A 72,089-nucleotide genomic window follows, 5' to 3' on the forward strand; every position below is an offset into this window, starting at 1 on the left:
ATTGTGTTCCTAAGATGAACGAAGCTTTCACGGATTTGGAACGACAAGGCGGTAAGTGATTTTCATTTTTGGGATGGAGAATCCCTTCATTTTCAAACCACGGTGGAATAGTACATTGTGTTGTTGTTTCCTCTTCACATTTTAGGTTGAATATTTGCTTTACATATTTCTCATGAATCGATTGCAGTTCAAGCACAGGAAGTTATGGTGGCTGTACTATTTTTGCCTAGGGCTAATGTTCACTGAAGGAGTGTCTCATTATTTCTCAACCGGTTCCTGTGGGGGCAGGGATTAAACAAAGGCCTCCACACGGACTGGAGACAAACAGCAGAGTTTCAGTACGAAATCACAACATATTTCCACAGATAACCGACATTCAGCTGCTAGTTCGCAGTGTCTCTTATCAAATTAAGCCTGTTTTTGATCGAGTGAGGCCTAGTTGTGTCTCTCCCTCTCCCCTGTGCTCTTTCCCGCACTCACTGATCCTGCAACGCTGAACAAAGATGGTTACTCAGGAAGCGCCTCGGCCAATCAGACGAGGCCTTACATCCTGCGAGCCGGAGGGCAGCCAATCATGGCCCTGCTCTGATCACACAGGCCTGAGCTCCGAGTGTGGAGAGGAGAGCCCTCCCTAGTCTACAGGCTGAGGCTGTCCTCCATGTTTGATAAGTGTTGACATTACACTGTTTCAGCCATGCATCCACAGAGGTAAGCCTGAGGTTTTCTTATGTCTGTCCTCTCTCGTCATTGTACTGTTTTCATCCACTGCTAACACTGTGAATTGCAGATTTGATTCTCCAGTGACCGGGAAGGCCTAAGCAAAGGCCTGTGTCTCAGAGAGAAACAGGGCAGAGGAGGAAGGAGGTGTGGGGGGAGAGGGCCAGAGGAGGGGGGTCAGGCTCTCTCCCTCCCGCTCTCCTAAACTTTGGCCCGTTGGCTGCTCGGTCACATGGTTACAAGGCAGACGAAGTCAGATATCACTCATAGCTGTACTGACAAACAGCTCAGTGACAGTCATTTCTGGATATGTAGGGCCCTCTGTTGATCTGCCCCACGTAGGGGGTGGAGGACCAGGGGGGTGGGGTGCTCGGGCGATGTACTTTTCTAAGCTGATTGCCTGTCCCATTGTCTGTTTGTGTCACAAGCCCCGCCATAGAAAATGGAGGCATCTGTTAGGGCCTTATTAGAGAGCTGAGAGCCATAGCTGTGGTCACTTTACACAGGGGCAGGATGGGTAATTTAAAACGTTTAAAAATATATATATATATAACATTTATGCTAATTTTTGTGTGACAGTCGTGTTTGACTTATGTTTTCAGGTTATAGTTTGTTTCAGGAGAGCATTCTAGTATCATTCTTCCATTTAGTCGGCGGTAAAGCTATTTTTTGTGCTGTTTTTTGAACACATCCTTAAGAAAATAAATGGCCATTTGCATTTTTTGATAACATTTATTACTGTCAGTCACATTCCAAGTATGAGTTTAAAAATAAATATTCTGAGACACCTTTTCTTTCCCAAGCATGGATTATTCCTGAATAAGGATTTTATCTGATTCATATACATCATCCAAAGTATTTATATAATAAGGAAATAATTTTTCCTTAGTCCAATATTTATCGTGATACTCTACAACGCAGACAGCCACATGGCAAAACACAACATCGTCCGAGTTAATCAGAATTTTTTTAAGAGCAGGATTTTTTTTCCATTGCTGTATTGCAAATTAGCATTAGCACAGCTAAAATATTAAATTAAAATGTTGAATTCAGTTCCTTTTTTAAAGTTAAAGTCAAAACAGATTTCCTGTCATAGACCAGCCTGTGGTGTAAAACAGCGCTTTTAAAAAGATTATTTGGATGACGTTTACATTATTATTATTATTATTAATCTCCTTTAAGTTTCTTTAGTGATTTATTGTGAAGTTAACAATAAAATAGCACTTCCACACAAACACACACACACACACACACAGCTGCTCCCAAAGACAAAACAAGCAAGCACAAACCACACGGGACCAAAAGCCTCCTGCTGCATTCCCCAACAGATCCTTGGCCTTTCTAATGATATTTATGGCTGGTTTAAAAAAAAACATTCAATACATATCATATTTCACCTGTTTATCAACAACAAATGGCCTGTGAGTTAGTTGTTGTAATTATGAACAATTAATTTAATTACAATCACAATACAGTCGGCTAGACCTTTATATATTGTTTGCCTAACTACTCTTTATGGGAAAATGACTGGAGGGTTTGTTGTTGGTACGGTGCAGCTCAAAATGTGTTCCCAGGGAGCTCATGCCACTGCCATTGGGATTCGTGTCAAGGAGGAAATGTTAGAAAGGATTGTGGTGATTGGCTTTCTGCCATTGGGAGGAAATGACCAGTAGTGGTCTGACAAGGCTATTTTGCCTGCGTTATATCAGCAACAGAAGAAGTTGAGTCGTATCAACATCGACATCTGTGACAGGAAACAACTGTGTGCTTGTAAAGTCACTGTGAACCCACAAAGCTGCTCTTTTTGACAGCCCCAGAGCACAATCTGGGAGAACGGTTCGCCTTGTCTGAATGGCAAACGTTTGTTGCATGTTGATCGTCAAGTGCATTAGCGCTTCACTTGTTTTTCTCAGCGGTGGCTCTTGAGACTGACCTATAAGCACAGGTTTTCTCTCGTTCTCCTTGTTTACTGTAAGCTCCTGTGCCATGGACGTGCCAGAGCCGCGTCTCTGGCCTGGAGGGAGGGGGAAGGGAGCTCGAGCAGAGCGCTGGGGGAAGGGAGGCACTCTCATTTCCTGCGAAGAGAGAAAAAAAGACCTCGGCTCACTCTCTGACCAGTTATCTCCACATTCACAGCCGCCTTGCTCCTTTATTTGGGTCTGTTTGCGGGGACCTCTGATTGTCTCTCTGCTCAGATCGTTCTAGAAGACTCCGGTTTGGAGGCCGGTTTGCTTGCAGAGCGCTGGTTTTCTTTCTCGTCATCGGATCAGCTTCAGGACTTCCTGTTTCTTTGATTTCTGTGTAGAGATCTGGATCTTCAGCCACGCAGTTGGCTTGACATTATTTGACCTTTCTGAAGCGAGCAGGAAAAGAGAGGCCCGGTGGATGGGAGCTTTTTGTCGTGACGTGGCCCTAATGTGACATAACATCCTCACGGCCTCGCATTACAGTCAAAAATGGAGAGCCCTCAGGCCCTTGGCTTCACGCTTAGATGTGCATTTCCCACCTCAGTCATTGCATGGCTTGTTTTATTTTGCTGAAACGGATACACTTTCTCCAGGCGTATGTCATTATTGTCGTTTCTGAAACACTCTGTGTGATTTTTCTGAACAACCTGGAATATTTTCTTGTGAGAAAGGTGAGTTTTATTCATCGCCGCAGAGAATTATGTGCCATTTTGATAGATTTCTTCCTTTTATATTGTCCTCTTGAAGGATGTCTCTGAATATCTTAAAGTAAATGATTATTATTTTCTACGATGTCAAGCCGTGGCCCTGTCAATGAGAATTAGTAAAAGACTAAGGCCTCATTGTGGCCTGATGATCAATCCTCTCAGTTGTGTTTGTGCTCAACACTGGTCCTAATCCTGACCTCATGTAATGGAGAACTGTTGCCAGCTTCTAGTCTTTTCTTTGCACAAAGACTGGGATCAAGGCCTCGCCGTTGTAGGATTGTGTTTGTGCCTTTGCCCTCTTCTCTTTCACCTGTCATTTATGAGCTGCTTTTTGGTACCCGTCATTTCCATCCTGCCCTTGTGGTTGAGAAGGTTTTCGTTGATTGATTGACCCAACGGGTTTCCTCTATAGGGGGGTAAATAAGGCCTCATTGTGGTCAGGATACATGTGGTTGAGAGTTGAGTAGAGTAGTCCCCTCTTTTTGTTGTTGTTAATTTCTTCAGCTTATCAGTTTATTTTTATTAACTGTTCTTAAATGTTAAATGTTTCTGATTAGATTATCACTAAATGTATAGGATTTATTTGTTACCTCTATTTATTATTAGATGTTGTTTTTGGTCAAATAATAGCACTAAAACATTGAATGTAAAGTTCAGGGGGATAGATCTTTTATTTATCTTTATTTGCAAGGATTGGGCCACATTTAAGAAACCCAAGCAGATGGAATTTTGATAGAAATCCTTCTGAAACCTGTCACATTAATCGCGTAGGACTAAAATTGGTTTTGGGTAGTCTTGTCCACTGAATTCTCACTGGTTGGAAATACCATTTCACAAAACTGTTGGATACATTAAACGTCAAATTTGTTGTGATGCGCAAATAAAGGTCTTCACTTGCCAAGACCAACTCAATGTGAAAATTGGAACTGCAAATGACTAAAATGTGCATCTGTTCGATGAGATTTCATTGATTTCATTTCATTTTCATTGTTTTCACTGTTCAGCACAAGGCCACAAAAAATGTAACCCGTGACAAATAAAAATGTGCTATCGCTCCAAACCTGTAAGAAATTACGATATTTTTGATTCATCCCGAGAGCTCTCTGACCCTCCCATAGACAGCAAAGGTACCATGATCAACGTCCAGAAACATAGCAGGGACATTGGCAAAATATCCATGTGACAGTCGGGGTTTAACCTTAATTTTACGACGCTACGACAATTTTTTTTTTGTGCGAAAAAGAAATACAACAAATTTATTCAACAATTTGTCTCCTTTATGTCACCTTAGCAACATTTTGGAGAGTATCCACTGAACGCAAACAGCGTATGTTGATTTGTGTCAGCTGCGGCACACAGATGCATTGATTTTGTTCAAATCAAAACGCAAACGATGTAGAAAACGTATCTGCGTGCCGCTGTCACCACTGATAAGCTATTACTACATCTAATGTAGAAACAACAATTTTCTGTAAAGCTGCTTTGCAACAATTTGCATCGCAAAAAGCACTATACAAATAAACTTTAATTGAATTAACTAAAAAAAATGGTGTCATCTTGACAGCCTAGTGTAAATTTTATGCTTGATAGACCACATTTTGAGTCTATCGATGTCAGTAGCTGATGGTGTTTTCGTACCAATCATGCCTGAACTTGGACGAGGTCAAATCCTCTCAGACAAGACGTAGACTAATGAGACTGAATTAAAGACACTCTCCAGTGCTCAGTAGACGTCTACTTCATAATCCCTTGTGAGTGGACCTGTTCACGGCGGCGTTCCCCACAAAAATTATTGCTTCATTTGAAGGAGGTGCTGATCTCGTACTAGACACAGAGCAAGAGAGACTTTACGTCTCGTATGTCTCGATCAGACGAGGAAGGTTAAACGGCTTCATAACATCATGTAAATTCACTCTGCAGGCCCATGATTGGTTACTGCACAGTTCAGACAAAGCAATACTCATGCAAGGGTCTCCTTGCACAAGATGTGGAATGGAGGACGATTGCACTGAACAACAACAACATAACTCTGGAGATTAGATTACATCACCCAAGTCTTTCATCTCGGGGGGAGACCTCACGAGATTTCAGTGTCTTATTCCAGCGTTTATTTTGCTCTCTCTCTACTTCATTTAGTTTGGCTGTGGAGGAAATAAAGACCGAGTCTGATGCTGTTGATGGGATGGAGGCGTCCATTCCACTCAAAGGTATTTGTTTCCCTTTGATTTCTAATGTGGCACTTTTGTTGTATCGCTCTGCTTCATCTTTCTCAGTTCATGCAGTCTTATGTCACAAACTCCAAATATAGATTGTCAGATTGTGAGAGTTCAGTTCATGAGCTGAAATGAATAAAAAAGCAAGTCACGCTTTTAATCTGAACCACATCAAATGTGGCATGCAACCTAATTTTGTCTTTCATTACGCCGACTGGTTGTTGCTGTCTGGTATTCGTGTTAGTAGGTTAGTCAGACGTTTTGTTTGAGTCTTGAAGATGTGCATAAAAGGCAACCCTTTTTGTGCATGTGGAGGTCAATGCTTTGAAAGGTCACAATCACAGGCCCAGCTGGGTGATGTGTTGTATTATCCATGCCTTGCCTAGTAAAGCAGATGTGGTTCTTTCATCAGCGGTCCCTGATCTAGGATCAGCAGAGCCGGTGTTGGCTCCGCAGAAGAGGAAAGCACCCAGTCCTCCACATTCCTCAAACGGACACTCTCCTTCTGACACGTCACCCAGTCCCACAAAGAAGAAGAAGAAACCAGGATTAGTCAACAACAGTAAAGACCAAGTATGTTCCCTCCTTGGCTGCCCTCTTTGGTTGAATTGAAATTAGTTTGAGCTGATAATTCCTGCTCAAATTAACTGAAAAACATTCATAGCATCTAAAACAGACCTTTGGTTTTAAAGTCAAACTCTTGTCTCTTCCCGTGTCCTTAGACATCTTCTTGCATTTTTCTATTCAAACGGCCAATTTAAATAAATTACTGATCTGCATGATCAAAGTCGACCCTATGTATATAAGTACATTTCATGTTTTTGTTCATACAATGAAATCCAATGGTGTCCAAACAACATTGGATAAAATATGGACCAAAACATTGAAACATTTCGTTCTTTCATAATAATGTTATACGTGTTTGAAAAGAGACAAGGGTTTAATAAATGATCAAATAATTTCAGGGGAGGTGTCACTTTGATTGATTCATGTTATTGCATTAGATAGTAAAATAATGGAAAAGAAATATAAAATTATACTTTTTTTAATGATATACTGTTTATAATGAAGGCAGAATGTATTGTGACACTTTCTGGTTATCTAATGTTTGTTGAACATGTTCCAGACCGTTCAAAGGTTTGGGGTTGATATTAGTTTTTTTAGTCTCTTATGCACTCTAAAGTCTCTTTAAGACAAGTCATGTCACTATTTGAAACGCCTCTCGGGCATCCAAGTCCAGTTCCTATCTCTTAGAATGGGGAAACGTCAAATTCTCCAAAACTGTCCACTAATCTTAGGATTAAATTTCATATTTGAAATCACTGAAGAAATCTGACAACAACAGTGTCATAAATGTTGTTACCTTTGCTCTAATAGCGTTATAAAAAGCTTATTTCTCAGGCTAGCTCAGTCAGTGCGCCGTCCTAAGAGCACGTCTCAGAGCACTGACGGTTTCTGTAGTATCTGGGACTTCTAACGGCAGCTGCTGACTTTTACCGATAAGCGATTGGCTCTTTAATTCAGAAGGCGGGGCTTCCTGCGATTGAGCGGCCATATTGAGCGTAGCTTTTTTCCCCGTTCAAAACCATACGAGTGACGTGTCTTGGGTATTCTATAGATTGTGCATGCCAAGGCTGCATTTATTTGATCAGAAATACAATAAAACTTTAATATTGTAAGTACTATTTTATTAGATTTAAAATTTTCAGCATCATTACTTCAGTATTCAGTGTCACATGATCTTTCAGAACTTTGCTCCAGAGACATTATATAAAAGCATTTATTCATTTAAAAAAAATTACATATTTTTGACCTCAAATTTTTTTAGTATATATACTTAATGTGATGAACTGCACCTGTGGTTAGCAGCTGGTTAAAGTCACTGCAAAAAGAGCTAAAAGGGAAGTTAGTTTTAAGAAAAGCTGTTGCTTTCATTACTTATCTTTTTTTTTTGCATATGACAAGTGTCCAGATGCTTCTTTCTGGGACCACTGTGTGTTCACTTTATTACAGATAAAAATCAAGTGCACTGATTTGTGATGTTATTGAATGTTGTGCAGTTGTTGTGGTGGTGTGTTGCAATGCAAATGAACAATGTTTCATGAAAGATGCCAAATGTGGATTTGTTTAATGTTCTTATTTATAAAAAAAATAAAAAAATAAGCACATTTATATTTATTGATTTCTTTTGATACCTTACCAGTATTAAAAACGAATAATTAGCTGCCAGTTTTTATGATTATGTTTAATATATTTCCATTCAATCCCAACTTGGTCTAAAGTATATTTTGCCACTGTCTCTTGATCCTGCTAATCTGTATTTGGCATCTGATCGTAATTTAGGATTTCGTTCAAATCCTGACGAAACGCACTTGATCTCAGACATCAGGTGTTTCTCAGATCACACATATGGGTCATACAGTGTGTTTAGGGAAATGTGAAATCTTCCCAGTGTGCCGTTTTTGACCCAGTGGTCATGTGACTGCTTACCTGTTCATTCTTGATTTATTGCAGTGTCTTGCTACGTTTCCCCTGCGAGTGTTGTGGCTTGTGATTTGACCCCTTGCCCTGTCTCTCTTGCCTGCATTTCAGTGTGAGCTTAGACATGGTCCCTTTTACTATGTCAAGCAGCCCGCACTCACCACAGACCCTGTTGATGTTGTGCCGCAGGACGGGAGGAATGACTTCTACTGCTGGGTGTGTCACCGCGAGGGTCAGGTGCTCTGCTGTGAGCTCTGCCCGCGCGTCTACCACGCCAAGTGCCTCAAACTGGCCGCAGAGCCTGAGGGCGACTGGTTCTGTCCAGAGTGCGAGGTACTGAGGACTGTGTATGTCGGCTGTTATGTCACGGGACTGTCCTTATGGCAAATGTGTTTAAATGTGTTCAGAACACGAAGCGCTGCTAAATAGTAATAAATACTGCCCATAACCAGGCAAATGGAAACTCAAGATCTGTTCCAAAAGCTAGTGAGCTGTCTACTTATTTCGGGGGACATGCAGGCAAAGTTCTGATGTGAAGATTGTTTCAAAAATTAGGCAAAATTAACTTAAAGGGCAAGAAATGAAAATGGTCATTTACTCACTCCAGTCATTCCAAAACTGTATAGTCTTGTTGACGACAACGTTAACTAAAAATATACATATAACTAGCTGAAAACAAGGGGACGTTACTAAAATTACCAAAAATTTAAATAAAAACAAGTAAAAGCTATATAGGAATATAATAAATAAGTGAAATATAACAAATGGGAAGTACTAAAATTGCAAAAACTTAGATAAAAACTATATAGAATTAAACAAAAAGACTAATACAAATGGAAAAAGCATGTAACAAAATTACTAAAACTTAAAGCTAAAATTAATTGAATTATTAATTAAAAAACGTAACTTCTTTTAAAACAAACAAATACTATAAAAGTATGTAAATAATAGTAAAATAAAATTCTGACATGACTTTCTGGAACATAAAAGATATTTTGAGAATGGATGATACAGTGGAAGTCAACGCGCTCGAATGTTGTTACATTCTTCAAAGTATCATCTTTTGCATTATTTCGCCCAAAATATCACAGTATCTTTTGTGGAGAATCCCTAGCGCTTTTTTAAATTATTATTCAAAATAGCAGACGAGTCACGATAAATGTTGATTTATAAATGAACATTTCATTCGGTACTAAAAATAGTGTTAAAAGGATAATTTAATTGGATGTTTTGACTAGTATTTGAGCGTATTATATATTTGTATGCTTATCGTGTTCATGTATCAGTATTTTTAGCTTAGAAACGAGTGGTTTGAGTGAGCGCTATGTTTCCATATCAATTAGGATGCTGTCTAGGCAGTAGACACAAGCTCACTAGGTTTTGGAGCACGTGTGTTCACTAATACAGGTGCTTCAGCAAGAGTTTAATGCTTTTGTTTGGACTAGAATGAACTAGACCATTTAGGAACTAATTAACCTGGTTGAATTTGCGTAGATATAATTTTTGCTAAATCTTGTCATGCATCATGAAATCTGAAATTTGCTAACAAATAAATTGATTCCGGTACAATTCATATGTTTACAGCTGAAATGCATTTGTACACCCCTTATTCAGAGCAGAATGAATTTGAGTACATTTTATTATATCAAGTTAAATAAACAGTAACAGAGTCAACAGTCACTTTGAGAGCATGATTTTAAAGTGTATTTGTGAATCTAGTTCAGTCAATTCGATCTCTGCTTCAGAAAATAACGGTGGCTGAGTGCATCGAGACTCAGAGTAAAGCGATGACCATGCTGAACCTGGAGCAGCTGTCCTACCTGCTGAAGTTCGCTTTGCAGAAAATGAAACAGCCAGGGGTGAGTCAACCACACCACATTAAATCCTCACAGTTTCTTTAATCACTCCATTGTTTCATTTTGATGGTCTCAGTTTTTATGTGGTTGCATTACACTAATTCAGCCCTTGCGGTGTATCATTATGAATGATTTATCTTGCAGACCGAACCGTTTCAGAAGCCGGTGTCACTTGAACAGCACCCGGATTATGCCGAGTATATATTTCACCCCATGGACCTGTCCACTCTAGAGAAGGTAGATCAGCTCTTCTCTACTACAAGTGCACTTCTTGTGTTCATTCTGAAGAGTGTCTATCATTTAAAACCAATAAACATCTTTTTGTCTTTTTTTTTTTAAGTTTAGATTTTGAGGCCACTGTTTGTGCCTAAAGGTAAAAAATACTGTAACTGAGAAATATGTGTGTCTGTAGAATATCAAGAAGAAAATGTACGGTTGCACAGAAGCGTTTTTGGCCGACATGAAGTGGATTCTCCACAACTGTATCATATATAATGGAGGTGAGTGCCGGTCTGTGAAATCAGCGCACGTGTATCGTGACTCATATCTGTACATTCATGAAACTTCAATGTGTCTATTTCAGCAAACCATAAGCTAACAGCAACTGCTAAAGTTATCGTCAAGATCTGTGAACACGAAGTGAGTACTGTAATATCCTTACAATACATGTTATACTGTATATAAACCAAAAACTTCATTCAAAAGTTTGTTATATTGGTGAAAGACACTAGTTTTATTTACTTTTGTTCTGTTTTTATATATATACTATAATATATATATATATATATATAATTGTATACATTTTAATGTTGTAAAGGTTGTAACCCTACAGTATCTATAAATCATCCACAGATGAATGAAATTGAGGTTTGTCCAGAGTGCTACCTGTCCGCCTGTCAGAAGAGGGACAACTGGTTCTGTGAACCTTGTGTAAGAGGAATATGATTTTTAATATTAGATTAGTCATTTTGCAATATGGTTTAAAAATAATAATCATGTAGTTAAATATATGGGCTGTATGTAATGGGTGGCTAATGGTGATGTTTGTTGCTTTCATGCAGTCTCAGCCTCATCCTTTAGTGTGGGCCAAACTGAAAGGTTTCCCCTTCTGGCCCGCTAAAGCCTTGAGGGACAAGGACGGTCAGGTGGACGCACGCTTCTTTGGCCAGCATGACAGGTGAGCCGGTTAATCTGGCAAAAACATTAGCAATATGTTGAATATTTACCTCCAAATCACCTCCAGCAAATCAATGAACTTGGTTTGTTTTAATAGCATCTGTGATTTATACGCAGTAGCAAATACATTTGGGATGTTTGCTTGATTTTAGGGGGTTAGTTAGGCTACAGTGCGTTTAGTGAAGTCTTTTATGTTTTTTGTTCATCTGTATCTATATGTGCATTCCAATTTAATAATTCCTAAAGGTTATTGTATCAAGTACTTGTTATATTTACAACAATATCAATATTATCATGGAGTTTTTCTGTCATACGCTATTTTTCTATATGCTAAAATTCACCCTCATTTGTCTTTCAGAGCCTGGGTGCCCTTAAACAACTGTTACCTCATGTCTAAGGAGATCCCCTTCTCTGTGAAGAAGACCAAAAGCATCTTCAACAGCGCCATGCAGGAAATGGAGGTCTACGTGGAAAACGTCCGCAAGAAATACGGCGTGTTCAACTACGCCCCGTTCAGGACACCTTACACGCCCAACAACCAGTTCCAGATGCTGCAGGACCCTAATAACCCTAAAAAAGGCACGGTGAAGCCTGACAAACAGGACAAGGTCAAGTTCAGCTTCGACATGACCGCATCCCCAAAGATGCACTTGAGTAAGACCGTGATGTCAGGAGGACCGGGGCGCCGGGTGTCTGTGACAGACATGCCCAGGTCACCAATGAGCACCAACTCCTCAGTCCACACGGGGTCGGACCTCGAGCAGGACGAGCGAGGGCCGAGAGTGTCATCCAGTCACTATAGCGGCGGTGAAGACTCCATGGATTGCACAGGTGATTCATTCGATTCGATGCTTTGAAACGGCTAGTGTTTGATTTTAGGATTAATAGTGGGTGATTTAAAGTTTTAAAGTTTTGCCCACAGCGTCTCCTGCGTCTGTGAAGACAAGCACCAGCCCCAAGCCTCTCCTGCCCACGCCGGTTAAACAGGAAAGGAGTTCAGGCACCGGAAGCATACTTAACCTCAATCTAGGTGAGTCTCGAATCAACCTGAGGCCCACAGAAACAACCACTGATCTCTGATCCTTCATTTCTCATGTTTGTTGAACGTTTGTGTTGGATGTGCTCCTTCAGATCGCATTAAAGCTGAAATGGACCTGAAGGAGTTGAGTGAGACTGTACAGCAACAACAACAACAGCAGCAAGGGACGTCGGTTCTCCTCAGCTCTCCTAAAAAACCTACCAGGAGTTTGGATAAAACTATAGAGAGCTGCAAGGCTCAGCTGGGTAATGGACATGTGATGATTTACAATAGACCTCAAACAATGACCGTGCACTTTTTTGGCAAGCTTGGTTGTCAATAATCATTGATAAGGGAAATCATAAAGTTCACATAACGTAAAGTTCTTTAATAAAGAGCCTTGAACCAAACCAACCTGCTTTAAGATGAATAAGACGAAAATTACAGTATTGGATTTCGAGCAGCAAAAATATGAATACTGTATTTACTACAAGGTTTGCTTTGTTCAGAATTTTCAATTCAATTAGAGGGAGCAAAAGAAGCTAGAATTTAAATGTAAATATAAAGTAGAATTAAAACAAATTTCACTTCAAATTAATCCTATACAGTAACTGTAAAGCCCCGTTCACACCAAGAATGATAACTATAAAGATAACGATATTTGCGTCTACACCAGCGAACGATATCGGGCTATTCAGATTCAAACTGAAGCACGCGGCTTGAATACACCCACACAGAAGAAAAAGCAGCAAGACTGTTCAAGTTTTTTATTTTACTGTTTGCTTCGCGGTGAGAGGAATAAGACATAATTCACCCCAAACAGATGCTAACGCATAGTTTACCGTGGAGGTGTGTGCGGAACAACCAATCCAAACTGGTTATGTTAGTTGACCAATCAGAACACAGTATGCTACCGAAAGGTGGGGTTTAAGGAAACTGAATCTTTTGAACAGCTTTGCGCGAACCGTTTGGGGATCTCTGAGAATTGAGGTAATTTTTAAAATGATATTTTGACAAAATGACAATGTTTTTTAACCTTGGATGGATTTAAACCTAATGTACAGGATTTATAGACAGTGATAAGAAGCTTAGAATTTTCATCTTACTGGCTCTTTAAATCCTCGATCTCGTTATAGCAGGATGGATTCTGATTGGACGTCAATATTTGTATCGTTCATCAGCTGAGGAAAAAAATCGTTCTGAATTGATTCCAACTATACCGTTTCTCTATGCCTTTATCGTTGTAGTTGTAGTGTGGACTCTGCTATTCTTTAATATTGAGAACGATTTTTTTAACTATATCTTTATCGTTATCTTTATAGTTATCGTGCTTGGTGTGAACGGACCTTAATAGTAACAAGAAAAGGGAAACCTTATGAAAACCGTTTTTGCTTTAAAGTTAAAAAGAACTTTTAAAAAAAATCTAGATGTTTTTACTGATAAACTGATAAACAACGCGATTTATAAACCAGGGTGGAAGAAATACTAATTTCTCAGAATGCCATTAAACTATCATTGAATTTCTTTAATTTGCAGTTCAGAAAATTCCTCTTCCTGTCATTCCAATTCAGCTTCCTGTTGGTTGTGAACAACTCAAATTCCAACTTATGAATTGAAAGGGAGACCATTCTTTAATATTAAACTTTGTACAACCTTGACATTGATTTTAAGAGGTTTATAAACTATACATACTCACAATTAAATGTAGGCTAGATAAGCATGAGACTTCTTTCAAAAACTTTGAACTAAATGTCCTTTCAAAACAGTAAATTATTAAATCAGAAAAATTTAATGTTCTTTTTTTCCTATCCACAGGAATCAATGAGATCTCCGATGTCGTGTACCGCCGTGTTGAGCACAGTGACACAGACGAATCTGACAAATCTGACTCCAGCGACAGTGAATTCATGTCTGAGGACGAACAGAAGCCCAAGGACACTAACCACAACAGCAGTGCCCACAGAGACTCCAAAAAGAGAGCCAGACCTCCATCCGCTCAAGCACAAGAACAAGACACTGCCCCGTCAACAGCTGGAGGAACACCAGGTGGAGACCAGCCATCCTCAGATCCCCAGACCAAAGAGAAGGTAAGCGGCGGGGTGGAGAAAGACTCCCAGGAGAAGAGCAAACCCGTGCAGCAGCCCCAGAAGGAGAGGACACAGCCTGGGCAGGACGCTCGGCCGGCTGGATCAGAGCTGGAGGGCGACTCTGACTCCGAGCGGGAGCTGGTGATAGACCTCGGGGAAGAACAGGGCGGGAGGGAAAAGAAGAAAGCCAAGCGAGAGACCCCATCAGCCCCCAGCTCCACAACTAAAGATCAGACCGGCATTAAAACAGATGGTAGGTACCTCACAGTTTGGATTTTGTTTTACAATTTCTAATCTGAATCTTAAAATTGTATGTCTACATCATGTTCTTCCTTTTGTTTAGGTAAAGCGTCTGCATCTACCAGCATATCAGCTGCTTCTTCTACAGATAACACTTCCATCAATCCTGGTCCAAAAGATGCCGCCCCATCAGCCATCAAGCCTCCAGCCACCGTCCCAGCTGCATCTACAACTCAAGCCACCTCCACCTCGGCTCTTCAGCCCGTGTCTGCTGTCCCTGTTGCTTCCAATATGGTGAAAAAACAGCGCCCTCTGCTGCCCAAGGAGAACACGCAGCCGGCCCAGCGGCCTGCGACCAGGAACCCGACTGGCGGTAAATGCCAGACGTCATCTCAGAAGGTGCAGAGACAGCAACAACAACAAGTTGAGACGGCTCCTCAGAGCCAAGCGCAGCCCCAGACCTCAGCCAACAACTCCAGCACACGCTACCAGACCAGACAGTCTGTTAAAGGTAAAAACTAGACCCCCTCTCACTGCAGAAGCTTTATTCCCCATTATAATTGCAATTATATATATATATATATATATATATATATATATATATATATATATATATATATATATATATATATATATATTTGAAAAATGTTACTTTATTTATTTTTATACCCCTAGATAAAATATATATAAATCTATTTTAAGATATAAATACATACAATACATATAAAATGATATACAATTTGTTAATTAATTGTTATACAATTTTAAAAAATGTGTAATCTAGGTGAAGATATGTAAATATCTGTTTTTATTTAATGAATATAATTTTGTAAAATAATCTGTTTAATTAGATTTTTAAATATCTGAATTAAAAATGTATATCTAAAACAGACTTTTGCTATAATATACTACCCAGAATGCTTTGCTCTAGAGAACTGATAAAAACAATGAGACCCCTCGGGCAACTGGATGATAGAGTCAGCACACCATATAAAATAAAATCGCATACATTTATTTATTATACATTTATCATGGCTCATCATCTGACCATGCTTTTAAAGCTCAAAATAATACATTATTTTATGGAAAAATTTAATGCTTTCACAAAAAAATAAAAATAAAGAGTTTCACATTCTAGCTTCATATTCACCCACAAGTGACATCTACTTAAAAAAAAAAAAAAAAAAAAACTACAAAACTAAAGGATGAGACATATTTATTCTCTGTCTTTATTAACATTATGCAGCTCAATTCATATCGAGCCCATAACGTTGTTTCAAGCTGGCATTAACCCTTTCTGTTGTTTCCCCAGCTGTTCAACACAAAGAGCCCTCACCTGTTAACATGGGCTCAGGTACGTCCACTTCCTGTCTGGCTGGGGACTTCCTCACCCCTCCGGCCTCCGCTGATGTCGCCGCTGACATCGCCAAGTACACCACTAAGGTGAGAGAGATAGTCCCTTCTGATGTAAAGACGGTTCAATCAATCAAGCACATAAGAGCAAATGAACACCTCCAAAAAGCAGTAGAGCTTTTTTTATCGGAAATTTTTAAATATTATGTTTTGAAAAATGAAACCTTGATTACAGGCCACAGCTACAACTGCAACTTTAAAAGACCTTATATACAGTATTGTTCAAAATAATAGCAGTACAATGTGACTAACCAGAATAATCAAGGTTTTTCGTATATTTTTTTTATTGCTACGTGGCAAACAAGTTACCAGTAGGTTCAGTAGATTCTCAGAAAACAAATGAGACCCAGCATTCATGATATGCACGCTCTTAAGGCTGTGCAATTGGGCAATTAGTTGAATTAGTTGAAAGGGGTGTGTTCAAAAAAATAGCAGTGTGGCATTCAATCACTGAGGTCATCAATTTTGTGAAGAAACAGGTGTGAATCAGGTGGCCCCTATTTAAGGATGAAGCCAACACTTGTTGAACATGCATTTGAAAGCTGAGGAAAATGGGTCGTTCAAGACATTGTTCAGAAGAACAGCGTACTTTGATTAAAAAGTTGATTAGAGAGGGGAAAACCTATAAAGAGGTGCAAAAAATGATAGGCTGTTCAGCTAAAATGATCTCCAATGCCTTAAAATGGAGAGCAAAACCAGAGAGACGTGGAAGAAAACGGAAGACAACCATCAAAATGGATAGAAGAATAACCAGAATGGCAAAGGCTCAGCCAATGATCACCTCCAGGATGATCAAAGACAGTCTGGAGTTACCTGTAAGTACTGTGACAGTTAGAAGACGTCTGTGTGAAGCTAATCTATTTTCAAGAATCCCCCGCAAAGTCCCTCTGTTAAAAAAAAGGCATGTGCAGAAGAGGTTACAATTTGCCAAAGAACACATCAACTGGCCTAAAGAGAAATGGAGGAACATTTTGTGGACTGATGAGAGTAAAATTGTTCTTTTTGGGTCCAAGGGCCACAGGCAGTTTGTGAGACGACCCCCAAACTCTGAATTCAAGCCACAGTACACAGTGAAGACAGTGAAGCATGGAGGTGCAAGCATCATGATATGGGCATGTTTCTCCTACTATGGTGTTGGGCCTATTTATCGCATACCAGGGATCATGGATCAGTTTGCATATGTTAAAATACTTGAAGAGGTCATGTTGCCCTATGCTGAAGAGGACATGCCCTTGAAATGGTTGTTTCAACAAGACAATGACCCAAAACACACTAGTAAACGGGCAAAGTCTTGGTTCCAAACCAACAAAATTAATGTTATGGAGTGGCCAGCCCAATCTCCAGACCTTAATCCAATTGAGAACTTGTGGGGTGATATCAAAAATGCTGTTTCTGAAGCAAAACCAAGAAATGTGAATGAATTGTGGAATGTTGTTAAAGAATCATGGAGTGGAATAACAGCTGAGAGGTGCCACAAGTTGGTTGACTCCATGCCACACAGATGTCAAGCAGTTTTAAAAAACTGTGGTCATACAACTAAATATTAGTTTAGTGATTCACAGGATTGCTAAATCCCAGAAAAAAAAAATGTTTGTACAAAATAGTTTTGAGTTTGTACAGTCAAAGGTAGACACTGCTATTTTTTTGAACACACCCCTTTCAACTAATTGCCCAATTGCACAGCCTTAAGAGCGTGCATATCATGAATGCTGGGTCTTGTTTGTTTTCTGACAATCTACTGAACCTACTGGTAACTTGTTTGCCACGTAGCAATAAAAAATATACTAAAAACCTTGATTATTCTGGTTAGTCACATTGTACTGCTATTATTTTGAACAATACTGTATATATATAATATATATATATATATATATATATATATATATATGTATATGTGTGTGTATATAAATAGTATACTAGTATTTAAATTTATTATATGGAATGAATTATGATGGTTGTTGGATATTTAACTTATTTGATCCTTGATTAATTCTACTATTATTTACATTTTGCCTAAATAATTTAAAAATCAATGTTGACTGTTGTCTGTTTTCCTTCATAATGGCAGATGATGGATGTGATCAAGGGAACGATGACGGAGATATACAATGATCTCTCTAAGAGCACGACGGGGAACACCATTGCAGAGGTTTGTGCTTCTTGATTTTATTTCACCATTCATACTCCTAATATGTTTTTAATAAAAAAAAATTGAATTTATAGGTTGTACATTTACGGGTTGCAGGTTAACAGACTGAATTTCTTTGTTATGGTTCTCTTGGGTGACTTTCTCTGTGGATTGTGTTGCAGATCCGGCGGTTGCGGATTGAGATTGAGAAACTCCAGTGGCTGCATCAGCAGGAGCTGTCAGAGATGAAACATAACCTCGGTAACTCTCCTTTATGACTCACAATAGCACTGCAAACTGCATTATGGGAGTTTTATGATAGCCAATGGTTTTATTAGACAACATTTACAGAGAATAGATCACTAAACTCCTTTCCTACAAGTTCTAGATGAGCAAGTTAGAGCTTCAACCACTGATATATAACTATTGTGTGTGTGTGTGTGTGTGTGTGTAGAGCTGACCATGGCTGAGATGAGGCAGAGTCTGGAGCAGGAGAGAGAGCGGCTGGTGTCAGAGGTGAAGAAACAGATGGAGATGGAGAAACAGCAGGCGGTGGACGAGACCAAGAAGAAGCAGTGGTGTGCCAACTGCAAGAAAGAGGCCATCTTCTACTGCTGCTGGAACACAAGTTACTGTGACTACCCCTGCCAGCAGGCACACTGGCCCGAACACATGAAATCCTGCACCCAGTCAGGTAAACAGACCCACACCCCACTGTCTTTCTGTTTCTGCTCTTTTACACTTCTAATAATAAAGGTTCTTTATTGGAGTCCATGGTTCCATGAAGAACCTTTATCCTCAATGTAAACGTTCTGTTGTTCAAAAGGTTCTTCACACTAATTGGTTCTTTCAATGGCATTGCTATAAAAACCTGCTTTTGGAACTTTTATTTCCAAGAGTGTGCCACTTTTACCAAAAGACTAGAAGAGAGAAGAAATGACAGGGATCAAGAAGTCTTACAGGCCAGATTCAAACTTTTATTGCCCAAATTAGCACCAAAGCTCAGTGTGCCAGTATGTACCAAATGCAAGACCACAACTCTGAATGGCTATGTTCAGAATAGGAAATGTGTATACTAAAGTGTGTATACGGTGCACAGTATGCGATTTTTGTAAACGTGGAATATATTTGAATATATTATATACATATTGTGGTACACAGGCTTTCAACATCAATGACAGCTGATCAACAATTTCAGCAGTAGACTAGACGGGGGTGGGTTAAATTCGGAGCAAATTTCCCTACACGGATCAGTAAACGTAATCCACCAATACATGTTTCACTGTGAACATCACGTCATTTTAAAATGATGATGTGCCCACAGCAATAAAACCATGGACATGCTGGAAATCCAACCACCACGTACACTTCCATAGCAATGTGCATGAATCAATACTCCTCGAATATTAAAGCACTCACCTGTCACTTGGAAATAAAGTCATTCCATGTCCCTTTACTCGTATTAAAAAGTAAACCTGGCCTTATAACTAGTTTTGCTCGGTGCTAGATGTTAGTCACTCATACATACAATCTTTTAAATGGTGCACAAAACCTTTGTTAGCGAATTCAGTTTGAGTAGTTTATCCTTTCTCAGTTATTCCTCTTTTGTCTGCAAAAGAGCGCCTTGAAAAAGGCATTCAGTAGATCAACAACAAGATCTGAAGAAGGTGACTTTGGCTGTTATTTTCTTTTCGTTTAATGTCACTTTCATACCTGGGAAATTCCAAGCTAAACGCATTTAATGCAATTGCCAAATTGGGATATATTAACACTGTAACCAGGTTGTTTTTCATGTCTGCTGGTTGAATCGACCTCAATAAGGTGACATTTAGCCCCTGGAATGTGAATTTTAACGGGGGACACCTCGAAACGTGATTGGATGGGTTTTGTTAAAAAAAACGTGCTGTCATTGAACATTTGATCAGGCAGAATGCAGTGTACACAGTGTGTTGTAAGATAGCATTCCATTCTGAACATAGCCACTCTCAGTTTCCTTTTGCATTTATTTCTGAAAAGCAATTGTGTTAATAATTTTCTCTCTTTTTTTATCACCTTAGCCACCGCAACTCAGCAGGAAGCGGAAACAGAAGTCAGTTCGGACGCCGCAGGAAAACCTGTAGGACAGTCCCCTAAAACCCAGCCTTCACCAACCGGTGAAAGAACATCACCCGCAAACCGAGGACCCTCCCCTTTCACAGACAACAATAAAGGCAGCTCCTCCGTGGCTGTCTCATAACCCCAGTGTGAAATCGTTTTTAGCATCAGAACAGTGCCATTCAAAGACAGTCAGATGTTAACACCAAAGGACCTTGACTCGTATCAAACAGACTGTTTCTTGTTCAGTGTGATCATGACATGATGTCACTTCCTGTTCACTACATCCAACACAACATTCGGATAATGCCTATAAAAGTTTGATTCATTTCTATGTACATTTCGTATTTGAATTCGTGACTTGTTTAGTACAAAGACAGAAACACCCTTTGATATAAAATATGCAACTGTAAAACTTGTCCTTTTTTTTATACATATCAACTTTTGTAAACTTAAATGTGTTTGATCAAAATCATTTTTTTTCTCTTAATGTGAAAGATGCACTTAGAAGTGCCTCTGAAAGAGTAAGTTCATTTTATCAAAAGAAGAGCGTGTTTGTACAAGGTCAAACATTTATGGATCATGATTGTTAGTACTAATGGATTGTCACTACGTTTTTTTTTTTTTTTTTTTTTTTTTTGAAAGATTTAATTTTATATCTTTCAACCACAAAGGCTTCTTGTCAAATAAATATACAAAAACGAGCAAAAGTCTAGAGGAGTAAAGGAAAAGTTTATACTTCTTGTGGGCATGTTTCTTTTTTCTCTCGTCTTGTGGACTCTCTTGTTTACATACTGTAAATACAAAAGAATAAGCAGAGATGGTATCTGTAAGAAAAATAAAGTCTTCATGAGACAAATCCTTGTTGTTTTACACGTGTGTCAAGAATACCTGTGAATGCATGCGATTCAACTAGTTGCTTATCGGCAAACATCAATATGATTTTGGCTGTTTATTAGTCCTAACAAAGGACATATTACTGACTTATTTTGCATGAACTTATCTTAAATCCTTTAATCCTTCCCTATACGTGAACCTAACTACCTTACTTAATATTAATAAGCGACAAATTTGGAGTTTATTAAAAGTCGTTAATAGTAAGAATCGGTCCCTAAATTAAAGCATGACATCCCTTAATAACCATACATTCTTTGCGCATTTGACCAGTTAAATATTATGGATATATATGGATCTATCTTTCGACATTAAATAAATCTATACTTATATATCAATAAAAATGTATTCATATTTATTTGTCATCTATAAAAGCCTAATTTAGCATAAATACAATCCCCTCAACATATTACCAAATAAAAGCAATGAGACGAAAAGACTCTTATTATGTCAAATATTTCCCCGACGTATCCGTACGTGATGACGCAATCCGCCCACAGAACAAACCGACGCATGATCTGAGAAAAAGAAGCGCCGGCGAACAAGAGGTAAAACTCGGTTGAGAAATCTCAAATACCGTTATATATTCTTCATTTTCCTTTTCAATAAATTAACATCACGGAGAGACAGCCAATGTCGTGACAACGTCTTAAAAGCGTTACATACCCATGGGAAACGGTTTTATTTTAAACGAGTGCTCTGAAATGAACGGTTAGCCCCGGCCGCTAACGTTTTATGGGACAAAGCATTATCTGGGCTTGTCTTATATTTCGTTCGGTACTCTGGTCTATGAAGCCGGTGTTTGAGGCTTGAATGAACGCGTATATTAATTTAATCCTCCTTGTTGAAATAAGTGTCGGTAGCACGTCTGTTATGAGGGTTATAGAGTGAAAGGCGAGGCCTGGGTGAAAATGAGCAGCTTCAGGCGGAGTGTGTTTGAAGGGCTGTGTCTCAAACCCTGCGAGCTGCCCGAGAAGAAAGACCTTTGGGCGTCAAAGGCGCATTATAATCACATTAAAACGACTTCGAATAGAATGCTGTCTTGGTAGGGCAGCTTATTAGGGTTTAGGGCACGGACCAAGTGACTGACATTACTGCTGTCTCTTTCTCAGCATCTGCTAAGCTAGCTTTATACCATTACGATTTATTACAAATCCTTTCTTCTTCATAGTGTGTATCACAGTGGGGGTTCACACAGAGGCACATCTCCATAGTGTCATTCTGTTGGATAACAGTTCTTTTGGTGACTAGATTTATTTCTTAAAAGCAAGAACATAATAAACATAAACCAAAAACCGTGTCCAGAGAGGAAATCTGAGATTTATTATCCGTGGTACACTCCCTTACGAGTCATCCATGTGGTTAAATACGTCACTGCAGTGTTTGGTTCTTTATACTCACTGTCAAGGTTGATGTATGATAATCGAGCATACTTTATAGTAAAATAGATATTTTGAGAGAATTAGTCTCATCAATTAGTCTTAATCAATATTAACCTAATAGTATATGCCCTGGTTTCAGCTCTATTATTTCAGTCTAGGTCAGCACATGGTTCCTCATCATGATGTCTGGTTTATCTCTTGCTTTATTCTAGGACATGGCTGTGAACGTACATTCCACTTCAGTGACTAGCGACAATCTGAGTCGCCATGACATGCTCGCGTGGATCAATGAGTCTCTACAGATGAACTTTACCAAGATCGAGCTTTTATGTTCAGGTGAGTTGTAATGCATGCTGCTTTATAGTATAAAATGCAACAGCTGGGTTCTGGAAGTAAAAAAAAGCCAACTGGTTTTTATTTTTGCAATTTAAGGAAATTGCTGGTTGGCTTTCTCTATGGCTTGTATCGCTTTAACAGTGTCTTTTTTAAGTGTCTTTCTTATTAGAAAATGAAAAAGTATTTCCAGAGCCAGTGCTTCTAATGATATGCACGTTATGATAATGGACATGTTTTGGATTAATAGAAGCACATTTCTTTTGTAATCTGATTTTCTTTACAGGTGCAGCCTACTGCCAGTTCATGGACATGCTGTTTCCAGGCTGCATACCTTTGAAGAAAGTAAAATTTGGTGCAAAGTTAGAGCATGAATACATTCACAATTTTAAGATATTGCAGGCCGCCTTCAAGAGGATGGGTGTTGACAAAGTGAGTTGGTTAATCCCCCTACCCCCCCCTTTTTGAGAGACTTTTTAGAGATTTAGCAACAAGCCACTTAACCTTTGATCACAAAAATGATATTCACTAGAGTAGAGTATGCGTTCATTATTGGAGAATACTATTTAAGTGTGTTTTCCCCTTCAGATTATCCCGGTTGACAAGTTGGTGAAGGGCAAATTTCAAGACAATTTTGAATTTGTTCAGTGGTTTAAGAAGTTCTTTGATGCTAACTATGATGGAAAGGACTATGACCCAGTGGAAGCGCGACAGGGCCAGGACACCATGCCTGCACCCAACCCCTCCATGCCTGCCCTCAGCAAGCCCAGGAAGATCATGAATGCAGGTGGGTTACATTGCACCTTGTAGTTTGATCTCAGCATTTAGGATTACACATTGATTTTTATGTTTTATACATCTGCCCAAAATGCATTCAGAAGTTTGGGTTCAATAATATAGATTTTGCCTGTTTGTTTTTTAAGAAATTAAAGGGATAGTTCTCCTGAAAATGCTATATATTATAGTCTTATAAAGCAAAACTCTGAGCTGATGCTTGTTTGTTTACAACAGAGCATACATGTTGTATTGTTGTTCATAATGGTACTTTTGCTTATCCCTAAAAATCCCTTAAAAATCTTACTGAGCTTAAAATCTTGAACGGTTGTGTATTTTATACTCCATTTCCCCATTTTATTGATACCCAGCAGGCATTACATTGTTCATGTGCACTTACTTGAATTTTTCAGTAAGATATACATGAACTGATCGTTCTGTTCTTTCCATCGGTTTGACTTGACTAAAACCTCTGTGTTCATTGGCTTACTGCAGTCCATCAGTCTTCTTCTGTGAAGACTGCCACCCCAGCTGCTGCTGTAATTGGTATGAAGATGTGTTTTGGGTTTTGGGGCTTTAAAATGTCTTCAGTGTCTGTAAAGGATTCAAAAGGTGGAACACTTTGAATGTAGTTGCTACACTTTAGTTTATGGAGCAGTTTCAGTCTGGTCCCGTTTCTTCTGATACATCTCACGCTCAGGTTTCACGTTTCAATTTATTTATATAACACCTATTTAACAGCTGACCAAAGTGCTGTACAGAGATTTAAAAATAGTAAATGAATATAAAAATCAGCATCTCAGTTTACGATCTGCTCGCTGAAGTCTAGTCAGTATAGACAATGAGAGGAGTCGGCTATAGAAATACACATGTAATAAGATTGCTGGCGCTGGAGAAGTTGACCCTGTTGCAGTAGTTCTAGTATATTGGACGTTTAAATGATTTTTAAAAGCCACAACGTTGGTTTTAAGTGTGAACTAACCCACCCACATGGAAGGTGCTAGACTGAAACTCCTCGGGGAAGGGCACCTGTGACGAGTCTGATATGATTTTAGACTGGTCATGGTGATGTTTATAGACCGGCATAAAAGTAGCATGAAATGCTCTTCACAACCCATCTCGCTTTCATAATCTTATGTTTCCAAATTAAACTGCATTGTCAAGGAGAAAAACAAGGTGTGCTTGACTTAACTCATTGAGAATTGATTAAATTGGTTAAAAAAGTGAGCATCACCATATCAGAAGTAAATGGGTCCATTTTGATTTCATGTTGATTTCATTGCCAGCTTGTTGCTTTCACTTCACTGCAGTAAAATACTTTCTTTTCCATGCTCTTCAGTGCATTTCAATAAAAGGTCCAGTGATGCTCTGTTATACACTGTCAGAATGTTATTAACTACTTATCAATGTTTCCTGTATTCAGGCTCATTTGTTGGTCTCTTTCTACTTATTGCTTATTCCCAACAGCGCCACAGAGAGCAGCGGTTGCAAAGGTGACACCCAAGATGGTGCCTAGCTCTGCGCGGAGACCTGGTGCTGGCGGTGATGACGAAAGGGCGGAGCTTATTCAAGAGGTTTGTTATTAAGCTGTAATAAGGTGTGGCCACAGTATTTGTGAGCAAAATCAAGTTATTTTAATAGGAATCCATGCAATCAGGAATTGTGCAGCGGGAAAAGATTTCCCCTTGGAAAAAAGGATACTCTATTTAATAGCATGAAACGGAAACTTGCTCTTTAAAGGTTGTCTAGTGTCTGTACTATTTCTCTCCAGAAGTTAAGAGCAATTACATGTAATACTTGTATAAACTAGATTTTCGGATATCTTTTAACCCCATCATTTGCACTTGTCAACATGCATACAGTGAAAGTAAGAAATTTTAGTACGCTAATGTATGCATAAAACCTATGTATACTTTGGGCTTTATGACTAAACCGTTTTTTTTGGTGACTTTCAGTTAAACATCTTGAAGTCTACAATCCAGGACATGGAGAAGGAGCGGGACTTTTACTTTGGCAAACTGAGGAACATTGAGCTGATCTGTCAAGAGAAGGATGGTGAAGGAGACCCCACCCTGCAGAGGATTGTGGATATTCTCTATGCCACAGACGTGAGTCAAACACAGCTACAGTCCTACCAAAGAGAAACATTTGTCTCAACATACACCATATTAGTGATTAACAGTGTTCCCACACTTATTGACCAATCAATTCCATCACCTTTTCATATATGGTATAATTTTAGACTTAACCCAAAAATGAATGCCATTGCATGCCATTCCAAACTCACATTTATCTTGAATATAAATTAAGATATTTTCAAACATGAGTGATTTCTGCCACCTCACTGAAAGTCAATTCCACCGAAACTTGGATTCTTCTATATAAAGACATTTGTCAAAGTAAGAATCAAGCAGATTAAGTCTTCTGAAGAGGCATGTTCATTTTATGTGATGAATCAATATTAATTAGCTTTTTCACACAAAGCTCATCAAATATGATTAAGTGAAGCATAATCCTAATGCAACCTCATTAGTTCTTGGATGTAGGGCAAGCATGTTTGAGCTTCTGTTTGCCATTTTAGATGTGCTTAATGACTTCTACCAGTCTCCTTGTGAACTTTAAGGTGGCAAAGTTTAACTGAAATTGACTTTTTAATGTAGAGACAGAAATCTTTAAGGATTCATTAGATAAATCTCGATTTGTGGTGAAAAGACAAATAAAAACCAAATGGGTTTGGGACAGTATAATGATGACAATTTCAATGTAAAGGTGAACAGTCCCTTTAAACTGATTGTATTGGTGAATTGATCTTGTAGTAGTCAGTTGTGATTTGTTTCATGATTGAAAGCCACCGGTGTCAATAAGTGGAAACGTGAGTAGACGTGTTGCAGATCCACATTAGACGATCTTGTTGATTAATTTCCTGAACTTGTAAACACTGGCTGACTAGTGGTTCACACACTGCTGTTCCGGTGAATGTTTCCTGGCTAACAACATCTGCTGTGGAAAACTGGAACAATCTTTAAATGGCCAGACTTATCTCTATATTCTTATCGGGTGACTCAGTCTGTCTCTCTCTGTCTCTTTCTCTCTGGGTTGCTGTCTCAGGAGGGGTTTGTCATCCCAGACGCTGAGTCAGAGGACCAGGAGGAGTTCTAATGCTCGTGATTCGCTGCAGTTTTACCCTCCTCTCACCTTTTTCATTCCTGTCCTCTCCACACAGTCACTACCCCGCCATCCACGCATCATATTACGCATCTGGACTTTTCCCGAAACAAACTTCATACTGAACCCCATCGCATCTGCTAAAGCATGCACAGACACACTTAATGTTGAAAGAACTGTTTTAATGCCCTCAGACCTCTGGCTGCCACGATACTCCACGTTTCTCTCCGAGGAACGGTGCGTTTCCTGTCTGTAATATATGATCTAACATTGCTTTCCCCTTTCAGCGACTTCAGACACCTTCAAATGTATTTATCTTATTTTAAATGTCTCTGAAACACATGTCTCGGACACATTCTCTGTTGTGATTGATAGGTGGCGTCTCCCCCTCACTGCTGTGCTACATATCTGTGATCACGTCTTATTCAGAACCGTACCGTACTGACACAAAACCCAGGGACGGAATGATAACCGTGCATTAGTTCATTTCAAAAAGCCTCTTTCTTCCTAGTTTCTAGTCATTGGTACTTGCTTTAGCATAAGGCAGGTAGCAGTCACCAGCGCTGCAGTCTATCCTCAGTGACTGTGCCTTATACAGACTGTCTGGAGTTCTCTCTTTGTTTTATGGATATTGTGAAGCAGCGTTTTCGAGTCGACGCATGTACTAACACTCAGTCGTGCGCTTTGGCCTACAGGATGCTGATGTACTGTGGCGCCACGGTTGCACGAGTTTAAATATTTTTATTATAATTTTATTTCTTTCCTTTTAAATAATTATTTGTATGAAGTTAGTAGCCACTACGTTGGTGGACTCAGCCAAAATTTGGGTTACAAGACAAACACTGCCCATTTTCTACCTGTTTTTACTGCCTTATATTTAATGCGTTTTTCCGTCCTGTCATTCGCAGGCAGATGTTTGTAATTCAAGTTATTAAAGTTTTAAATTGATTTTTTTTTTCTTTTAATTATTTTTGTTGAAGAAGTAGTAGTAGCAGCAGCAGAATGTTTATTTCAGGCATAAATCTTTAAAATACACAAGATAAGAACATTAAATCTTTTGAGTTGTTTTCAAATAGTGCACCCTTTCAAGAGCATTCCCCACAAAAGCATGTCAAGCTGATGATACAAATGCAAAAACACTAAAATAGCAACTAAATAAGCTTTTTAGAGGAACGTTTTACTTCTCGCTCCTGAAGTAACTGAATTTGATCTATAGGAGCTAGCTTTTCAGGCAACGCTTGCTCACTTCACTTGTCATTTTTTGTCGATTCAACACGATTCGGACTTTAGATCACTGTGCCAGCTCTGACTTTCAACGACGTGTAGCTTCATTGTTTTCATGTGCACTGGTCATTCTCAATCACTATGAATTTTGCTGTGTGTAGTTCTCAATGTTGAATTTTACATCAATAGCGCATGCAAAAACCGGCAATCAGAGTTGTTATTGGTGCTATACTTTGACCCTTAAAAACTTGCCTGTTTGTGCTAGAAAAGCCGTTTTGCTGGCTGTTTTGGTTCACTGGATTAGAAATATTGCTGCGGTTGGGTGAATATAACAGTGCTGGGTCTGTTCTAAGTAGGAGACAATAGGAAATCAAGTGACACTCACATTTCTGGGCTTGCATTGACAAATATCCCATTGTAATTTCACATAAGCCGAACTGCTAAATATTGGCACAAGGTGGATGCAAGTAAAAATGTGGACGGAAGTAGTTTGGAAGCTGGTAATATCTGTTAAAGGCAGTGATCGACCCTTCCTCCCTTTCTTTCAATGCTCTGTGGCCTTTAAGAACAATCTGTAGCGAAGGTACTCCGTACACCACGAGCAAACTGTCTCTCTCTCCCTGTTTTTGTACTTTCAGGCTGTTAAGAGATCCACATTTTTAACTGAAGTCCATTTCTTACAATAAAACCGTATTTACATGTCTTTCTGTTGGTGTCTTCATTTCTGGTGATTACAGTTTTCCACATTTTTCAACAATAGTAAAGATATGTAAACTGGACTGATTCAAGTATGGCATGTATAGAAGAAATCTAAAATAACTTATTTTAAATGTTGCTTGAGTCTGTACACTGGACATGTTGCTTTTCCCTTGGTTACATGCTCTCTGTTTTCAAATGGATGAAATGCTGATTCATTGTACTTGTTGAGCTCTTAACAGTCTAGGTATAGTCTCACGTAGCCAGATCTTCAGACTGACGGCTGATGGTGTGGAGTTAATGGCAGCTTTCATCCGCCAAGGCCCGCCCATGAAGCCATTTGACCGACATGTCAAACAACCAATCACAGTTCGTTTCGCTTCAGCGGCATGTTTCAGGGTGTGTAAATGTCACCACAATAACCAACTAGTCTGTAAAACTCTGGGACATATTTTAATGATTATATGCCACAAACATTGACTTTTCACATACTTTTGAAAATCCAGCGTTTATTTGATCCTGGTAAGCGCTCGTCGTCACAGTTGCAAACAGGATGGCTTTCTACTTTCGTGGCAGGGTTTGGCATCGCTGCATCTTTGTTTCCAGGCGGAACATTAAAGAACACGACACACACGTGTCCTGGAAATCCTGTATAATACAACCAATCAGGTGACGACTTCCACACTCCTGAAGTGTTTCCACTTTTGTATGCTATATGCATCGGACTTTTTTATTTGTTATTATTATTAATACTTGAACAATAAATACTAAGCAAAAGTGCCAAACGTAAACACACGCACGTACACAAAAAAATCTATACATTTTTATTTTGCCTTGTTAAATCACTAACTTAAATAGACATTTTTTATAGCTTTTTTTGTTTTTACTCTTCCTAATGGTGCTTCTATAGATATATAATTCCTTAAGTAACACAGAAGAGGGTTCTGATTGTTGAATTTACAACAATTATATAATCAAGAGATTGATCATGTAAACCTCATTTTCTAACTTCTTGTTATAGCTCAAAAAGCCAAATATTACATGTTCATATAGTAGAAGAAAGTTGCACAACACAAAATCAATTCAAGGATTTAAGAGAACTTCACAAGGAATGGACTGAGGCTGGGGTCAAGGGCCACCACACACAGACGTGTCGAGGAATTTGCTGAACCACAGACAACGTCAGAGGCGTCTTACCTGGGCTAAGGAGAAGAAGAACTGGACTGTTGCCCCGTGGTCCAAAGTCCTCTTTTCAGATGAGAGCAAGTTTTGTTTTCCAACTGGAAACCAAGCTCCTAGAGTCTGGAGGAAGGCTGGAGAAGCTCATAGCCTAAAGTCTAAAGTTGGTTAAATGACCATAGTGTTGGTGTGATTGACTGGCCAGCAAACTCACCAGACCTGAACCCCATAGAGGAAAATGAAAGACAAAAGACCAAAAAATGCAGATGAGCTGAAGGCCACAGTCAAAGAAACCTGGGCTTCCAGACCACCTCAGCAGTGCCACAAACTGATCTCCTCACGCCACGCTGAACTGATGCAGTAATTAAAGTGAAAGGAGCCCCTACCAAAAATACATGTACAGTAAATGAACATACTTTCCAGAAGACCAACAATTCACTAAACATGTTTTTATTTTTCATCCTATGAAGTATTCTAATTTGTTGAGATAATGAATTGATGGGTTTTTTTTAAATGTGAGCCAAAATCATCGCAATTACAAGAACCAAAGACCTAAACTACTTCAGTTTTTTTGCACTGAATTTAACACACCAGTTTCACAATTTGAGTTGAATTACTGAAATGAAGTTTTCCAAGAGATTCTAATTTATTGCCCCTGTATATCTTCAAAGACATGGTTAAAAATGCTTAGCAGGGTTACATTTGTGCAGTATCTTAAATGAAATTTCTTACATTTTATCTGGAATGAGGTATTTATTAAACTTCCTCCAATTAATATTTCCAATAAACTGAGACCAACAGAAAATAGCACTTGGTTTACTAACAGTTTATTTTTTTGAAATCATAAACGTATAGCCTTGATGAAAAACTAGTTCTGCCACAGAAAGTGTCAGCAGGGTGAAGTAAAGAAGCATGTTTGGAGTGTGAAGACTTCTACATAAACACACAACACAACCAAGTGAACATGCTCTGCTAGGAGCTGCTTTAAAGCAGTCATTAGTTGAGGAGGTTTGGGAGAGCTGGTCCATTATTAAAGAGTGTGTGGACAATTCCTGTTCTTCCTCTCAACTGTAGTGACTGTGTGTGTGTGTGAGTGAGATACAGTAGAGTACCACAGGCTAAAGGCCCCTTTGATATGATTTTCTTCTAAACCACTAGATGGCACAAAACCGTTGCGTAGCACTTTCTGTGGTGTTCATATTAGAGATAATCACCGTGTGAGGTGCCGTGTAGGATTTAAATCAAACTTCGCTTATGAATACATACATAAAACATATATATATGTGTGTGTGTGTGTTTACGTATACACCTATAAATATACATGCATACGGATGTTCAAAAATACATATATGAAACACGTGCACACTATTCATATTAGTGTGCACGTGTATTTCATATATGTATTTTTGAACATCCAGTAGTGATTCATTTATAGGTGTATATGCATGTGTTATATGTATGTATTCATAAGCGAAGTTTAATTTAAATCCTACACGGCACCTCATAACCATGTTTAAAATGAAACCATAATATTTAAAACCATGAATATTAATCATATCATATAATCAAATATCATTTTTTTTTGTTACTAATGTTAATTTATATTCAATTATTATTTTTGTACAGTAAACAGGTGTGTGTGTGCGTGTGTGTGTGATCAGGATTCAGGAAGGCTTTTATGGCTGTTGAGCAGTTCTCAAATGTTATATTCAGTACAGTGGAATACATTATGCTGTACATTAAGTCTAGTTTACCACCTTACCCTATTAGTCAATCATTTTTTTATTTCATTTATGTGTTAATTATTATTTTTTATCATACCTTCTTTGGGGGATATTCATCCTTTTGTGTGTAGATGCTAATATCTTGTTTACCATAAGTTTCCATTAATGTTGGTTAATGCATTGATAATATTAACACATACAACCTTTGACTTTGATAATATATTAGTAAATGGTGACATGAACATCAACTATGATTAATTAATGCTTTAGAATTAATTTTCGAATGTAGTTAATGTTAACAAATGAAACCTCGTTGTAAAGTGTCACCATTATCCTTGGTTTAAACAGGCCTTCTTTTTCTTTTTTCCTTCACTGTGTTATCAGCGTAATACTTTGGTACAGATCATCAGTAGCTCCAGTGATGCTGGGATTCAGTGAGAGAGCAGGGCGAAAAGAGTTAGCCGTTTTTATTTATTATTATTATTTTATGCATTACACCACTAACAAAAGACTTCCTCTCGGACACCAAAGAGCTGTAGCCCTTCAACATTATCATGTGTTCATGCTAGTGGAAATCCGTGATTATCACATGTCTTGTGCGTGTTCCTTGTAAGATATAGACTCTCTCATCATCATTAGCGCTGTAGTAGAGTGTCGTCTGTCTGGCTGAAATGCTTCACTGCTCACTTAGCGAGACCTCCGGCTCTTTGTTCCTCATCCACAGTTAGTGCTCTGAATTTCTCCTTTCATTCAGACTGAACTTCAAAGCATGTGATCGTAACAAAACTGGAGGAAGAGCAAGAGGAAACACTGTTTTATTCAAATCAGTGTGAAAGATGCTTCAAACCTGTATGAACTTGCACTCACATGCTAACACAATAACCTCTCTGAGAGAGATGCCAGTACAATAAAACCAGATATGAACTATATGCCTGTAGGCCATATGTACAGTACGGACCAAAAGTTTGGACACACCTTCTCATTCAAAGAGTTTTCTTTATTTTCATGACTATGAAAATTGTAGAGTCACACTGAAGGCATCAAGGGCTATTTGACCAAGAAGGAGAGTGATGGGGTGCTGCTCCAGATGACCTGGCCTCCACAGTCACCGGACCTGAACCCAATCGAGATGTTTTAGGGGTGAGCTGGACCGCAGACAGAAGGCAAAAGAACCAACAAGTGCTAAGCATCTCTCGGGGAACTCCTTCAAGACTGTTGGAAGACCATTTCAGGTGCACTGTTAAAAATATTCCGTAAAATATACGGTAAAAAACCGGCAGCTGTGGTTGCCAGAATTATACCGTAAAAAATACGGTAAAACCGTTTTTGGTTTAACGGTTTTATACCGTAAAAAATAGTTACACTGTTGTAGGTTTAACGGTTTTACTTTATATTTACAGTTTAATACCATAATTTAACTGATATAATATTAACATATGAACTTATTGAAGCACTGAAATCTGTTTTGTACTTTTGTATTACACTGGTAACCACCAAAAGCAGGTGGTGATAAGAGAGATACGTGGTGAAACAAAGCACATCACAAGCAGCTTTTAAATAATAAGATACATAGAAGGTGCAAGGTGTCATTCACACAAACACTAAACACCATCATGGTGAGACTCATTAAACTGAAATATGCAATAAACATTAATTTAACAACATTTTATTTAACATACAAACCTAATAAACATAACAGATGAGAAAAAATGAAGAAGAAACATAGTTATTTCAAAGAAAAAACATAAAATTCAAACAAAATTTGAAATGCAACGCAGAAAATTCTGGGAACGTAAGTTTACGGTTTTTCCCTGTAAAGTTTACAGGAAATTACGTTTAACCAGTAAACAGGTTTGTACTGTAGCATTTTCACAGTTTTTTACCGTTAAAATCACAGTCATTTTTTACAGTGTGACTACCTCTTGAAGCTCATCAAGAGAAGCCAAGAGTGTGCAAAGCAGTAATCAAAGCAAAAGCTGGCTACTTTGAAGAACCTACAATATGACATATTTTCAGTTGTTTCACACTTTTTTGTTATGTATATAATTCCACATGTGTTAATTCATAGTTTCGATGCCTTCAGTGTGAAAGGCAAAACTTTAATGCCGCACTCCTCACCCGTGTCTTTGCTTGAGGCTACATAATTTGAGGTCCTGTCTTTTGCCATTTCCTTTCATATGAGTTTGGTTTCAAGAGGATTTTTCTGCTCTTTATTGTTCGTGCTGCAGGATGCTGGTGGATGTGTAGCGCAGGATATCTGTCTCTTTCTCTGTATTAATGCGGAGGTGGTGGGATCCTGCTGTGATTATTAACGTGTGGATTGAGGGGTCTGCACGTCGAGCGAGAGGAGTGTTTGTGAAGGAGGAGGAGGAACAAACGTTAAGTGTGTGATTTTGTCTTTTTCACATCAGCATGCTCCTCACTATCTCATAATCTCAGTGGTGTTTGTTAAAACTCACAGAAAACAGCTGAAATAAATCTCATAGACTAATTAGAAATCAAAATATCATAGCCGCTTAGTGCTGGGCTCTTTTAGGGAAGCCCGTTTCCACTAGAGTAAAAATAATACAAGTTCTACTTATAAATATATAATAATATGTAAAGCATAGTTATGAATATATTATATAATGAAAATAATGATAAAAAATATCATAATTAATCATATAATAATATATTAATATGATATGAGTATATATCAAATTAGATAATTTCTCATATTTAAGAATCTATATCTCACAATTGTCATGTGTTTGCAACTTTATCTCATAGTGACTTCATATCTTAATTTACCTATTTCTCACAGCTGAGACTATTTCTCGTAATACTGAAGACAGTTATGAGAAATGAAATCACATCATTATATCACATTGTTATTATGAGAAAAAAAAATCCCATTATATAATGTAATATTTATTGGAACTGGAACTGACTTAATGTCTCGATTGTGTTGTGACTCTCATAATTGTGATTTTATTTCTCATGCCTGTCTTCTTATCTCTTCATTTCTCATGATCATCTTCATATCTGAAACTTTATATCTCATAATAGTGAATTATCTCAATATGGCTATTCTCCACAGTTGTGACTTTCTAATAATTGTCTTCAATAATTGAATTACGAAGTCAACAATCTGACTTTTCTCAAAATTGTCTTTGTCTCATAATTGCAACTTTATATCTCATATTAGTATTTTCATTAAAAAAAAGAGCTAAGAACCACAGTTCCACAGAACTACAGAAACAACGGGTAAGATCAGGCCTGTCTGGTCACGTCTGTGTGTAAAGTATATGAAGATGCCACATCAAAACTGTGTTTTAGACACAACACAGCTTACTCTGAACTTATCTAGGTCTGGACATCCTGCCTTTTCATGTTCCACCGAGAAAAAAAAAGTCATACAAGTCTGAAATGACATGAGGATGATTAAATGATGACAGAGCTTTCATTTTGACCAAATTATTATAGCTCATTATTCTGCAGCAAATAAAAATGAACTTGCTGGACTTTATATGAGTGTGAATAATTGTGTGTGTGTGTGTTGCTGCTCACTTTTACAAATGTAACTGTTCTGTTGTAACCTTTCATTTATACTGCACTGATTGGAAACTTTTTAACCTTTGCAAAAGGATGTATTGTGTGCAATAAAATATCCTTTTAAAGTATCAGTAGGCTTTGAGAGTTTTTTAAGCACATAGATTAAGGTAAAGCCCATCCATAAGTGTCCCATCTAGTACAGTAGACCTATATTATTGAAACAAACAAGATGATCTTTCTATTAGATGAGCTATTTGTAAAACAAACAAAAAATAAGCCTTCCAAAAACTGGTAAAATACTTTAGATTTATGTTGTATTTATGTCCACTCTATACACATACATACATACATACTTTATTAGTTACACCTGTTTAATTGCTTGGTTACACAAATAGCTAATCAGCCAATCACATGGCAGTATCTCAGTGCATTTAGGGATCTAGATGTGGTGAAGATGACTTGCTGAAGTTCAAACCGAGCATCAGAATGGGGAAGAAAGAGGATTTAAGTGACTTTGAACGTGGAATGGTTTTTGGTGCCAAACGGGCTGGTCTGAGTATTTCAAAAACTACTGATCTACTGGGATTTTCACACACAACTATCTCTAGAGTTTACAGAGAATGATCAGAAAAAGAGAAAATATCCAGTGAGTGGCAGTTGTGTGGACGAAAATGCCTTGTTGATGTCAGAAGTCAGAGGAGAATAGGGAGACTAATTAGAGATGACAGAAATCAACAGTAACTCAAATAACCACTCGTTACAGCCAAGGAATGCAGAAAACCATCTCTGAACACACAACACATTGAACCCTGAAGCATGGATCCATCCTGCCTTGTTTCAGTGGTTCAGTCTGCTGCTGGTGGTGTAATGGTGTGTGGGATATATTCTTGGCACACTTTGGGCCAATTGAGCATTGTTTAAACACCACAGCTTACCTGAGTATTGTTGCTGACCATGTCCATCTCTTTATGACTACAGTGTACCCATCTTCTGATGGCTACTTCCAGCAGGATAATGCACCATGTCACAAAGCTCAAATCATCTCAGACTGGTGTCTTGAACATGACAATGAGTTAAATTTACTCAAATGGCCTCCACAGTCACCAGATCTCAATCTAATAGAGCATCTTTGGGATGTGGTGGAACGGGAGATTCACATCATGGATGTGCAGCCGATAAATCTGCAGCAACTGTGTGATGCTATCATGTCAACTGGACCAAAATTTCTGAGGAATGTTTCCAATGCCTTGTTGAATATATGCCATGAAGAATTAAGACAGTTCTGAAGGCAAAAGGGGGTCCAACCCGATACTAGAAAGGTGTACCTATAAACCAGTGAATTCTTGATCTCTTCTTGGATTATTGAATAATCCCATTTCACTGCTGGTTATATATGCTCTATATATTAGTGTACATGACGAATAAAAACCTTGAATCTTGAATACCACCACCAGTCAAGAAAATCTTCAATACAAAATTAAATGTTAGGCAGCCAATGAGATGCAGGATTTTAGAGTTTTATCATATTATTATTATTAATTAGGATGTCAGAGTTTCATTAATTTAAGTGGGTACAGTATATAAAACATTAAAAATATGGATTCAGTACTGTATGCAAAAAACATTAAAGGCATAATTTGAAAAAAAAAACCAAGTCTTGTGCATCATAGGGAATAATATTCAGAATATTTTACAGTTAGTTTAATACCTTTAGATCAAATAGTGTTGTCGTTTAATGGATTTATATTATTACATACATTAAAAGTTGTAAAATTATAATAAAAAAAAACAGAAAATGGTAATTCCAAAAATGGAGCTTTGTGCAATAACAAGGATGTTATTCTGAACATTTTATTATAGGTTTTATATTCTAATGACACGTAGGTAAATTGTTTAAATAATTAGAAGTGTTTTTATTTAATTTTATTTTTTATTAAGCCTGGTGCAACGTAAAGGGCATATATTTATGACTGAGTTAGTTTAGTCTCAAAACATAGCAGCCGCAAAGAGTTTAATTGACACACACACACACACACAAAAAACAACAAACAAAAAAACACATTGTCCAATGCTTGACTTGCTTGTCAAACTAACTTTCCCGCCGTCCCACCCGGTGCACTACCCTCCTCTCTCAGCTGGAGAAAGTGCCCATCCGCTTATTCTTCTGTATTACACACGACTTTCCGTGTCCTCGGTCTCTCCAGATGTCCGTGGTTAACACCCCAGCTAGCTCTCAGTGGATCTGACCAGCTGTGACAGTGTGAGTGTGCGGCTCAGGTGAAGATGGCGAGGGGACCGTCGCGCGCACCGGTGCTCGTGCTTCTATCGCATCTGTTCATCGACGCTCTTCTGGCGCAGGAGCTGCCCATCACCGGCGTGAACGGATACAGTCTGCACCCACCGTATTTTAATCTAGCGGAGGGGACGAAAATCACGGCCACGGCAACCTGCGGAGTGGACGAGCACGAGCAGCCGATTCAAGACCTGTACTGCCAACTGGTCGGGGGCCCCGTGTTAGGGGACCCGAGTCAGACGATTCAGGTAAAGATGTGCAACACATTTATACTTTTTAAGGATTACATTCCAGAGGTGGGTAGAGTACCCAAAAACTTTACTCAAGTAAAAGTAAAAGTACTAGCCTTGAATAGTTACTTGAGTAAGAGTAAAAGAGTATCGGATAAAAAATCTACTCAAGTAGTTAGTTACTAGTTACTTTGGGTCATATATACGGAGCCTTTTTTTATATAGATATATAGACAAAAAATGTATGTAATGTATGTGTGTGTGTATAAATGTATATATTTCATCAGCCTTTAATCCAATTTATGTAATTTATTATAAAACCCTGTCTGTTTATTTAAGTAACAAATATAGGTGTCATGCCATAACATATTTTTAATACGACTGACTTTATTTTAAATGTGAATTTAACATTGAAAGTTAATGTGATATAAATATTGCTACTAATCTTTCATTGTTCAGAAAGAGAGCAAATAACATTTACATTATTAAACATAATTTTCACTGACAGTCTAGATTTCATTCACTCTCAGAAACTACCATTAAAATCACTGAAACTGTTAACACTGTGAAATCAGTATCTTAATTATAGATTCGTACACACATCTGCACTTTGTTGTTTCTGACGAGAGAATTCGCCAGAAAGGTATTCAGTGAGTGAGCGAGTGAAGGAAGCACCGGCATTTCAGCGATGACTCATCGGAACACCTCTGATTGGCCTGATTGCATTCAAAAGCTCAACAGAACCGTGTGTGATTGGTTAATGCGCAGCGCTGTAAAAACGCGTCTGTCTCTGGCTCAGCGCCAGCAAGCGATCACAGATCTGAATTTAGCAGCTGATGATATGACTTGCTGAACGTACTCGCACTGGTGTGATTGTATTAAAATTAATAAAATCTTAATCGGCTATTCTTTGTCTTTTGGAAGCTGCATTCAACCTGTTATAAGCCACACACGTACAACAAACTAATGTCACAGTGGTATCGTGTACTGTAATCGAATGTAGCCCAAGTTATTACCTGTTAAACAGTAGACAGCACACGCGTTCATCTAATAAGGATCTCCATCGCAAGCAAAGAATAGCCTTTGCAGATTAGCTTTCAATTCAGTGCAGTTCCATAGCCCCGTTTTCAACGCTGCTGATGATCTTAAACGTTACAACTCTGAGTGAACCGCTTCAGACGCTCAGCGCGTTTCTCCAGGGAACTGAACGACTCCTTCAAACTGATTCATGAACCAATTCACTCGTTTGCCAATTGGTTTGATCAAGCCTTTGAACAGAGTTGACTCAAAAGAATGAATCATTCGCGAATGGGCATCGCTCATTGTCGAGAGAAAAGTAGACGGCGCGTTTGGAATAAACTGAAGCATTTATTGCATTAAGATAAAGTAACGAGAGGGGCGTCGCCCACAGTAACGAAGTAAAAGTACAGATTTTTCCCAAAAAATGTACTCAAGTAAGAGTATAAAGTACCCATCTTTAAATATACTCCGAAAAGTATTCGTTACCCCGAAAAATTACTCAAGTAAATGTAACGAAGTAAATGTAACTCGTTACTACCCACCTCTGTACATTACTAAAAATGGATAAAAGAACACTGTTGATGTTAGTTATTTTCAGTTATAGCCAAAATAGGATTGTCTTGGACTTTGTGAAATGCACTTTTTTTATTGTTTTTATACATAAATATATCAGATGCTACCATAGTGCTGAATAATTTGTTCATTTGCTTGGTATTCCAACTGACATGAGGCACGTCCATAAGATTTACTACCACATTTCCATTGTAACAAAAGATGGTTTATATTCTTCTATTTCTTATTTTTTTTGATAGCCTATCAGAGGTGGGTAGAGTACCCAAAAACTGTACTCAAGTAAAAGTAAAAGTAATTCTAGAAATATTTACTCAAGTAAAAGTAAAAGTACTAGTCTTGAATAGTTACTTGGGTAAGAGTAAAAGAGTATCGGATAAAAAATCTACTCAAGTAGTTAGTTACTAGTTACTTTGGGTCATATATACTATTTTTATTTAGATATATAACGTTAGATAAAATGTATGTAATGTATGTGTGTGTGTATAAATGTATATATTTCATCAGTCTTTACTGCAATTTCTGTAATTTATTTTAAACCCTGTCTGTTTACAGATATAGGTGTCATGCCATTACATATTTTTAATATGACTGACTTTATATGTGAATTTAACATTTAAAGTTAATGTGATATAAATATTGCTACTAATCTTTCATTGTTCAGAAAGAGAGCAAATAACATTTACATTATTAAAGATCATTTTCACTGACAGTCTAGAGTTAAATCACTCTCAGAAACTTCCATTAAAATCACTGAAACTGTTAACACTGTGAAATCAATATCTTAATTATAGATTCGTACACACATCTGCACTTTGTTGTTTCTGACGAGAGAATTCGCCAGAAAGAGGTCTCCATTCAGTGAGCGAGTGAAGGAAGCACCGGCATTTTAGCGATGACTCATCGGAACACCTCTGATTGGCCATTGCATTCAAAAGCTCAACAGAATCGTCTGTGATTGGTTATAATGTGCAGTGCTGTAAAAACGCGTCTGTCTCTGGCTCAGCTCCAGCAAGCGATCACAGATCTGAATTTAGCAGCTGATGATATGACTTGCTGAACGTACTCGCACCGGTGTGATAATCGGCTATTTTTTGTCTTTTGGAAGCTGCATTCAACTCGACTCCCCTCTGTTATAAGCCACACACGTACAACAAACTAATATCACAGTGGTATCGTGTACTGTAATCGAATGTAGCCCAAGTTATTACCTGTTAAACAGTAGACAGCACACGCGGTGTTCATCTAATAAAGATCTTCATCGCTAGGAAATAATAGCCTTTGCAGATTTGCTTTAAATTCAGTGCAGTTCCGTAGCCCCGTTTTCAACGCTGCTGATATTCTTAAAGGGGGGGGGGGTGAAATGCTATTTCATGCATACTGAGTTTTTTACACTGTTAAAGAGTTGGATTCCCATGCTTAACATGGACAAAGTTTCAAAAATGCATGCGGCAGGAAGTGAACAACTCATTTAAACTGATTCATGAACCAATTCACTCGTTTGCCTTGATCAAGCCTTGGAACAGAATTGACTCAAAAGAATGAATCACTCGTGAATGGGCATCGCTCATTGCCCAGAGAAAAGTAGATGGCGCGTTTGGAATAAACTAAAGCATTTATAACATTTATTGCATTATGATAAAGTAACGAGAGGGCAGTCGCCCACAGTAAAGAAGTTAAAGTACAGATTTTTCCCCCAAAAATTACTCAAGTAAGAGTAAAAGTACCCATCTTTAAATATACTCCGAAAAGTATTAGTTACCCCAAAAAATTACTCAAGTAAATGTAACAAAGTAAATGTAACTCGTTACTACCCACCTCTGTAGCCTATCTATATAAACAGGTCAGGACAGTCCTTTGGGCTTGAGGAACTGCAAGATCCTGATCTTTTTTTTTTTTTGAGAGCACCTGCTTAAGGTGAAAAAGTTATAAGGTGCTATGGTTCCTCATAAGAGACCCCCACTGAAGCTTCATAAGCAGCAGGTTTATAAAGACTCGACATGGCTTTTTGGCGAGTGAGTGAAATGTTTAAACATTGTAAAGATGTTTAACTATCCAAGATGGATAGTTGTTTATTTGCACACTCTCTCCTTTTACTGAAAGAATTATGCAAATCAGGTAACAGCGCAGACATGCCCAAAAATTTGGTGCCGAATTTCAATTTGCATGCCACAATTTCTAATTTTGCAGATTAGCTTGCACCCGAAACAGCTCTTTAAAATGTCCTACGTGATGAGTTATAACTCTTTTCTTCACTATTTGATCATAATTCAATGAATTATTGTCATGATTGATAGAACATGTACACATCTAAATTGTGGTTATGACACAAACTTAATTTACAGGTAATGTAGCACCACAGCATGATTAGAGCGCGCTGGATAAACTGTGCTTTTGTTGATGGTTAGGTAATAACAAAGTGTCTGTGCTGAAATACCTGTTAAGTGTCTACTGTCAACTGTTTCATGAACTCACCCCAGATAGTATCAATAGGTTACTGTCGTAACCCCGGTTCTCTGAAACATCTCGTGTTCGAGATCCACCTATTGGAAGGGCATCCGTACCTGACCTCTGCAGAAGCATCCAATTGCACCAAGTCTGGCTAGACAGACAGAAGCGTGCAGCCAATGCCAGGTAAAGCCCCGCCCCCTTACCTAGGGGTATAATATTGGCTGCAGCGCTGCTATTCTCCAGTAAGTATATTCGCTTTTCGTGTGGCAAGCGGGGCAAAGCTGATGGATCTCTCCACTCTATGTTTCAGAGAAGGACGGTCGCCCCAGAGAGGCGGTGCCTGACACGTCCCATACTCATGAACCTGTAATACTGATGCACAATCGTGACAGCTGTGCATATGCAGCACATGAAAAAAAAATGTTAGCATCACACACATGATAACCAATGTGCATATAAATACACCCAGAAAAGGAATGTAAAAATGTGCTTATTGACAGGGATGTGCATGGCCAGCCGGCCCATTCACTCCTTCTTCATCACTTCCAACAGGGTTGCAGGGAAGGGCTAAGAAGACCCCACCCCTAAAACCGAATGTGCTACCGAGATACTAGTGACATCCAGCCGGTAATAACGCACAAATGTATGAGGAAAGGCCAATTGGCAGCGGAGCAGATGTCCTTTAGCGACACTCCCCTAAACAAAGCCCAAGAGGTGGCAATGCCCCTCGTTGAATGAGCTCTGATGTCCCCTGGTGGCTGCATTCCCTTTGATTCATAAGCCAAAGCTATAGCATTCACAAGCCAATGTGAGAGGCGTTGCTTAGAAATTGGATTCCCTCCATGAGGGGATGGCCATGAAATAAAGAGCTGATTGCTCTTCCAGAAAGCACTGGTCCTGTTCATATATGTCTGTAAAGCACGGACGAGACACAGAGCATTTAGCCTCTCATCCTCTGGGGAGGGAAAAGGTGGATGGTGAAAAGCGGACAGCTCCAACACCTCTGAAGTGAAAGCAGGGAAGCACTTCGGCATGAAGAACGGATTAGGCTTAAGGGAAACCATATCTCCACTAAGAGAGAATTTAGTGCACGAGGGATGAACCGAAAGTGCATGTAGCTCACTGACACGTTTGGCTGATGCCAAGGCCAAGAGCAAAGCTGTCTTGAAGGAAAGCAGCTTTAGGGAAATACTTCCAAGAGGTTCAAAAGGATACTGAGACAGAGCCTCCAACACCATGGAGAGATCCCACTCAGGAACAGTTCTCCTGATGACTGGCAAGTGGCGACGGGCACCCTTCATAAATCTGCAGATTAGAGGATGCTGCCTGACTGTTGAGCCCTCAAAGCCCACATGACAGGATGAAATCGCAGCCAAGTAGACCTTAATTGTGGAAAAATATTTGCCTTTAGTCACCTGGGTCACCCATACCATGAGAAGACCTGGGTCACCCATACCATGAGTTGCCATATCCTTTACTTCAAGGCCCTAAAGGCCGTATTTGAAGTCGAGCGGGTCGCTCCAATTGTGCCTCATATGCTTAGCGCACACTGGAAGGATGGGGAAGAGTTGTTTCCTCGGACCGGGAGGAGGTCCCAACACTTTTCCGTCGTAAATATCCCTCTCCTGGTCGGTGGCGCTCTGTGGAGCCGGCCACTCAATGTTGAGGCGAGCAGCAGCTCGCTCACACACTTCCAGGAGGATGGACTGAGGCAGGGCTGCGTGGCCGCTAGCCTGGGGAACGCCAGAGGGTGGGATGGCCTCCTCGTCCTCTGAGACCCCGAGAAGGGCCACATCATCCTCATTGCCGGAACCAACCGAGCACGAGGTTGCCCGTGAAGATGTCCTCTTCGGGGAATGTGGGATTGGGCTGGTCAGCCCAAACAAGTGAGGAGGAGCCCCGGGAGGCCCCCGGTAGCACGTCATCGTCACCATGTCCCCCATCTGAGTCAGAAAAACCGAGCTCGGTGCACTGGGTCGCTGCAACTTTAAGACGACGTCTTAAAAGCTTTCTGGGCAGCATAAGGCAATGGCTGCAATTTTCCAGGTTCTCCAAGGCTTCTTGAGCGTGTTTAAGGCCCAAGCAAACCACGCAGAATGGGTGAAGGTCCTTAGGAGCGCTTAGCGCTCTACATTTCCCAGAGAAGCGGTAGGTTTAGAAAGTGACATACCGGAGAAGAAATCGGAAAAATTTGTGGCGGGCAGCCGTGGGAGAGGTAAAACGACGAGAGTGCGGGTGGCTCTGAATGCAGAACACAGCAGAAGGCTGAGAAGATGACAGTCACGTCTGGCGGAGGCTGATCAATCAATATGTCCTCCTGAAGACACGAAGGTGAGCAGCGTAATCCAACCGAACTGTGTCAATGCAGAGATCGCGAGAAGCGAATGTCAACTGGAGAATAGCAGCACTGCAGCCACTATTATACCCCTAGGTAAGGGGGCGGGGCCTTACCTGGCATTGGTTGCGTGCTTCTGTCTGTCTAGCCAGACTTGGTGCAATTGGATGCTTCTGCAGAGGTCAGGTAGGGATGCCCTTCCCATAGGTGGATCTCGACCACGAGATCATGAAAGAGAACAACTAGTTTTTTGACCTTAGAGGAGTTAGTTTCCTCATACAGCTTTTAATTTGTCTAATTAGATCTAAACTAAAAGCAGATCACGTTACAAAAAGGTGTGATATACCAAAGTACTTCTAGAGATATCTTTCAGCTAAATGTTGTGTCTTCCTGTGTTATCAGGGCCAGCACTGTGACATCTGCTCCTCTGAAGACACTAACAGAGCGCATCCCATCAACAACGCCATCGATGGCACCGAACGATGGTGGCAAAGCCCTCCGCTCTCCCGCAGTGAAACCTACAACCAGGTCAACGTCACTCTGGACCTAGGACAGGTATGTTTCCGGTGCACTCCTTACATTTGTCTAACTCCACACACGTGTTCATATTATTCAGCGTACAGTAGAGTCATCTGATACTCGGCTGCAAAACGACCCTCCCCATCACAACCACAGTCCATGTCCCGCTTCTCTCACTCACTCTCTTTTTGGTTTGTTAAATGACCCTAGACACTTTTTGGTTTTTGTGTCAATAAACCAAATCATTTGAACCAATACTTTTTTTCTCATAGTGACCTGAGATTCGATAAGTGAGCTGAGTAAATGTAGTATTTCTTAATTTAAATGCAAATTATATTTAGGTTGTAAATGACTGAAACTGTAAATGTTAGAGATGCACTACTGATGTATCGGCTGCCAGTATTTTAGCCGATGCAAAAGCTAAGCTAAAAACATTAAGAGTACATACACAAGCCGAAAATTGTTTTCCACTTTACTGTGGGACCTCTCCTAGTCAAATGCTCATTGTTAATGTTACCTCATTTATGTGTGATCCTTCAGGGCACATTATTTTAACATCACTCAGAGTATAGTATTAAAGAAAAAAAAAACTCTGTCTTGCTGCCAATGGCACTTAAATGCCTGGGAAATAACCACTAATTTACTAACTATCTAAGCCAAAACTTTCTGAAGTATTCAGACATCAACCTGTAACTATTTGAGGAAGATCATGGATGGATCCCATCCCATCAGGAAACAGGTCAAAATTATACCCCACACTTGTTTATTTTCTTCTATTTCTTATGCATGTTTGTTCACACAAGTGAAATGGCTTGTGCACAAGTTTGCACTTGTTCGCAATTTCTCAGAAGCATTTCAACATTTGTAGACCTAAAAATACACTTCTTCCAAACCACAGTAGAAATCTTTTGCCCTTTTCTGGGGCCCTTTTGTTGCATATAAAAAAGACAAAGTCTAATCCAGAGCTGCAATGTACTCTGTTTGAGTGTATTGTGGGGGGTTGAGTGGGACTCAGTGGGGACTAAAGTGCCCCATTGTGTGCCATGCGTGGAGATGGGCATGATATCAGTCGTGGGAGCAGGACAGAACTAAAGTTTTCCTGTCATCTAGTAAGGACTGAGTTTAGCCAACGGCAAGGCAGTAGAATTGGATCTATTGATCTCTCACTTATTTTTACTCTCTCTTTTGGTCATTAAAATAGTCAGTTGCTCACCCTATCCTTGCCTGGCATCAGTTTTCCTGCCATTGTGTAGGGATCATGTGATCATGAGCTATCTTAAAATGACTGTATGACTTACTTTTTACTGTGGAACACAAAATAAGATATTTTAAAGAATGTTTCAACTCATTTTGTCCATATAAGGAGTCAGTAGGGTCCAAAATAAATTCAGTTCCATTGACTTTCACTGTATGGACAACACACTTTTCACAGATGAAAGAAAGTTTTCAAGTTGGAAAATGAATAGATTTTTATTAAAAAAAGCAAACAAAAAAATGAATACATACAATGACACAAATTTTCCACTGACAGTGCATTATGCTTCATTATATTTTTGAGGCGGGAGAATTTGAGATGGCATGTTGGGGGCTGTCATTGTTGTTTTCAAACCGAAATGTGGCACAGTTCAGCAACGCCCCCGATTCCTGTCGAAACCTGTTCCTTCGTGCAGTTGAGAAAGAAACCCACCTCCACGTCTACAAGGCCTCTCAAGCTGGGTTTTCATCACCCTGCTTTTATGCAAATTTTTAAGTAAAGTATCGCATCAGAATCAAGTGATGGAAACACTGAATAAAAAAAAAAAATGCCTTAATTTGCAAGAAAGTTTTTATGCTTGCTTGAGGTGGTTTTTGACTTGTAAGAAGAAGGGTTAATGCGAATAATGTGAGATGGAAATTCATTTTGCGAATAAATTCCTCCAAGCGCATCAAAAAAGACTTTGCACTATGGAACGGTAAATCCTGACTAACCAGCGGACCGATCTTGTTCCACAGCATCTGAAATGTTATATGGTCACTCGAAAGTGCCCGAGCAAAAACTGTCATCAAAGTATTTCTGTATAATTGCCTCGCAGAACCGTTAAACCACTGCATTCCCGAATAGCAGCATCCACCTCTGAAAGCAATTACCGCGTTTATTGTGTTTCGTCTGCTCGTTCTTATGTGCAAGTAATTTATTATATAGAAAAAATTATTATATTCAGAAGAACATGGTCTTCTTTTTTAATGAAATACCAATGTTCATACAGGCTATGCATACTTTATAGCAACTTGTTTAACATATTCTTAATTCTTTCAGGCAGACTTATTTATTTCTATAAATAGATTTAGATTAATCTTTAGGAATATTAAAGTTTTCAGTCAAGAGCAGTGTGTGTGTCTTTTGTTATTTGATTAATCTTGATGACTATGTCAATAGCAACTACATAATGCTGCTATCCCTTTAAAACCGAATACACAGCTGCGATGGATACAATGTACTGATACACGCTCTCCCCTCGCATGTTTTAAGTTTTATGCGACATTGCAGCAAGTGTACGTTAGCTTATGTCCCGACGACTACGCATCTAACCTGAATAAAACCCTTACCAAATTGTCCCTCCCTAACATTTTCATCGAGATTTTTATTGTTTGACGAAAATGTAATTTACGTCATAGTTTTTGTCATTCAAAAAGAGTTTGTGTTCATTTTCATCTCGTTGTCATCAGTGAAAAAAAAATTATTTACAGAAATTATGACTAAAATTATTTGTCAACGGAATGAACACTGCATCTGACCAAAGCTGAGGCAGTCAGAATAAGACAAGGCGGGGTTTGAAAAGAAAAAGGAATTTGGAATTTGCTATTTAATGCGGGATGTCACAAAGTTTGGCAAATTTGGAATCGCGGAATGCAGTAAAAATGGAATTTGGAACGCAGAATGTCATGAAGTTTGGAAAATTTTGGATGAATTAATCAAAAATGTAACTGTAGGCTACACTTAATCAAATCGTGTTATTGACTTGAGTCTGTGAATATTAAACCACAAAAAGACTGCTATTGAACAAAAAGTCCTGCAGTTATATAGCCTTGATCAGATTTTCAGCCCAAATCTGATTTTTGTACAAATCCGATTGAAATCGAAAAAAAAAAAAAATCGTGTTTAAATTTTAAGTTAAGTTTTATGAGATAATAATTAATAAAGATCTTGCATCTGATTTATGATGTTGTTGTATCACTTAAGTGGTCGGTCATAGCTGTTCCTTCTTGATGCGGATCTAGACCACAATTTAAAACTGGTTGCAGTTGAGACTGAACCATGTCTAATATAGCACTATGGGGATTCATGGTGCTGAATGATTGGGCATCTGCCTTCACCACATCTAACCTCTCAGTGAGTTCCCAGAGGAGCACAAAAGGCTTTCCAACTGTGCTGGGTTGGATGGCGCTGGCTCTTGTTTCCTGCTTCCTCTTTCAGGACTCTTCAGTGGCAGAGGAGCTGGGGGACCACCAATGATTCAATACCTTTAATGCTTTATTAAGGCTATACACAGAGCCCATACATTTACTTTTATTTAAACACTTCACTGAGCAGGACAGGGAGAGAGACTTCATGAGTTGCACTATCAATCTCAGCTTGTCCTACTTTGATGATTTAATCTGGAATGACACAAGTCATTGTCTTTATGATTGAGTCATTGAATCATTCTTTTTTTTTTCTCTTTGTGGTCTTCAAATACTAAAACTTCATGGACGTACCTGAATCATGTTTCACTTTATTTAATTTTTTTGGAAGAGCCATGAGAACTCTCTTTGAGTCCAGTGTGTGTGTGTGTGTGTGTGTGTGTCTGTATGGAACAAACACAGTTAAGACACTTAGCAACAATTATCCACTTGACCTCACAGTTTATGAAAGGCAAACACAGATAGCCCACATCCTCTGATCTTCCCATGCCAATGGAACTAGAAAAATGCCTGTTCAAGAAAAGGTTTAGGATAGTGATAATGATGATGGAAGCAAGTAGGATACAGCAAACTCATTTTGCATAAAGTTTAGTAAAAACATAGTGAGTTTCAAGTCATAGCAAAGAATGTAGAATACCCAAGTTTTGAATGGTAAGTTTTCAGAGGAATCCCTAATCAATATAACTGGAAGGCTCAAATGATCCCAGACTTACAGTAGTCCTTCTGCAGGAAGGGAGGATGGGATTCAGGTATGTAGAGCAGGTGTTAACAGATGACCATCCTTCAAACTCATCTTACCCCCCTCATGTGCCTTAGGGCTGATAAAAATAACACACACACACACACACACACTTGCATCTAAGCTGCCCATCCAACATTCCCAGGAAATGAAGTGTGATTATGGGTGTCACTGGTGACATCCCTCTGTCTAGAAGGTGAGAACTGATGAACAGCATGTTGTTTTTCCATACTTTCTGCAGGAATGATGGAAGCTCACATGAGCACAAGAGCTCTCTTTTCAGTGAGGGCTTATGACAGTTTAGATGCCTTTTAGTGGCGTTGTGGTTTCTGAACATTCTGAGGATGTGGACAGTGAGACACACCTGTTGGTGAATGGTGTTATTATTTATGAGATGTTTGCAGCTCTGGATACTTTTATAGCATGTGATTTAATAGTTTTGATGCAGTATGTTGGAGCCGACTGTTACATTTGTCTAAGTGTGCTTATAGTTCAGTTCAATTACGTGTACATTTAGATGCTCATGGCTTAAAGTAGGATTTTAAACTTTTTAAGTGGCTCAGACCTCTTAAAATATAGAAAGGGCTATAGACATGTTAACAGCCTTTACTCAAGTCTTCAGTGTCACATGATCCTTCAGAAATCATTCTAATATGATGATTCGCTGCTCAAGAAAAATGTATTAATTATGTTGAAAACAGTTGTGCTGTTTATAAATATATATATTTTTGTGGAAACTTAAAGTTAAATTTTTTATCAATCTTTTATTAACTTATTGAGATTTTTGAAACAAAATCTTATTGGTGCCAGACTTGTACTGTGACTATGAATACAGCATGTTTTTTCTTTCTAACATGCTTTCTTATAATAATGGAATATTATGTGGAAAATGTTTTCTTTTCTGTCAAGTTAATGTGTCATTTTCAGTTAAAATGTATTTATATAGCACTTTTCATAATAAATATATTTCAATGCAGATTTACCTTAATTAGTGTGCAATTTTAGTAGTATGCTAGAGAGCAATTAATTTATTTTGCTTTTCTTTTTCTTTTTTTTAAAACCTTTATGAATAGTTCAATTTAAAATGAAAATTCTGAAGATTTAAAAAAAATACTTTTTTTGTGCTTTACTTGAAAACGTTTGGGATAAAATATAAACCTGCAGTCTGCAGAGATTCGATCAGCGTAATAGAAAGCTATGCAGGTCTTATGTTTTGTCGTGATTTGGTATTTTGTGTACAGATTAGCAGTGTCTGCTCATGTTCACACATGCTCAGATGCTTACAGTAAACAGAGTTCAGAGTTCTGGACACCCATTAATGCACGTGTAAGTATTAATCTTCAAAATCCTGGTTTGGAGTCATAGTTAGCTTATTTCATTTTCTCTCAGTTGACCTGTCGGTAAGCCCCGCCCCCCTTAGTTACTGTTGTGAACTCAGACAAACAGTCTTACAATGACAGCTGTCAGTGTGAAAGCCTTGTCCCTATATCTTTTTGGGAAATGTTGGACACAGAAGGACCACCATTCAAGTGGGACTTAAATATGCCTTGGAGGAATATATAATTTTAAAACTAATATTGTGGGGATTCATTTGGAAGTGAGGGTTTACAGATTGCAATGCAAGCGGGAGAAGCGTCATGTTACATTCTTCACGATAGCAGATAATGACATCCCGGATCAACACTGTTCATGTATCACAGGGTACGATTAAATTAATTTACATTTAACCAGTTTAATATGAAGAGACAGTGAAATGTAGACCTTTATTTATGTGATTTTGCCCTAGACTGTACAAGACTTGAGAACTTGAGAACTTGAGAAACCACAGGCACATCGTTTTTCCAGTTTTGAAGCATAAACCCCATAACTAAGATGCAAGTTTCTCTATGGGACCTAAACTTACCTACAGAGTTCAGCTCCCTGTGCAACTGATACTCGACTGCCATTGGCTCATCTGCATTCAAGGGGAGGGGCTTACCGATAGGTCTTGTCTTGTCTTCTGTCTGCTTTGCATTATCTCTTATCTTAACTCATTATTTTGTCTTCTCTTACTTACACCACAGCTTTGAGAAGCCAGAAATTCCTTATCTGTACCCATGTGCCTCTTGACTTCAAGTCTTGACTTGATCTTTGTGGGTCTTTTATAAGTTCTTTCTTTAACAAAATTTTCATGTCCATGAATAGTGGTGTTTGCTAAGTATCATTATTACTATTACTCACACTTAGGCTTAACAATTTCAAGAAAGTAAACAATAAGGTGTGCAATTGTTTGCCTTTGTTGGACAATGCAAAAAAATCCTGTTGCAACCATCTAGAACAACACCTAGAGCAACCAAAATCTATCTATCTGTATCTATCTATATACAGTATATATGACACGCACACCCACACACACACACGTTATATTATATTAACATTACCATATTACCTTCATGTGGTTTAGTTGCATTGACATTGCATTTATTGTGAAGATTTTTTTATGTTTTGTTCTTTTTTGTTTGCATTTTTATGGATTTCTTTATTTTCAAAATACATTTTTATTTATTATTTTATTATTTAAATTTAAAATTAATTTAATAATTCATAAAACTACTATACAAATCTACACCTTCTATAAGTATTTAATTATTTATTTATTTATAAAACATTGTTCTCTTCTCATCTGCTCTATATATCTATAAATTGCTTGTGTTGTTAAAGTCACTTTGTCTCTGAATATTGTGTACAACATAAATTAAATAAATGACCAATTATCTTTTAAGGCCCTCACTAAAATATAGGCTAATAAGTTGTAAAAGAGTATAGATGAGGGTGAGGGGCATGAATGTGACGTCCCTCTACATACTGGATCTCTGTCACGCTAAAGCATGTGCAGACATGGTTTTTCAGGTGCTCGATGATTGACATAGCATTCATGTGTCCTCTGACTATGTGCTTCCACTCTTATCACACACAAAAGCAAATTCAGAAAGCATTCAACAGAGGAATTTTTGCGATCACTAAGCCCAAGGGAATCTGGACATCTCATTGAACATTTCAAACACTGACTTCATGCTGCAGCAAACCCATCCAAACCAAACGAAAAGAGTCCAGTTATGTCCATGTCTTTGATTTAGTCACAGCGGGAGAAAATCTGTGAACCTCAGTGACTTTTATCAGTCCATCAGTCACGTAAAAACAACATTGCTTTGGCATTGATATCAACTCACAATCATATCTGACTCTTATTAATGCAGGCTCATCTGTTTTTGAGCTTGTGTGTGATGACTTCATGTGAAAAGTTGCTGGAATTTCATTGGCATTATTCATATAAGACATTATTCATATGTGGACCTACACTGAAAATCTTTTTATTCTTGCCAGCTTTTCCATGTTGCATATGTGCTCATCAAATTTGCCAACTCGCCCCGGCCGGACCTGTGGGTGCTGGAGCACTCCATTGACTTTGGGAAAACATACAAGCCGTGGCAGTTCTTCGCCTGTGAGTATAACTGAAATGAGCATTTTATCATTGTACTTGGCTGTTATGCACTTTATATCGTTTCTATTAATTTCATAATTTATATAAATTATATTTATACTCATATGTTGTTAATATTAATATATAATTTATATTAATTTATATTTTATTTTTTTATTTTTATTAATGGTTATTAATAATAATTTGAAATACCTTTGTATTATGTTTTGTTTAAACATGTTTATTAAAATGGTTATTTTCTATTTATGACGTTTAAAAATCTTCATAAGTTACTATTACAGTACAAGTATCAATATTAACTTGTGTTTCCTCATACTTTCACATTCTTACATGGAATTGTCATTAAAGATATTAATAATCGAATCAAAGTCCATTAATGTTCAAAGTCCACTAATTTACTTAAAGCCGACATGAAACCGAACCACAAAACCAGTCTTAACTGAAATTTTTCTGAAAGCTGAATAAATAAGCTTTGCATTGATGTATGGTTTATTAGGAGGACAATATTTGGCTGGGATACAACTATTTGAAAAGCTGTAATCTGAGGGTGCAAAAAAATCAAAATACGGAGAAAATCTCAGCTGAAGTACAAATTAATTCTTAGCAATGCATATTACTAATCAAAAATTAAGTTTTGATATATTTACCGTAGGAAATGTACAAAATATCTTCATCCAACATGACTTAATATCCTAATGATTTTTTCCATAAAAGAAAAATCGATAATTTTGACCCATACAATGTATTTTTGGCTATTGCTAAAAGTGTCTTAAGACTTAAGACTGGTTTAGTGCTCCAGGGTCACATATGAGCTATTTCCTGGTGAAACAGCTTCTTGGAAAAAACTTAATAAAATAGAGCAGGACTTTGTCCAGGAATTGATTTTTGGATTTTATGTGAGTGACAGAGATGTCGTTGCAAGGGAAGTTTGTTTACGCCTTTGTTTTTGCTCCAGCCTCTAAGACAGACTGTATCGAGCGGTTTGGCCAGAGAACTATCGAGAGGATCAACCATGATGACGATATCATCTGTACGACAGAGTACTCACGCATTGTCCCTTTGGAGAATGGAGAGGTACAGACACAGACAAACTCTGCCCCAACACTGACTTCTGCCCACTTTCTCTCCTGCACTTCTATACTTATAGTGTTTATACTTTAGTTATGATTGTGAAGTCAGACTTTTTATTGATTGTTAAATCACACGTTCAGATTGTGGTGTCTCTGGTGAACGGACGTCCGGGTGCCAAGAACTTCTCTTACTCTCCTGTTCTGAGGGAGTTCACCAAGGCCACCAACATCCGCCTGCGCTTCCTGCGCACCAACACACTGCTGGGACACCTGATGGGCAAAGCCCTGAGAGACCCCACCGTCACACGGAGAGTAGGATTCAGTTTTATGAATGGACAGAAATTACAAATGAAACGCTATCACATTCATGTAAAATTTAATATCTGTAACTATTCAGTATTACTACAGTATTAAAGACATCAGTATTGGAGGGAGATGTGTGTGTAATGGCCACGCTGAGGCCTGTAACGCCCAAGACCCCAATGACCCATACAGGTAAGTGACTTAAAAAAACCATCGCATCTGAGCATGTGAACATCCTGCCAGGCTCCAATGTGCCACAACCTTCAAGAAGCTTTACGATTCATCACTTTCCTCTACTCGTACTACTATTCTACTATTCAAAGGTTTTTTGAAAGATATTAATACCTTTATGAAGCAGGGATGTACTGTATTAAATTGTTCAAAACTAATTTGAAGCATTTATAATGTTACAAAACATTTCAAATACGTTCTGTTCTTTGAAAACTACTGAAAGTTGAGTCATCTCTTACTATCCCTTCAAAGAATCCTGAAAAAGAATGTTTTGTTTTCAAGATAAATAATAATAAGATAATAAGAAATGTTTCTTGAGCACTAAATCGTCATTATAGATCGATTACTCAAGGATTAAATGACACCGAAGACTAAGTAATGATCCTGAAAATGTAGCTTTACCATCAAAGATATCAATTAGACTTTCAAATCGAAGACTTCTTCTAAGCCTTTCAATGTGTTCAAACAGTTCAGAAGACATGAATTTTATGCACTTTATTTCACGTCTTCTGAACTGTTGACTACAAACACTCTCTTACCCCCGTTGAAGGGCAAGGACAGTTGTTAATATAACTTCGATTGGATTATTCTGAAAGAAGAGAGTCAGACACACCCAGGATGCTTCGAGGATTAGTAGAAGATGGATGAATTTTCATTTTGGGGTGAACTAACCCTATAACCCTTTCAGACTCTCAGGTTTTAAAGACTCTCTCGCTTTCTCTCTAATTCACTCTTTTCCTGGAAGCTGCGAGGTCAGTGAGAAGTTTAGACTCTTGCGTGGCTCATTTGAGGCCCATAGACATGAAGTACTTTAGCATTTGCATATAGTGGCCCCTCGAGATTGAGACAGAAAGAGGAGAAGAGTGATTCTCATACTAACCGTCAAACATGGCAATGGGAATTTCTCTATAAAATTCTATTCTTAAACATTAACAAAATGCATGTATATAATGTATACATTTCTTCACATACATATAACAAAACTAGAAATTTACTCAAATAGCTCATTAATTTTAGTTTTGAAGATATAAACTTGTATGGTTGTTAACCTGTGATTTGTCTTTAATGTCAGGCTTCAGTGTGACTGCCAGCACAACACTTGTGGGCCGTCATGTGAACGCTGTTGCCCCGGCTACAACCAGTACCCCTGGAAACCAGCCACGACTTCCAGCGCCAACGAATGTGAACGTGAGTCAGCCAACAAAACAAAAAGATAGGACCCTCCTCGACACAGTGTGAACAAAACATGATTTCTCTCCTGTGGGAGATTATTTCTTGATCACAGAACAACATTTTCTTTATTCTTTCTAACAGTGCTCTTATGTGTTAATATACATGACATTTATGTATTGTGCATTATGTATGAATAGAAATTACATTTAGTCATTAAGGGCCCTATTTTAACGATCTGAAACGCAAGTGTCAAAGCGCGAAGCGCAAGTAACTTTGTGGGCAGGTCTCGGCGCTGTTGCTATTTTCCCGGCGGGATAAATGCCTCTTGCGCCCGGCGCAAATCTAAAATGGGTTGGTCTGAAGTAGCTTCATTATTCATAGGTGTGGTTTGGGCGTAACGTGAAATAAACCAATCAGAGCGTCATCCAACATTCCCTTTAAAAGCAGGTGCGCAAGTTCCATTATGGATTGCTATTATTATGGGGTATTTACCAGGCGCACGCCAGGAGCGGTTCACAGCCGAGGAGACTGATGTTCTTGTAAGAGCAGTGAAAGACAGAGAAGTTGTGTTGTATGGGGATGGGAGAATAATTAGCCTGAATAATTTGTAAGCTAGATTTATGCCTATTTTTTTCACATCTTCGTGGCACACCACAATGATTTCCGTCATCTCATATGTTAATATTTTTTTAGTGTAACAATTTATGATTTGCAAAAATAACTGTTGCATCTGTGTAGATTACATGAGCAAAGTGTTTGCGCATTGTGCACGCTATATTAAGCATGCGCCCTTAAAATAGCATAATGAACAACGCGCAACGCGCCACTGACTTTAGACTAGGTTTTTTCTGGTCAGTGGCGCAATTGTTTAATGGAACAGCAAAATAGCACCAGGGATTGTTTGCGCCGGAACACGCCTCCTTTTTTGCGCTGAACCGCCCAGGGAGCGCAAGTTCATTCACTAGTTTAGCGACGTGCTTCTGTGGAGGGAAAAACGCGCTTTGCGCGGGTGCAAAATAGGAATGACACATGTGTCGGTGTACAAAGTCAATTGCGCTGGGTGCAAGATAGGGCCCTAAGTATGAGTGTGACTTCCAGAGTTCCAGTGAATTCTGAGTGTCATGTGATATGTGGCGCCATGTTGGATTTCCCAGCAGCGAGAGAGAATGAGCAAAGATACTTCTGGAGAAAGGTCTTTTTCTCTTAGCAGTTAATTGTTCAAATGTTTGTAAATACACAAATATGTTTAATAACTTAACCAATTTTAAAATATAAACCATTTCAAAACAGAACTTTAGACTATATTAGCCTTTAAAACAAGTCAACATTACATTGTATCGTGACCTATCAATAAATATATAATTTTTCGAAAATATACTGTATGCTGTGCTTATAGACACCAGACAGATAATTATGATTCATGCAACAGATGCCTATTAACTCATTTGCACAAAACAGATCATATTAATGAAAACACACGGGGAAATTTATTGTTCTTTAGCTACATAAAAAAAAAAAACTAGTCAGTCTTGATTTGTCTATTCGAAAAGTGATTTATTATACATTTTAATTGAAAATTTGTGCTATTTTATTGTTTATTTTAACTAAATTTAAAAACATTAACAATTCTAAAAATATGTGTATTTTATTTTATAAATATTTTAGTTTTAATTATTAAACTGATAATTTATTTTTTATTTTTATTTATTTATTTATTTATTTATTTATTGTTAAGCAGCAATCCTAGACCTCCACGTAAAAATAGCTACCTGATATCTTTATAAATGTAAATAGTTCAGTTCAGGATGAGTGTAGTCTCTGCTTTAGTAAGACATCAGAGTCTGCTGTGAGCTCATACAGATGCTAATCCAGTCTGGCTTCTCTCACACGCTGTAAAAACAGTCCCACAGTACTTTTAAGAGCTTCACTCTCTGGGTGTTTGTATTTTTTTAAATAAAACAGATAGTTCCAGACCTTGATTCTGATTGGTTGAGCCACGTTTGAGGCTGTTGTAAATTACACTATAAACACAAACATTTGTTTACTTCTGTGTGTTGTTCGCCAACTACTTTGTAGGAATCACAACTGTTTCTGAGGAACTACATTGTTTGGTGGAAGAATACTGTTTTTATGTATATCATTACACTTTATTTGCATATATCTACATATATTGAATAACTGTTTTATGAAAGAAATAAGCCCCTTGAAGCCGTGGTTTACAGTGAATTTATAACAGCTAAGGGTTTCTTAGCTGTTATAAACCATGGCTTCTTGGGGCTTTTTGCTTTCATTTTGTTAATACGTTCCTTTGCTAACTTCACCCATTGCTAATGACTCTTTTTTTTTTCTTACTTTTTCCCTTCTCTGTTATCATTATTCCTCTCGGGACAGTCAGAACTCTTCAGGAGTATTTAATATCTGTCCTTATTGTATATCGTACATCTCTGCACTGCCAGATGAGTTATTAAGCACTCAGCGTGTTTCATCTTCAGGCTGATTATATAGTGGGATAACTGTGTTGTGTGTGTGTTTGCAGCGTGTAACTGCCACAGACACTCATCAGAGTGCTATTATGATCCAGAGATCGACCAGCGGAGAGCCAGTCTCAACATGCAGGGCCAGTACAGGGGCGGAGGAGTGTGCATCGAATGCCAGGTGGGCTCAGCTGTACAAACACACTAATAACACCAGAGTGGTACAGATACACTGACTGTGGCTCAAGACCTACCTAGACACCATGGGCAACTTAAATACATACAACATTTGTGGGCATCAAATGCACGCTTATAAGGTTTGGAAACAGCTGTTGATGTTTTTGCAAGTACATCCTATGATTTTTATTGTTTCTAAGCATCACACCACAGGCATCAACTGTGAGCGCTGTATTCCTGGGTACTACAGATCAGCTGATCATCCTCTGGAGTCCCCATTGGCCTGTTCAAGTGAGTCTCCAGTCATGCACACTTACACAGTATTGTTTTAGTATTTTATATATTTATATAGATATAAGATTATAGTTTTAGTTAGTAACAACACTGGTCATGCATAAATATGAATGAATTTGAAGTGCATGCATGCATACTGATACTGATAAAGCATGTTCCTTTCTTTTGCTTGCTTTTCCATGATTCCCTCATGTGTTTTGCAGAGTGTCGGTGTGAGTCTGAGTTCACTGATGGCAGATGTGAGGATCTGACCGGACGCTGTTACTGTAAACCCAATTACACCGGCGAGAACTGTGACACATGTGCGGAGGGATACGAAGGCTTCCCTGAATGCTACCGTAAGTTTCTGTGTATCTCTGAAGCTTTCATGAAGGTTTGAGGCAGTATGTTTCAGCTGAATTCATCCAGCGTGGATAATAACCTCTAAACAGCTCTCAAACAAGTGTATATATGCGTGAAAAGAAATTCTCCTCGTTGATGATACAGTTTGTTTGCATGTGTTTATTTCTGTCAGAGGTCTACATCAGAGGAGAGGCCAGACCTGCAGCGGAAATCATCAGTAAGACATTGATTTGATTCCGTTTATTTCGGAAATAAATTTTTGATTCAACCTGGATTCAATCTTATTCTTATTCATTGATTTCTCATACTTTTTCGTCACGTTCTTGTGCTGTGCAGATTGCGAGTGCAGTGCTGCAGGTACAGAAGGGAACTCCTGCAGGCCGGACCCTCGCACCAATACATGTGTGTGTAAACCTGAATTCACTGGAGAACACTGTGACACCTGCGCTCCTGGTCACTTCGGCCTCAGCTGCCAGCGTGAGGACACACACACACACACACACACACACACACACACAGATCAGATCGGCTGTTCCATTCTGCCCATTTCTAACTTTACTGTGTAATCCACTGCAGCAGGTGACATCTGACCAAACACATGCAGATTGTCGCATCAGTGTTTGTCTGTCTGCTGAACGGCTGTTGATCTTGTGCATAGTTTGAGTGTCGTGGAGCACAGTATACCACCCAATGATACAAACAATACAATACAAACATGGCTACATTCTAGCTCTTCTTCCCTCCCCCAGGCTGTCAGTGTTTTGGCCAGGGCTGTCTGGATGGGTCCTGTGATGCAATAACGGGTCAGTGTGTGTGTCGGAGTCGGTTTCAGGGGTATTCATGTGAGCAGTGTGCACCCGGCTACTTCAACTACCCACTGTGCCAATGTGAGTGCTTGCCAACTCTAATCTCACTAAACTTCAAAATCCCCCATGATTATAGCCAAACCGTGAACCTTACACTACAGTCACAATAACTGTCTCCTGTTCTTTTACTGCTCTTTTTAACATCAGTATGAATTTATAATAGACCCTATTTACTTTCTTAACACACATTCTTGGTTTTATTGTTTGATTTATCAGTGCCTCTACGTTTCAGTCACTCTTTCTGCAGTTTCATTACACCAGTAGGTGGCGTCAGACGACTATCTGAATGAAGTCATTTGATTCGTTCTCTCAACCAAATAGATTTGTTTTCTAAAACACTGATTCCAGTGTTGGTCATCCTACTTTAAAAAAGTAATTAGTTAAGTTACAAATTACTTCTCCCAAAATGTAATGGAGTTAGTAACTCAGTTACCACATTGTAGAAGTAATTAGTTACTCAGCAAAGTAACTGTGACGTTATTTTTTATGTTCTATAACGCTATTACGTCCTTTTACATCTTTAAAATATAAGATGTTTATATTAACTGATTGAAGAATAAAAACACTAGTATTTTAGAAAATGCTGTATTTATTTGAATTCAATAGATTGCAGCTTGCTGTATGATACGCATAGAAATAAAAACATAAAAAAAATAATATTGAAAATAAAATTTGAGTGCAAAATTAAGACAAACTATTTAAACTTGGATAAAAAGAAACAAAGGGAAACCTGGCCATTAGTGCAAATCTGTAACTGTATATTAGGCCTAACGTTACTGCACAATAAACACAACACTATCTAACTCTTAAATATTCAGTACAGTAACATGTTAGCATGTGTTGATGTGAGATGGTTCATAAGATTTGATTTGCTTGAGATAGACGTGGATATTTTATTGGAAGTATTTTTTCCTGGGCATAGCGTGCATGTTACAGAAATCTTGCCTTTAATTTCAATCAACGCGAAGTAGTGCGCTATAGTGAGAGCGTGCAGTAATGATGTCCGATTCGCCAACGAATCGTTTGATTTAACCATTTTCTGAATCGGTTGAACGAGTTCACCAAATCGAACTGAATCGTTTGAAACGGTTTGCGTCTCCAATACGCAATAATCCACAAATGACTTAAGCTGTTAACCTTTTTAACATGACTGACACTCGCTCAGAATAAACCAATATCCCGGAGTAATTCATTTACTCAAACAGTACACTGAATGAACTGCTGTGAAGAGAGAACTGAAGATGAACACCGAGCTGAGCCAGATGATGAACGAACACGCCCACTATGAAGCATCGGTTTTCGGATCACAATTGGGTGAAAATTGAACATCACTAGTGTGCCGTGCAGTGAGACAGCGTGAGCAGGGCACCGCCCACCCAGCCAATCATCATCGGATTTGCAACGGTGTCATCATCCCCACTCCTGCACTCTCAAGGCAACTCGCGCTTTATTCAACCAAATTGTAGTAACGCGACACTTTACACTCTCAGTAAAGATAACGGCGTTGCAATGATAGGAAAAGTAATTAATTAGATTACTCCGTTACTGAAAATTAAACTCCATTAGTAACGCCGTTATACTTAAGCGCCGTTACTCCCAACGCTGACTGATTCATTCAGGAATGAATTAAATTGAAAACATTTTGTACATATTTGTAACAACTGTCATCATGTCCTGACAGTAGAATATGAGACAGATAATCTGTGAAAAAAATCAAGCTCCTCTGGCTCCTCCCAGTGGTCCTATTGCCATTTGCAGGAATACCATCGCTCCCGGTAAAAAACAACCAATCAGAGCTGCGGTCCGTAACTTTGTTTGTGTTCAAAATGTTGAAAAAATGTATATAATAAACAAGTACACCATGAATCCATTTTCCAAACCGTGTTTTTAGCTTGTCCTGAATCACTAGGGTGCACCTATAATAAGTGTTTATATTCAGACTATTTTAGATTGCTTCGGGGGTACCGCTGCGGAGTAACCCAGTACCTTTGTGATTCTTCATAGACATAAACAGAGAGAAGTAGTTCCGGCTACGATGTTCTTCCGCAAGACGCAAGCAGTTCTGTTTATTAACTGCTAAAGCGTCAAAAGTTACCGACTGCAGCTTTAACTGGATTGCAAAAGCATTTCTTGTTGAATACATACGGTTCACATTTAATTCAGTTTGATGCTCTCGCTCTCTTTCTCTCTCTGACTCTCTCTCTCTCTCCCCCCCCCCCCCTCTCTCTCTGTAGATTGTGGTTGCAGTGTTGTGGGCTCTATGCCTGAGATATGCGATGCGGCTGGTCGGTGTTTGTGCAGGCCAGAGTTCACTGGTCCTCGCTGTGATCAGTGTCGCTCAGCGATACACTCATATCCAAACTGCCAGGGTGAGAGACACACACACATTAAAGAAAGGCCCAGTCTTATGTTTGCAGGCTCATCGTCTGTATTATCTCGATTGTAACTTTGCTGATTCTATCTCCCAGTGTGCACTTGTGACCCTCGCACGTCTTTGGACTCCAACTGTAACTTGTCGGGTCAGTGTAACTGCAGACCCAACTACAGTGGCCCCAAATGTGACCAGTGTGCACCCGGATATTACTCCTATCCCAGCTGCACACGTAAGTCACATGACTCTCATCACAGTGCAACACTACCAAGGGAAAGACTGTCTGCGGTTTACATTGAGATCTCTCTGTTTCAGCGTGTCAGTGTTCAGTGGAGGGCTCTCGCTTCAGCTCCTGTGATCCAGTGTCTGGTCAGTGTGTTTGTCTGCCAAACATTGTGGGTCAGAGGTGTGACAGCTGCAGTCCTGGGTCATATGGCTTTCCCCTCTGCCAAGGTGATCGAACTCAAACCAGTTGCACAAACAATATTCAGGGTACTGTGTATTGCATGAATTAAAAGTACTTCTGATGATTTTCCTCTCTGTGCTATAGTCGGGACCTGTAACCCAGCAGGCTCTGTTCATAATAACATCCTACCCACTGTGGTGAGTATAACTGAGCTTTCTACATTAAACAAGGCCACGTTTAAAATGGAGTTCTAGCACAGAGCATATTGTGCTGTAAATTATTCATGATTTTCATACTGCGCATATCTGCTCAAATGTTGAGTATTTGGTGAATGTAACAAAAGACTCTGTGAAACGACAGTGTGCAGTTTGTAGCAAATCAGCAGTCAGAGAAAAAGACTGATGTTGCATTGAAGTGTGATAGACCCGCCAAACACATTTGCATACTGTACCGTTCAGAGTGTACACTGCATCAGTTCCTGTCCAGACTCTCAGTGCTTGTTTTGTGTTTCTCAGGGCTCCTGCGAGTGTCGACCGCATGTCGAGGGGGCGGCGTGTGATCGCTGTAAGCCTCTCTACTGGAATCTTTCTCCTGATACAGTCCATGGATGCTCAAGTAAGAGAAGTTTGGACACACGGTGCAAAATGACTGCCATTGTTTTTTTTTTTGGTGGCAATGTAATTTTCTAATCTGTAGCTCATTAGTTAAATTGTATATAAAATGATTATATACAGATTATTTAATAAAGATTATTTATTTCTGCAAATATATATTATGATTGTTTTTGCAGGCTGCGATTGTAATACATTAGGAACTATGAGTGAGGTTGCAGAGTGCACACAGGTATGGAAATATAAATAATAACTCAGTCTTACAAATGCGATTTAAGAGTGTAGTAAACAAACCTGAATCTGTGTGTAAATCAGAGCACCGGCCAGTGTTTCTGTAAACCCAATTTGTGCAGTGGCACATGTGATGTGTGCAAGGATGGATACTTCAGCCTTCAGAAGAACAACTACTTTGGGTGTCAAGGTACAAAATCAGCTCCGAGCAGACATTTTAAATAGTGAAATGAAGAGATGTGTTAAACTCTGGCCCCTGTGTGCATGCAGGCTGCCAGTGTGACATTGGAGGATCTGTTGGGCAGGCGTGTGATGAGTTGGGCGGGCGATGTCGATGCAGACCCAACGTGGAGGGACCCAAATGCAGCCAGTGAGTGACAGATATAGCAGACAGTGTGCAGTGATCACTTTTATGTGTGGCTGGCTGCCATGACTCTGATGTGTTTGTTTAGACCCCGGCCGGATCATTATTTCCCAGACCTGCACCATATGAAGTTTGAGGTGGAGGAAGGCACCACCATGGATGGACGTCCAGTGAGGTTTGGTTACAGTCCTCTGGAGTTTGAGAGCTTCAGCTGGAGGGGATATGCCCAGATGTCTCCCATACAGGTACACTAACACACTTGAAATCAATTTATTATACTACTGAATGGTAAATAATAATAATAACAACAAATTGTTATAATAATGATAATATAGTAATGTTAATAAAAACTACAATAACAAGTACAAGAGTTTTAATAATAATAATAATAATAATAATAATAGTAATTTATAAAAAATGATAATACTATTCTTAATAATCTAAAATAATAATAATTATTTATTTTAATTGTAACAACAACACTATTAATTTGCTAAGAAAATATTATTCTATATAATATATACATTATATAAATATTATCGATTAATACAATTGTATTGTTATTGTTTTGTAATAATTATTATTAATATTATGTAAAATAATATAGAATTATATTAACAATAATTATCAATAATAGTAATAATTAAAACTACAATAAAAACAACAATAACTGTTAATATTATTAATAATAATAATAATTAACATTTATAAAACAACAACAAATTGAATGGTCAATAATAATAAAAAATAGCTAGAATAATGATATCATCTAACATATTAATAATAAAATTATAAAAACAACAGTAATAATTATAATTCTTATTAATAATGTTTTTATTTGAAATCTAATAATAACACCAGTTATGTCAATAATAATAATAAGTAGCAGAGAAATTCCAATAGTGTCCTCGCACTTCTGTGCTCGGACCCTAATTATTATCATTATTAATCATCATTATAATTATTGCAAATTATTTTTATTTTTGGAGGAGAAGAAGAAGAAGAAATCTGTAACAACAACAACAGTTAAAACAATAATAAGAAGAAGAAACGGAGCAATTATAATAGTGTCTTCGCACCGCAGTGCTCAGGCTCTAATTATTATCATTATCATCAAACCTAATCATCATCGTTATTATATTAGTACATATTATTAGATATTAAATATTAGATATTGTAGCAATTTGTGTATTTACTTTTTTTGTAAAGTACTTTTTTATTATTTAATATCCTGTTTCACTCAGAAATACTTCACTTTACAGAAGTAAAATATGTTTCATGTTGAAGATACTACTAAATTAGGTTATATAATTATGTTAATTATAATAGAAGTGTGAATATTATGAATAACTGAATATAATGAATGTTAGATCTTTAAAATTAATATATTAAACATTTTTATTATCATTTTATAGATATTCAAGATGTTCAAGTAGATGCATGTGTGTACAATTAGACTGAGATGTAGTGTTGTGTGATGTTTTATTGAAATGCACTGTGTCTTTGGCTTAGCTGAGGGCTTCTATCCCTTTTGATTGGTGCTGCTTGTGTACAATAGCCGCATTCCCACTGTCGGGCCAGTACGAGCCAGGGCTTAAAGCGGGCCGGGCGGGTCAAATAGACACGGGACAGTAGCACCGAGGCCAGAATAGCGCAGGGTTTCCACAGTCAGGGCCTGAAGCTCTGCTGCGGATCACTAAAACACGCCCTTTACACGCCTCTCAGAACAACGTCACTCACAAAACGCCTTCATTTCATCAACATAGACAAGTTATCAGAAAACTAAGAAGTAAATCACTGGAACATGTGCGATCACAAAACGAACATGATAAAAGCGGCCTTTGTTTGCATGCTTTGGTAAATATTTAAATTCAAAGGCATCGATGTTTTACTATAGTAGAATAAATGATACATTGATCATATTGGTTTAATTTATCAGGACTCAGAATTAATCACACAGAAATACATTTATTTCTATTTTATTTATTTATTTTCTAACGCTTATGAAAATAGCCTGCTTATTCAGTCGAGTCTGTTTCTATTTATTTGTAGCCACAGTAGCCGTCACATTTAGAATGAATGATAATATCTCTATTTTTATAAAAGCTCCCGAACAAAAAACATTATTATATTTTTATGATAGGCTACGTGGGGCTAAACTCTCAAGACGAGACTTATGACAGATAATATAAGTTACTTAATAAATACACGATTGTGATAGAGAATAAGGAGCTATCGTCTGATTTCCTCAAACGGTTCATATTTACCATGTTTACTCTGGTAATGTTAATGCCCAGCGTGCATAGTCTTTTGCATCGTTTATACATATTTCTGCATGGTATGGTGATTGATTCACATCGGATCAAGTTATTGCAAACCTGCTGACCGAAAGAGAGTTTTGAGCTTGATTTATTTTAAAAAGTGTTTAATGCTGGTGTTATAGAAATGATCCACAGTGCAGCCTCTATGTTTGTATAAAAACTCCCGAACAAAAATCATTATAATATTTTGTAGGCTATGCTATGTGGAACTAAACTCTCGAGACAAGACGATAGATAAATATGTTACTAAATAAAAGTAATAAATAAAAGTAAAAGTAGTTGCATTTACCATGTTTACTATGGAAACGTTTATCGTGCATATTCTTTTATATCGCTCATAAATATTTCTGCCTTGTTTAGGGATTAATCCATATTGGATCAAGTTGTTTCAATCACTCGCTGCTAACTAATAGTGAGTTTTGATCTCAAATTATTTTAAAAAGTCTTTAATGCTGGTGTTAAAGCTGTTATCTTTCTGAAATGATCCACGCTGACGCTCTCCAGACACGGAGAAACTCTGCCTTTGTTCATAACCCCTCCTCTAGCCCCAGCTGGCCCGCTTTGGCCCAAGGTTTTCGTCAGGCCAAAAAACCCTGGCCGTTGGCCCCGAGGAAGCCCCGGCGAGGCACAATCAAGCCCCGGAAGTGACAGTGGAAACGCGACTGGCCCTGGCACGCGCTAGCACGGCGGTTTAAGCTCGACAGTGGAAACATGGCTATTGGCTGCTGTGTTGGGTTGAAGTGTTGCTTGGTGGTGGTTTCTTTGCTTATTGTGGGCCTCTCTCTGTCTCTCTAGTCTCTGGTTCAGGTTGGTTCAGGTTCCTCTGTGGAAAATGTACGTATTAGAGCACCCTTCTTTTTTACTGATCAGTTTTTCTCCTTCTTTCTTCCTCCACACCTAAATCCTTTGCTCTCCTGCTCTTTTCACAAACCCTCCTTCTTCTCCCCATGTCCAAGACATACTCCCACCGCAACCTGCATCTCAGATCACACCCATCTTGATCAGAAAGCCACAGTTCGGGTCTTTAACACAGATCATGTTGTACACCCTCCTCTTCCCCTCTCTCTCCTCTTCTCCCTGTCTTTCTTGTCCTTGATCTCAGAATACAGTTAAAATGACGGTGCACGTGCGTGAAGCAGACATGTATCTCACACGCTTCATCCTCAGATATGTAAACACGAGGTTGGCCGTGTCGAATGGTAAAATCACAGCCTATCAGAACAGCAGAAGAGGTAAACACGGTGGTTCAGTGTGCAGGACTTTCATTCTTTCAGTGAACCCAAAGGAGAGGTCTTTGACATTTCTATTGAGACATATGAATTTTACTTTATTTGATTATTTGACTTTATTTTTTATTTTAGTTAATAGCTAATTTGCTGCATGCATCCCTTTGTTAAGCTTTTACTAAGAATCTAAGAAATCCAAAAATCAACAATCTAAAACTTATAACACATAAATATAAAACATGTATGTATGGAAGCCCATTTTCACCACCAAATAAAAATAAAACAAGGTAATTTTTATCTCACAATTCTGACTTTTTTTCTCATAATTTCTCAAAATTCTGACTTTATAACTTGCAATCATGAGAAAAAAAGAAAAAGTCAGAATTGCACCAATTACCTTGTTGTATTTTTTTATTTAGTGGCGGATATGGGCTTCCATATATATGTAATAAATACACACTCAGCGAATTACCAACTGTGTAAACCCTAAACAAACTATTGCACAAAATAAAAAGTTGTAGCTGCAATTCTGTTTATATTTTAAATGCTATTGATAAATTATTCCATAACTGTACTCCTCTACTCCTGTACTCCAAAAGCTGTCTTGATATACTTGTTTCATAGTAATTCCCCCTTCCTCTTCTTTTGTTAGTAATTTACAAAATTTTAGAAGGAAAACAGTTTATACATTGTTTTTGTTTTTTCTCATAATGATGCCATTTCATTTGCTTCTAAACTGTTCCAACATCTGTTAAGACACTATTGTTTGGCTTGGCTGCTGTAATAGATAAATAAAGTCTAATCTTATGGAAGCAGTTCAGATTCGTTTTAACAGATATCAAATCTTTTGACCCTTTTAATTTGCATGTGGTTTTATGTATTTTTTAGCATTTGGACAGGATTCTTTCATCCCATTCTACTTTCATTGAATGGAAAAGAGCAGCTCGGACATTCTGCTAAACCTCTCCTTTTGTGTTTCACAGAAAAACGGAAAGTCCTCATGAGTAAATGCTGACTGCTTTTAATTTTAAATAAACTGTTCTTTTAGTACAACAGCTGATATCTTAATTATGTTTAATAATGAATGAACATGTAACTTACTGATAAAAAAGCTATAGCCTAAATGCACTGATTGCATTGATTGATCCAGTGCTGTGACTCCATGTCTCCATCTCCATCCTTCTCTTTGCAGGCTCTGAGCAGTCCAAACAGATCGTCTTTGCACCCGCTTCAGAACCCACATTTGTGAGCGTGCCTCAGAACAGCTTTGTGGAGCCATTTGTCTTGAACCCAGGAACCTGGACTGTGATTATTGAGGCGGAGGGCATTCTGCTGGTAGGACCTTCTCTAAAAAAGATGCTTTCTGCATTATTCCTGCATAAACACACCCTGAACACTCTCTCCGTCTCTTTCTTTCTGCAGGACTACCTGGTGCTGTTGCCCAGTGCATATTACGAGGCTCCTATCCTGCAACTTCAAGTGACTGAACCCTGTTCATACAGCTACCCACAGGATGCCAGTCAAAAGTCAGTAGAACGGGAACTTTTTGTGCGCATATATCATGTTATGTGCACTGTTGCTGAAGTAATCTGTCCTTCTGTGTGTTCAGCTGTCTGCAGTACATGTATCTGTCTCTGGATGAGTTCCCATCCGTCTCCAGCGATGATGCCCAGTGCAGGTCTGATAATCACCTGCCCAGACCCTGCCGCACTGAAAAGATCACTCCTCGCCATCCCAGCATGGCCATCTGCAGAGGCAATGATGTAAGCATGTTGTGAACATTTCTGAAAATCACAGGAATAACATGCACATACAAATAAAACCCAATGTGTGCGTTCAGATGAGAGTTCAGCTGCGTGGTCGTGTCCCTGTTCCTGGAGAGTATGTGTTGGTGGTCCAGTACGCCAGTGAAGATCAGTTTCCTCAAACCTTCATTGTGTCTGTTGATTCCCCGGGTGAAAGCACTCATCTAGAGGAGATAACCCTGCTCCACTGCAAATACAGGTGTGTTTGTGTGACACTGCGGCATTTGCCTTTTCTTTTGTCCTTCAGGTATTCGTACTCAGCTTGAAGGGGTCGTATTCTGTATTTTGGTTTGTTTTTGCATCAAACGAGTAATGTTTGGTTTGCATTTCCCATAGAATTAAACATGCTGTTTTTGACACCATACCTGTAAGACTTTTATATGACCTCTTTTATGATTGGCTAGGCAGTTTGCATGTGAAATGCATGTAAAATTAGTCACTTTTAATGTAACATCACAAGTTTTAATAAACCATTGTTCTATATTCATCATTCTTTAAGAAGCAAGGAGATTGTCGTTTAATTCTTCAACTGGTCTTTTTCTTTTCTCTCAATTTTTCTCTGTATTGGCTGATTGATTTGTGTGTATGTGCCTCTGTGTGTGCGTGTGTGTAGTTTCCTGTGCCGTGCCGTGTCTGTAGATGACCAGAAGCGTGTGGCGGTCTTTAATCTCTCCACAGATGCTGATATCCAGCTTAGCACAGACAGAAGCAGTTTTTTCCTCGTGAGAGTTATAGTTTTTTTCTGCTTCTATCTGTCTATTTGTGTTCACTGTAAACATGGCATTTACAAGTGTGTGTCTGATTTCCCTTCCAGCACAAAGTGTTCCTCGTCCCTCGTGCTCAGTTCACCATGGAGTACCTGAAGCCCAGCGTTCACTGCATCAGCACACATGGGCACTTCTCTCCAGACAGGTGACTGATACACACAACATGCATGCACTTGTCTATTCCAGTTTTAATTGTTTGGTGTACTAACCACTTTTTCTTTTTTTTTTTATTTCATTGTATTGTTTTTTACTGTGCACAGTTTTTCCAACTACCATTTTACCTCAAAGAAAATGATTTCACTGCCTTGCAAGCACTGAGCTTATTAAAGTGTTATTTTTCAGCCATTTCTAAATGATGACATTTGACTATCTTACATATTCACAGTTAAAAGTACCTATGATCATACAACATTTCCATGATTTCTTGCTATTTTAGGTATCAAAGTGAAGTATATCCGTATGTTATTTATCACGGTAGGCTTTCTCCTATTCGTATTCATGTCTTATATTCTCTGTTGTCCAGCGGCTCCTGCATCCCGTCTCGTTTCCAGAATCCTCCTCAGTCTCTGGTCCTAAAAGAGGGACAGGCTTCTTCTGTGCTGGGTTCGATTATGGCATCAGCAGACAGACCCTTGACCTCCAGACCACCAACAGCTGCTGATAACAGTGAACACATGCTTCTGGACCCTCATCAGGTACGTCAGGCCCATTACACTGTCATTGATGTCTTACTGTTTCTTGACATCCAGTGCCCCTGTCTTGTAGTTTGTCTCTCTCTGACTCTTAAATGCTAATACAAAAGCATGTCTTCAAGTCTTCTGATGTTCATTTGTCTGCTTGCTTTCCCAGAACGCTGTGATGTTTTCAACACATGTACATGTGCTGGGTCGTTATGTGTTCATCCTGCATTACCATCAGCCCCTGCACCCAACGTACAACGTCCAGGTCCACATCAACGGAGGACGCATATGGCAGGGTGAGCAACTAGATTAGTACAGACTCACTATTGACTTGATCACAGAGAATGCTCTTTTACTGACGGTCTCTCTTTGTAATCCAGGTCATGTCAACGCATCCTTCTGTCCTCATGGTTATGGTTGTCGTAGTGTTGTGATGTCAGAGAGCCAGATCATCCTGGATGTGACGGACTATGAGGTCATCCTGACCCTGCGTGTTCCAGACAGAAGGACACTGTGGCTGGTGAGTGTCACTCTCATGTTTTACTAAAGGTGAAATGAATTGCTAAAAACAGCGAGAGTTCTTGTTCTTTTGTGTGTTTCAGGACTATGTGCTGGTGGTGCCAGAGAGCACTTACAGCTCCAGCTTTCTGAACGAGGAGCCACTGGACAAATCCTACGACTTCATCAGCAGCTGTGGACAAAACAGCTTTCACATCAAGTATGATACTTCTACATGTGTAAACATGTAGGAATGCACAATATAAAAATACTGGGTGATAATTATGTTCATGTTATGGCCTTAAGTAGGCCATAGATAAGTAAATACATCACAGATATTAAAATTCAGTACAATTGTGACTAAATAAATATAAAAACAAATGCACAACATTATTTACATTTTTGTTAACTTAAGTAAAACTATTAAAAATCATTTTTGGTGATTGAAAAAAAGCTGAAGTAAGATCAGATATACGTATTAGATGAAAAGCTAATGCTTAAATAATGAAAATTTGAAATATTTCCTAGGCTACTAGTTTAAGTACTAAAACTAAAACTTAAATAAAACTAAACTGAAGATTGATAGAAATATTTAGAAAATAACAAATAACAAAAGAACTAACAAAATTATTAAAGGTAACACTTTAGAATAATGGTCCATTAGTTAATGTTAGTTCATTCATTAATTAACATGAACAAACAATAAACAATACATTTATTACTGTATATCTTCATATTTGTTAATGTAAGTTAATGAAAATACAGTTATTCATTGTTAGTTTATGCTAATTCACAGTGCATTAAGTAATGTTAACAAGCACAACTTTTGATTTGAATAATGCATTAGTAAATGTTGAAATTAACATAAAGTAAGATTAATAAATGCTGAAGAAGGATTGTTCTTGTTTAGCTCATGTTAACTAAAGTAGTTAACTAACATTAACTAATGGACTGTTATTCTAAAGTGTTACCTGATTAAAACTTAAATTGAAAAAGAAAACTGAAAATGTAAAAATAAAAGCTAATTTAAAATATGAATAAATATTATAATAGTATATAAATAATCCTTAAATTATACAAGTAATACTAAAAAGCACTGCTACAAGTAAATGTATGTTTACTCTCAAAACATAACGTACAGTATGAACATTTTATTTTGTAACGTATGATATTTAATTTGAGATTTGCTAAAGATCATATTTAAGTGTTATTGAAATATTAAATCATTCAAAAAATTCATTAATGAAAACATTAAATGTAAAAATGTAAATTACACACAACTAAATATGCAACAATTGCTGTTTCCATTTCCAAGTCTCTAATACAGCTGATAATGTAGTGTGGATATATTGTTCATAGCCTGATATATGATTATTAACATTGGCTCTGTCCTCTCAGCCCGTCCACAGCGTCTCCGTTCTGTCGTAACTCCGCCGTGTCTCTGTCTGCGTTCTTCAATAACGGCGCTGTGCCCTGCGGCTGTCATGAGGTGGGCGCTGAGAGCGATACCTGCGAGGCTTTCGGAGGACAGTGCAAGTGTAGACCCAATGTGATTGGCCGAGACTGTTCCCAGTGTGCCACGGGACACTATGGCTTCCCCAACTGTAGACGTGAGTGTCACCAACCTCATGGTGGAACGATGGATGGATAGATGTATGGATGATTTTCTTTTCTTTTCTCTCTAGCATGTAACTGTGGCACTCGTCTGTGTGAGCCAATGACGGGCGAGTGCATCTGTCCAGCACGGACCCTGCAGCCAGACTGTGTGACCTGTGAACCCCAGACGTTCGGCTGCCAT

The 72,089-nt window shown here is 38.5% G+C and overlaps 3 protein-coding genes across 7 annotated transcripts in view; all 3 read left to right on the forward strand.

Annotated features, from left to right (window-relative positions):
- The first annotated feature begins 239 nt into the window (after positions 1–239).
- LOC113077973 (protein kinase C-binding protein 1-like) lies at positions 240–20,956 on the forward strand. 4 transcript variants are annotated; one of them, XM_026250226.1, is made up of 20 exons: positions 240–708; positions 5,528–5,598; positions 6,017–6,177; positions 8,275–8,418; positions 9,831–9,944; positions 10,086–10,178; positions 10,354–10,441; positions 10,525–10,580; positions 10,794–10,871; positions 11,003–11,118; positions 11,476–11,948; positions 12,040–12,147; positions 12,249–12,401; positions 13,951–14,475; positions 14,566–14,973; positions 15,775–15,905; positions 17,944–18,024; positions 18,186–18,264; positions 18,458–18,697; positions 18,901–20,054. In XM_026250226.1, the coding sequence occupies exons 1-20, from the start codon at positions 695–697 to the stop codon at positions 19,080–19,082; spliced, it is 3,315 nt and encodes a 1,104-aa protein (XP_026106011.1). In that variant the 5' UTR covers positions 240–694; the 3' UTR covers positions 19,083–20,054. The 4 variants fall into 4 exon arrangements, with proteins under 4 accessions (XP_026106011.1, XP_026106009.1, XP_026106012.1 ...); XM_026250224.1 differs by having other exon boundaries at positions 244–708; positions 8,197–8,418; XM_026250227.1 differs by lacking the exon at positions 18,901–20,054 and adding an exon at positions 20,061–20,956 and having other exon boundaries at positions 431–708.
- A 445-nt stretch (positions 20,957–21,401) lies between these two features.
- Positions 21,402–28,572, forward strand: LOC113077975 (microtubule-associated protein RP/EB family member 1-like). 2 transcript variants are annotated; one of them, XM_026250228.1, is made up of 8 exons: positions 21,402–21,539; positions 22,586–22,709; positions 22,993–23,138; positions 23,295–23,493; positions 23,976–24,026; positions 24,948–25,054; positions 25,436–25,588; positions 26,589–28,572. In XM_026250228.1, the coding sequence occupies exons 1-8, from the start codon at positions 21,417–21,419 to the stop codon at positions 26,637–26,639; spliced, it is 954 nt and encodes a 317-aa protein (XP_026106013.1). In that variant the 5' UTR covers positions 21,402–21,416; the 3' UTR covers positions 26,640–28,572. The 2 variants fall into 2 exon arrangements, with proteins under 2 accessions (XP_026106013.1, XP_026106014.1); XM_026250229.1 differs by lacking the exon at positions 23,976–24,026.
- An 8,535-nt stretch (positions 28,573–37,107) lies between these two features.
- LOC113077976 (laminin subunit alpha-5-like) overlaps positions 37,108–72,089 on the forward strand; it is a gene marked incomplete at its 3' end in the record, with an annotated part of 46,119 nt that continues 11,137 nt past the window's right edge. Inside the window, 35 exon segments of the mRNA XM_026250230.1 lie at positions 37,108–37,543; positions 44,304–44,456; positions 51,964–52,081; positions 53,037–53,155; positions 53,293–53,463; positions 53,549–53,646; positions 54,758–54,873; positions 57,395–57,513; positions 57,710–57,800; positions 58,007–58,141; positions 58,318–58,362; positions 58,482–58,622; positions 58,895–59,032; positions 61,246–61,380; positions 61,480–61,614; positions 61,698–61,835; positions 61,933–61,985; positions 62,304–62,403; positions 62,579–62,631; positions 62,715–62,820; positions 62,901–63,000; positions 63,083–63,239; positions 66,418–66,547; positions 67,734–67,876; positions 67,964–68,067; positions 68,151–68,304; positions 68,382–68,545; positions 68,960–69,068; positions 69,161–69,258; positions 69,637–69,808; positions 69,963–70,089; positions 70,174–70,313; positions 70,396–70,511; positions 71,690–71,901; positions 71,977–72,089. The exon segment at positions 71,977–72,089 is cut by the window's right edge and continues 89 nt beyond it. Coding sequence (XP_026106015.1) covers positions 37,286–37,543; positions 44,304–44,456; positions 51,964–52,081; positions 53,037–53,155; positions 53,293–53,463; positions 53,549–53,646; positions 54,758–54,873; positions 57,395–57,513; positions 57,710–57,800; positions 58,007–58,141; positions 58,318–58,362; positions 58,482–58,622; positions 58,895–59,032; positions 61,246–61,380; positions 61,480–61,614; positions 61,698–61,835; positions 61,933–61,985; positions 62,304–62,403; positions 62,579–62,631; positions 62,715–62,820; positions 62,901–63,000; positions 63,083–63,239; positions 66,418–66,547; positions 67,734–67,876; positions 67,964–68,067; positions 68,151–68,304; positions 68,382–68,545; positions 68,960–69,068; positions 69,161–69,258; positions 69,637–69,808; positions 69,963–70,089; positions 70,174–70,313; positions 70,396–70,511; positions 71,690–71,901; positions 71,977–72,089 — 4,461 coding nt within the window.

This window comes from Carassius auratus, unplaced genomic scaffold (assembly GCF_003368295.1).
Source record: "Carassius auratus strain Wakin unplaced genomic scaffold, ASM336829v1 scaf_tig00023642, whole genome shotgun sequence".
In the NCBI taxonomy this organism is placed as follows: Eukaryota; Metazoa; Chordata; class Actinopteri; order Cypriniformes; family Cyprinidae; genus Carassius; species Carassius auratus.

Coding starts and splice junctions, on each gene's coding strand:
- LOC113077975 (XM_026250228.1), top strand. CDS start 21,417: ATGAGACGAAAAGACTCTTATTATGTCAAATATTTCCCCGACGTATCC. Junction 23,139..23,294: donor AGAGGATGGGTGTTGACAAA/GTGAGTTGGTTA, acceptor TTTCCCCTTCAG/ATTATCCCGGTTGACAAGTT. Junction 24,027..24,947: donor CCCAGCTGCTGCTGTAATTG/GTATGAAGATGT, acceptor TATTCCCAACAG/CGCCACAGAGAGCAGCGGTT.
- LOC113077973 (XM_026250224.1), top strand. Junction 10,179..10,353: donor ACCTGTCCACTCTAGAGAAG/GTAGATCAGCTC, acceptor GTGTGTCTGTAG/AATATCAAGAAGAAAATGTA. Junction 18,698..18,900: donor GAAATCCTGCACCCAGTCAG/GTAAACAGACCC, acceptor TTTATTTCCAAG/AGTGTGCCACTTTTACCAAA.